Here is a 65,124-nt window from a genome sequence, read left to right on the forward strand (position 1 = left end):
AACAAAGCCTCAGCTGTGAGAAGTGTTAGATCTGGAAGGATTTTCCAGGTGGTAACCAATCCCCATTCACTGAAGGAGAAGCGGAGGAGGTATAACAAATTGTGTTAGGGAGTTGCAGAACATTTCACTGTATGATGCACACAAAACCAGAAGGCCCTTAGAGGGAGGGGGGTCACCCCACGGACACAGGTAGGATAACTTCATTGTGGGGGTCCGACCACCAATCCTGAAAACGAACCGTGAAGGCCGCACCACCGGGACCCCGCTCCCGAATCTACTATGCTGTAAATGGGATAACCCCTTCCCTCCAAGGGCGTAAGCTGTGATAGAGAACACCAATCCGGATGCCTCAGTGTTGATTGCGTCATGTGAAAGGGTTCACACAGGAAGGGTGCTCCCTCTGCTATGTAATCGCTGTGCGCCGATAGGTTGCCATGGTAACCGGACACCCGAAAATGGTGTTCAGATCTAGGTTTTTTTCTCCCGAGCCTCTTATAAAAAAAAAAAACGTTTACAATAACTAACAAAAACTACAGCTCACCGCGCAAAAAGCAAGTCCTGATACTGCTGTGGAGACGAAAAAATAAAGATATGGCTTTTAAAAAGTGTCGATGAAACCCCCCCCCCCCAAAAAAAAATTTGTTACATCTATAAAACCAAAATAGGTTGCGACACTAAGGGGTTAAGGACTTCACAAATATGGCAGTAGTTTTTGACTTTAAACTCAGCCATAGAGTCCAGCAGCTCAACACGACACCTAGTGGTCAAACCTGGAATCCTCCTAGGCTCATTCAGGTTCTCAATAGTTGAGCAGTGGATGGAGCCAGAAGCAGAGCGCTCTGTAGTGCAGCAGCTCGGGCTGGTAACACACGAACAGCTCCCTTTAACCATCCGAAAATGATTACTCACTTCAATAACCCTGCTTGCTGTCAGTTAATGACAGGTTCGTTACAGCAGTGTCCAGTCTTGACAACTCTCTGGACTCCAGACTGGTACAATGTATCCACGCAGGTAATGCCAGTTAAGAATCTTAGGACAGGATGGGTTTTCAGGCTCTGGATGTAAACAAGAACACTTCCATTCAGTGAGAGCAAGCAGAAATCTTGAAAAAGATCAGCCATTGAAATTGGTGGATTTCTTTTGTCTAATATCAAGAGGGTTTTCTGGGAAAATACTATTGATGATGAATCCTCAGGATGGGTCATCAGTAGTTGATTGGCTGCGGACCCCAACCAATCAGGCACCCACTATTAACGCCACGACACCCACCTACAGAGTGGACCACTCTGCCCCACTCACTAGTGGTTGGCGCTGTTAACTGCAGGATGGTGGTCTCATTTAAATCATTGACAGCTGTGGCTGCATTACCAGCGCCAGCCACTCCTTGGGTGGATACCAACTGCTTTGCCTCTGTCCCGTGTGTTGTGAGGCTGATCAGCCGGGGCCCTGAGGAGGGGCCCTCAATAGTATTTCCCTGGGAAGCCCCTTTCAGGCTGCATAGACCTAGACCAGAATAAGTGCCAAAATGATCACAGCGGCGCACTCGATAGATATGGTGACCCTGTGCCTACTGCCAAGAATCAGCTGACTGGTGCCCCTTCAGTCCATACATTGTATAGCGGCTGTACCTGGTATTAAAGCTCTGTCCCGGGATGTGGCTGCTGTCAGGCCATGTGACTGATGACATCACAAGCCCGAGAAGAGACTGCATGCTCACCTGAGCGCCGCAGTCTCTGCAAACGGCTGATCGACAGGGATCCTGAGCAGCGGACCCCCACGATCAACTATTGGTGACCAATTTGGAGCACAGCTCAGCAATAGTGTCTTCCTGGAAAATCCCTTTAATGAGGACTTGCCACGGTATAAGGGTATGTTCACACATGGTGGATCTGCAGCCTCTTTCACAGATTATTTCTGTGATTGCTGCATTTTTCACGTACATGTATACAGTTGTAGAGTAGGCCATCAAAAGTATATCAGTGGGGCTCTGCAACTCGGGCCCCTGCTGATCAGCTGTTCTCTGGGTTGGCATATTCATGAACAGTTAATTTCTGCAGGATGTAGACAGCTCTGTTCCCACTGCAGTGGCCATGTTTGGTACTGCAGGTCATTCGCTTTAACAATGAACTTGGCATGTAATACCAAGCCTGGCCACTACATTGGGAACGGGGCTGTCTGCTTCCTGCAAAATTCAGCTCAGTGCATGAGCGCACTGGGCGGCCGATGCCTTATGACACACTCTTCTATAGATAGTCTATCCATAATTTTACAACAACCCCTTTAAGTCATTGTGTCAAGTAGACGGTTCCAACTTCCAACTGTACACATTGAAAGTGCTGGAACTAAGAAGAGCCCATCCGTTTGAAAGAGCTATGAAGAAAGCCAGGGCTAGTCCATGTATCCACCTCGCTGTCTGTATCCCATGTTCAGTCCTCCTTAAAGGGCCACTCCGCCCACCCGCGGCCTCGCCATGCTCCCCCCAAATAAGTGACAGCCAGGTAAGAAGTTATAAACTGTTCCTTTCTTTATTAAACGCAGCTAGCAAGTGATAAATATTACAAAGGGTCTCAGGTTTGGTTTTTATTTTTAAATCCTTTCTCCAAAAATGAGCATTAGTTATTTTTTTCCATTTTTTTTCTTTGTAGAAGTCGGTCACTGTCAGGCGCGGGAGGGGGTCACACGGGGAGCCGCCTCCCAAACCCAAACTCAGAACACAACGTGGAAACCCAAAAGAAAGAGGGGAAACAGTTACATTGCGCAAAAGGCAGCGCCCCCTCCCCCCACCATAATCTGCCAGGATGGGGCGGACACAGCGGTGCTGCCTTTGGCGCAGTGCAGCGGGGTACACAGACTACGATACACAGTGACGCACACGATGAAGCTCCGGTTTGTGTTTTGACCATTTGTACATAATTTACAAAGTTTCTGTTTCTTTTCATTTTACATTTTTGTCCAGAAATAACTTTTTTTTTTGTTATTTTTCGCTTTTTTTTTTTGTTGTTTTTTTTTTTTTTTACACTGAGAACAGAAAAAAGTTTCATCAAACCCCAAGCAAAATAATTAGAACAACGTTTCATCGTTTTCTTATAAAGAACCAAAACTCCGAACTGGGGGGGGGGGAAGAATAGAAAGTCATTGCATAAAAGTGTGGGGGAGGGGAGGGGGGGGGGGGGGGGGTCGTCGCCGGACGTCTCTGCAGCACCAAGAAGAGAAGAATCAACTCCAAGACTGAAACAAAACTTAGGTTGGAAATAAAAGCAAAAGTTGTAAAATGCCCAGAATTGGCAAACTACAGCGCCCTCCGGAGTTAGCCGCCCAGGATGATGGAGGTTGTAGTCTCCACGCTGACATTTTACTAGATGCCGGAGTAAACTGGGAGCGGCAGAACTGAAATGCTGTCCACTGTGCGGAACGATCCCTTTCGCTGCGCATTTGCGTTGTTGACGATGGTCAGGGGCCACACACACACAAGAGCCCCTCCTCAGGGAACCAAGTACTCCTATCCGTCAATCCACTTCTACAGGGTAAAAGAAAATGGCGCGGCAGAAACTGCGAGAAACCCCCGAATCTTGAATGGGAATGCACAGCAAGTAGGAAACCGACACCGGACCCGGCGCACGACGCCACCTATGCATCATCCGGTTCAAAACCATAAGCGCCAATGTAATACAGTGTGTGGGGTCATGGCGAACGGCGAGCAGTGCGGTTTCCATGCTTCGTGCGTAGCATTGCTGTAGTAACACTGATAAATCCCATGGTGCACCATTTTTTTTTTTGCAGAGAACGTCCAGGAGTGAGGGATTTATAGGGTTAAGTGCTTTTAGACAACTTCCGTCCACCTTGTAATACAACTGGGGCAATATTTATACTGTGCGCATCCCCAAAGCACAGTAAAGTCGCGAGAAGGGTGGCACTCTGGTGATGAACAAGGGGGCGTCACCGAGCGCCCACCCCTCAGGGTCAGCCAGAACAGCCGCAATACTGCTTATCAACACTTCTGTGGGTTGTGGTTCACATAATTCTTCACCAAGGGCTTCCATCAACGGCCGCCAACACCTGGGCCCCCATGGCGTCAGCGAGCCTCCAGCGCTACGGACAAGCGGTTAGTGCAAATACAGCTTGTGGTGGTGGTGGCAGCCGAGGGTCCGTCCACCGTCCTACAGCATGAAGTGCAGGCAGCTGGTGCCGGGGGGCGGTAGAGGTGGCCTGTCCATTATAGCTGAATGATGGAGAAGAATCCTCTTCCGTTTAACGGAAAGTAATACTCTGCACTGCAGAGCGTCGGATAGGTGGTGCCAGCGGGTCACTATGGGTCATCCCTCTAAGCGCATCCCTCCCCCTCTCGCTGTGGCCACATTCACAAGGAAAGTCACTGGCAGCATCATCATCGTCGTCACCACCATCTGCCGGCGGCTGTTGGGGAGGGGGCACATTCCGAAGGTCCCGGTTGGTGCCTCATCCATCCGGAGAAGTTCACCAAATGTTCGGATGAAGCACCAGCAGAAAACAAATGTATAAAAAAAAAATCATAAAAATCAAAGACCAGTCTGAGAAAAAGGAGCAAAAAGCACAAACACGGAACCTTTATAAGCTGCTCTGGGGTGCGGGAGGGGCTGGCAGGTACCCAGCCCCATCGCCAGTAACGTCCGCCAGCTTGGCTGCTGCGGGGAGGAGGCCGAGGGCTATTTCTGCCCGCTGATGGATTGGGATATGGAGCGTGGAGGGATCATGTCCAGGAGGTATTCCCGTTGCCGATCAGCCAGGCTGGCAGCTTTGTGACCTCCCATCCCAGCGTTCAGGTACGCAATGTTCACACCTGGGAAAGAAGAAGGAGTAGTGGTGAATCTGGAGCCTGCCGGAACGTTCTCCAGAACACAGGATAAAAGCTTCTTACCTGGCATGCCAAGCAAACTGCCAGCCACAGGCAACTGAGGCGCCTGGGCAAAGTTAGACAACATGGATCGGGCAGTGGGAATCCCTCTCTGCAGAGTGTTCTGCGGCTGTGGGGCCTGGAGGACAACAAGAAGAGGTCAGTGGGGTCAACTGCCGTAACTGGAGCGAGACTACGACTGTCCACCAGCATCGTACCTGCCGCATGGAGTGATGTCTCATGATGCTCTCCTGTTTAGTGACCACAGGAGGAGTGCCCGGGGACAAGGAGACCTGGTGCTGCAACCGCTGCTCAATCTCCTGCAAGACAAGAGCAAGGATAAAAGGGGACAACCCAGCAGAGGACTGGGGAGGAGGCCAGAGGCCGAGGAAGGAGGACCACCGAGGAGAAGGAGATGGTAAGAAAGAGGAGGAGCAGAGATAAGGATAGAAACCAAGGAAGAAGAGGATAAGTAGGATCGGGTAGGAATAAGTGAGAAGCCGAGGAAAAGGAGAAACAGGACCAGGTAGGAGAAGAGAGACTGAGAAGAGGAGAAGGTGAGAGGGGACGAGACTGAGAAGAGAAGAAGGTGAGAGGGGACGAGACTGAGAAGAGGAGAAGGTGAGAGGGGACGAGACTGAGAAGAGAAGAAGGTGAGAGGGGACGAGACTGAGAAGAGGAGAAGGTGAGAGGGGACGAGACTGAGAAGAGGAGAAGGTGAGAGGGGACGAGACTGAAGAGGGGAGAAGGTGAGAGGGGACGAGACTGAAGAGGGGAGAAGGTGAGAGGGGACGAGACTGAAGAGGGGAGAAGGTGAGAGGGGACGAGACTGAAGAGGGGAGAAGGTGAGAGGGGACGAGACTGAAGAGGGGAGAAGGTGAGAGGGGACGAGACTGAAGAGGGGAGAAGGTGAGAGGGGACGAGACTGAAGAGGGGAGAAGGTGAGAGGGGACGAGACTGAAGAGGGGAGAAGGTGAGAGGGGACGAGACTGAAGAGGGGAGAAGGTGAGAGGGGACGAGACTGAAGAGGGGAGAAGGTGAGAGGGGACGAGACTGAAGAGGGGAGAAGGTGAGAGGGGACGAGACTGAAGAGGGGAGAAGGTGAGAGGGGACGAGACTGAAGAGGGGAGAAGGTGAGAGGGGACGAGACTGAAGAGGGGAGAAGGTGAGAGGGGACGAGACTGAAGAGGGGAGAAGGTGAGAGGGGACGAGACTGAAGAGGGGAGAAGGTGAGAGGGGACGAGACTGAAGAGGGGAGAAGGTGAGAGGGGACGAGACTGAAGAGGGGAGAAGGTGAGAGGGGACGAGACTGAAGAGGGGAGAAGGTGAGAGGGGACGAGACTGAAGAGGGGAGAAGGTGAGAGGGGACGAGACTGAAGAGGGGAGAAGGTGGGAGGGGACGAGACTGAAGAGGGGAGAAGGTGGGAGGGGACGAGACTGAAGAGGGGAGAAGGTGGGAGGGGACGAGACTGAAGAGGGGACCGGGGGAGGGGACGAGACTGAAGAGGGGACCGGGGGAGGGGACGAGACTGAAGAGGGGACCGGGGGAGGGGACGAGACTGAAGAGGGGACCGGGGGAGGGACGAGACTGAAGAGGGGACCGGGGGAGGGACGAGACTGAAGAGGGGACCTTGAAGAGGCGAAACTGAAGAGAGGACCAGGGAAGAGATGAGACTGAAGAGAGGACCCTGAAGCGGTGAGACTGAAGAGAGGACCAGGCTTCCGCAGTCACTCACCTGTTCTTGCTGCAAGGCTTTGACAAAGGCATTTTTTAGCCGGTTTGTGTGCTCGGCCTTCAGCGCCTTCTTCTGGTTGGACGTCATACACTGCTCACACAGGATCTTCCCGCTCTTCTCCTGCTTCCAGTGAGGGGTGAAGTCGGTGCGACATTGAGCACACGTGAAGGGGTCCATGTGCAGGAACGAGCTGTGGCCCTTCCCTGTAGGGGCATGAAGAATCAGCCTACACAAAACCAGTCTTTGACCACACACCATCCAGCAACCCACTGGCATCACACTCACCTTGGCTGTCTATGACGCTTTGCACCACCTCCTCCAGTCCCACCATGTAGATGAATTCACTATTGGCAGCACTGGGCAGGAAGTGGAGCAGCGGCGCAGGAGGTTTAGGTGGGGGGATTTCCAGCAGCGTCTTCTCCAACTGTTTCCGTAAAGCCAATTTAGCAGCTGCCTGAGAGCTGACGGGATCCGCCATGGCACTGGGGCTGGGCAGCGGAGAAGACACTCTGTTCACAGGACCCGCCTGCATGTGAGAGCCCAAATTCATGTACATGGCTGACGAGGACGAATTTCGTTGACAGGGGACTGATGAGCTGGTCTGGAGTGACAGGAAGACAGTATTACCGAAACATGAAATACACAGTGCAGGGCAGAAGCCGAGAAACAGCAACACCGCCAAAAAACGGAAACGGGCACTTTTACCTGTGGGTAGTTCAGGGCTTGGGTCATGCCTGCTGTGCTGTTACGCATCAGTGTTGCCTTGGGTGGCACACACTGTCCCTGGAGCTGGGTCGGGTTCGGAGCAATGACTCTCTGAGACATCATCATATGGGGAAGTGGAGCGTTGGAGGATGATCTGATGACACTGTGGGTCTAAAAGGACAAAGGTCAGAGGTTATAGGCAGCAGCCAGATCCCACATTTAAGGGAGAGGATTCTCGCACTGCATCACGTTCTAGAACTGGAACCAGATCACACATTATGGTCTCTACATAAAAAAAAGGTTCGGTACCGTGGCGTCAGTAGAGCAAAGTGTGACTGTTGTCAGTAAGAGAAACTAAGTAATCTTGTAGATATGAGACCTTTTAATGGCTAACAAAATACATGATGTTATTGCAAGCTTTCAGATCTTCAATGAACCCTTCATTAAGCTTCAGTTCCATTTGTGTATGGTACAGTCTGGTATCCTCCAATAGGTAAAACGAGAAAAAAAGGGTCCATTGAAGATCCGAAAGTGGTCTCTACATAAACACACTGAGCGATCACTGCATTATCACCACCCACTCAATAACGGGCTGCTCCACTTTTTTGGGCGATCACGGCTCTCAGACATCATGGAACAGATTCCACAAGGTGGCAAATATCCTCCACACTTGGCTTGCCCCATGCCCGCTGCAGCGGCTCCGTATGTTGGGGCACATTTTGCGGATAAGTGGGAGTAGATCTTATGGTCCTTTCCAGCAGATGCGAAACATGATCAATGGGGTTACAGTCTGGTGAGTTTGGGGGCCGGTGGTGTGGAGAATTCATTGATATGTTCCTTCAACCACTCCCTAACGCCCTGAACTCGATGACACGGAGCGTTGTGCTGGTGAAAGATGGCGCTGTGGTTGGGTAAGACTTCCTGAAGATATGGGTGCAGATGGGCAGCTAACAGGTCCCTGTAGAGTTCAGCATTCAAGGATTGTGGTATGATGGACAACGGTCCCAGGCCATGCCAGGTAAACATTCCCTATGACTATGATACCGCCACCACTGGTCTGCTCAACCCCCAACAGTGTAGATATGTGCTTAATCCCAATGGGATACAGATTCATGCTGTTTACGCCAGATGCAGACCCGGTTATCCGTATGGTTCAGCAGGAAATGGGACTCATCCTACAGACGGCCTTCTGCTGGGTGTCCAAGGTTCATTGACATCTTTCCAGGGCCCATGTGAGGCCTTGTCGGTGATGACATGGGGTCACCAGTGTCATCCTTTGGCTACTGAACCCCAGTTGACGCAAGGCACACCACATGGTCATTGTGGAAATTTGTCTGACTTCTCCGCTATTGTACTTGGGGTCAGTTGGTCCATTGTGGCACATCATTGCTGGGATACCAGATGTGCCACCCGGCTCTCGCCTCCTGGGTCAACCACATGTGGCCTGCCGCTGTGTGATCTTCTGCCAGATGTCTGTCCAGGGGTCAACCAGTCTTGGTGCACTCTTGACACTGCGGTTCAGGAACAAGCGTGACTGTTTGATAAATACTGGCATCACACCTCTGGGCACCAACAACCTGCCTGCGGTCAAAATCACTCGTCCCCACGAGTGCCAAATGTTGTCTTCTACTGCACTGAGGAGATATCGTCACCTTATCTGAGAGCAGATTGTGAGGCAGCCATCCCGTAGCACCACGTTACTGGTCCCAGGATGTCACGTGCCAGCTGCTGCTAACGCAGCCATCGTTCGGTCTACAGTCAGCAGTCACAATACTGAAGTTTCACAGCAAGACAAGATGGTCTCCACTTACCTGGACGCTCCTCAGATTCTGCACCTCCAGTCCTGGAGCGCCCGGCCGTGACGGGACTTTTGCGATGCTGGGCTGCCCCACGTGGGCTGGAGAGGGCTGGACGATAGTTGCTGCATTTTGTACAACAGGTGTCTAGAGAGAGCACAGGATTAATGTTACGGTGGATGACTAAGGAGACAATTCTATCCCATAATACTTTTTCCTTGACTTATTTAACCCCTTAGTGATGCGGCCTATTTTATTTTGGTTGCAAAAATGCAATGATTTTTTAGGGATTTTCATCTCCGTTTTATTTTCCCGCTGACACGGGCGTATGAGGGCGGCATGTAACATAATGTAGAGTAAGGGCCGGGAGAGAAATGATCAATTCTGCTATTGTGTGTTTTTTGGGTTTTTTTCAGTGTATGGCCCGGCTCACACGAGCATGTGGTAAAATGAAGTGTATGAACCGTGTTTTACAGCGGTGTATCGCAGCGTTTTTTTGGTGTGCATGACCGTGTATCTCGCGCACGCCGTCCTGAACGGGCTTCTTGGTTTCTTTTCTTTCAACATTCTTATCATCTTCTTCTATCAACTTACGTAAAAACCGCAGTATGTACGCAAAGTAATGGTATATGCCTAGCATTTTCGTACGCACTCCTAGAGAATAGGGCTCTATCGTGTGTAATATACGGTAGAATATAACTCGCTGCGTTCTTTTTTTTACACATATTATATGCGATGAATATACGCAAGCGTGAATGGATCCATGAAAATCAATATCCTTGTATTGAATCCGTTCACTGCGTATTATACACGTATACGTTGTACGCAAAACGCACAATTAAATTACACTCATGTGAGTCGGGCCTTAATCGTGCACCATAAATGACATCATGCTTTTTTTTTATGTTTAATTTGCATCACTGCATTCAAATTTCCATAACTTTTTTTATTTTCCCATGGACGGAGCTCTGGGAGGACCGTACGTTTTTTGTGCGACGAGCTGTAGTTGTTATTGGTGCCATTTTGGGGTACATGCAGCTGTTTTATTCACTTTTGTTGCTTTTTTTTTTTATTGGAACGAGAAATGAACATGATAGGCTTAGTGTTTGCCGTGCGGGATAAAGTGTGCTCGATGTATTGTACAGGTCATGGCGGATGTCCTAATACCAAATGTGGTTTTTGCATTTATTTTATAAGAGAGGATAAAGTGTACAAAAGTTGTTTTTTTTTTAAAGCCCCTGTAGGGAACTTGACCCTTCGAAGTTAAGATTGTTCTGATAATACACTGCAGTACTTCTGAACTGTAATGCATTATTGCTATTCATAGCAATCACAGGCCATGGCAAACCAAGACGCCATTGTCTGGCGCTCCGTTGCCATGACAACCCATTGGCCCTCTGTTAGCCCTTTACATCCCTCGATTAACATTGATTGCGGCATGCAAGGGGTTAACAGCAGAAATCAGAGTTCTCATGGATCAACACTTGCAGTAGGAGGACGAATGTCAGTCACAGCTTCTGGGCCCACACCATTCTTAGAACATACGTTTATGTCTATTAGCAGGAACCCCCTTTCCTGCCAGGACGCAAACCTCCGTACTGGGTCGGGAAGGAGTTAAAAAAAACGACCCTCTGGTCCTGGACAAATCAAAATATCGATGGCCAATCACAGCAGCGTCTAGTGTCTTAGACTAGCAATGCACAAATGTGTGTCAGGAGCGGTGCAGCCATCTTGGTTAGCCCAGGAACAGACAGTGGCTTAAGACTGTAGGTCTAGAGGGTGGGGTATATTTCTGGACCGGGCACTGACTACCTCCTTATGTGGTGGTGAAAGTCTTCCAGCAATCTCACCTTCTGTAAGACGTTCTCTTTTTGGAGCTGACTCTGTCGCAGCTTCTTCAGCAGGACCAATCGCGCCTCTTCCAGCCGGAGCTCGTCCTTCAGCTGCTTGATGAGCTGCTGCCGCTCCTCTAAGGTCTTACCCTGGACAGAAAGAAGACACCATGACGTGAACGGAGGTTGTCATGTTGTCGGTGTCCACTCAGCCAGTCAGAAGTTCAGAGACGACTGAACTGTCAGACAGGGAACAATGACTGAGGAGCAACTGGTGGACACCGAGCCCAACATTGACAACAAGGTCAGGGATTGACGACGATACCTTGAACATCTCCAGGTTTGCTCCCTTGATTCGGTCTTCTAATCTAGAGGTAGAACGAGGGCTGGAGGCTTCATTATCAGAGAGCACGATGACGTCCGGAGAAGGGGTCAGTCCAGCCCGGTCCTGGTCACTGATGGGACACATAAAAAGTGGTCACTGAGTGCTGCCAGACTTGGTGCCCTTTCCAGGCAGACTTTTTGGGTGTTGTGGCTAATCTTAATTATGCCTGACTTAGGTGCGGTGTTAAGCTGTTGACCGTCTACCTGGGGCTGCAGGGGTTTGTCTGTTACATGCAGAGCCCCTTGCAGGAGTTCCTGGTCTTACCTTGGTGGCAGCTGCAGTGTAAACTACCAGGACCCTGAAGATCTGATTAATAGTCCTAGGTTCTCACCTCCGTCTGGAGCTCATGTCCACTGGTTCCTCGTTGATGTTTTCCTTGCCGTGTCTCCCCACCGGCCGGCTGTCCAGGTGAGGCCTCAAGTTCCCATTCATCTTCTCCTCGTACAGCTTCAGTCCGTCCGGCTTTGCCGTGTGCTCGTGTGGCAGCTCCAGGCCAGGAAGGTCTTTCCTCTTCAACAAGGCCAACATCTTCAGCCTCTCCATGGCCTCGTGTCCCTCCATCTTAAGCTGTTTGGCCAAGACATCTTCACGGTCGTCCGGTTGCTCCAAGCCCCTCTTCAGCAGGTTGAGGCGCAAGGCGTCTTCTGTAACTCTGTCCATCCTAACAAGAAGAGGATTGTAAGATATAATATATGGAGATCTGCTGACCGCATCTTATCAGTACGGCTCAGACAGCGCTGGTTATTACATGCAGGGGATACATAGATCACACACATATCTTGACAACAGAGATGCAAGTTAAGAGTCTTTACGGAAATTGTGCAATTTATCGTACTAGCAGTCATCAGAAACCAAAATCATCAATCACCCGAGGGCCGGATTCCAAATTCCCTAAAATATGATCCCAATGACCCCTAACGGGCCAGAATAGTGTGACTGCCCCCTAGTGTCTGTATGCCCTCCTGACAATGTCTGACAGCTCCTGAGGAGATAGCGGATGGTGTCCTGGGGATCTCCTCTCAGACCTGCATCAGTGAGTCTTGTTTGTGGCATTACTTGGCGGCAGCGGGTACACCAATACGGAATGTCCCAGAGCTTCTCTATTGGATTCAGGGCTGAGGAACATGAGGGGCCCTCAATAGCATCAATGCCCTCATCATCCAGGAACTGCCTACACACTCCGGCCCTGTGAGGCCAGCATTGTCCTGCATTGGTGGAAAGTCTGAGGATTTCGTTGTGATGCCTTACAGCGGTCGGGGGGGTCATTGGAAATCATGTTTGTGGACTCTACAAGGATATGTCTTCACTGACCAACCACCAAACTGGACATGCTGGATGTTGTTGCCGGCTGCATAACACTCACCATGGACTCCGCCGACTCTTACGCATGTGCTCAGCGGAAACCTGCTCTCATCTGAAGAGAACGGGGCGCCAACAGAGGACCTAACAACTCTGGTGAATGCCTATCGAGCTGCTCGCAGAGGTCCCACTGCAGGACATCGGGCCCTCAGGCCACCATCATGGCCATGACTGTTTGGTCAGTAGCTGCTGGAGGGTGTGTTGTGGGGCTCTGGCAGCTCCTTCTGTTCCTTAAACTTGGTTGATGCCCTCCTGTCCAGCTCTCCTCAGGTAACGTCCGTGTCCGGCTATCCCCTCCAGGCTCTTGTGAGATGCAGGACACCTACGTCACTTACTTGCTCTGGCACATGCGGACGAGCCATCCTGGAGAAGGACTACCTGTACCACCTGGTTGGCCTGCGGGTAGCACCTCATGTACCCGCAGTGACGAGGACATCCCCACAGCGTGGAAGAATTAGCTCAATTTTTGGGGCGTCCCGCTGTCGCCTCTCCGGTTGCCACTTTCATTTGCACCAAAGCCGATGTAACAGATTCCGGATCCCTTCCGCTTCCTGCCCGGACCGGCTGCGGTCCCTAAAGCGACTCGGGGTCTTGCAGCAATGCGCCCCCACATGTGTATGTATATGATGTGCCTCCCCGGACGGGATATATCCGAGCTAGCGACTACATCATACAGAAGAACTACACAGGTCCACAACTTGCGCTATATACACTTCCCATGATGCATCACTCAGACCTTTCACATGAAGCAGCTGATTACAGAGCACACAGAAGACATCAATGACAAGTATTTGGTTTTTCTGCATCTCCGGGTGCCCACAGAAAAGATGGCGGAGCCTGGCATGCACTGCACCTGTTTCTACTTGTGACACATGCTATGGGGGAGGGGAGCGTGCGTGCTCCGACTTATTTTTACATAATGGTAGTTCTGTTGTGTTCACGCACGCTCCAGATGTCCGAGCGGCGCAAGATCCCGCATCCCCGGAGCCGCTCATCCACACCGTCCTCTAATATTAGCAATGCCCCCTCCTGTAGAGCTGCTGCGTGACGTCTGCAAGGGGCATCCACGTCTTAATGGCATGGTCTAGGGACAGAGCCGCCCGGGCACCGCATGCTGTTCTGGGGGTGAAATCAGGTGAGGGCAGGAAGCGGTTAGACATCATATGGAGCGCAGGGTAATTCCTGGGGTGCCCAGATAACGAGGCTGGCATCAGCTCTATGCCACCAGACAGGCAAAATGCACCTACCCACAATAACGTACCCACCAGCCATCCATCACCAGCGACAGGGGTCACATAAGCGGCGCCCCCAGATGCTACGCCGGAGGCCGGCGGTGGCGTGCACAATGCTTCGCCCGCTACCTTCGCAGCGACAATAAAAACAGCAGCCGGCATAGCAGCGAGGGTCCGTGCATCCCCCCCGGTGGCATCAACCCCCCCTCCGAACCCCCGTGCCCACCCCGAGGCCGGAGAATCAGCAGCATTTACCTGCCATATCATGACTCTCATATTCCACGGGCCAGACAGCCCAAATCCCCCCGCCTCTCCGCCTCACAATGAGGAGGGGAGGAAGAAATGGAGGAGGTCCCCCTCCCCCTTCCTCCGAGAGTCTTCAGTCAGGTCTGGAGTGACACAGGCCCTGCGTACATTCACAATATCGCAGGCCTCGCTCGTACTACCTACACACACTCGTGCACCGGAGACTGGCACCGTGCCACCTCCAGCCGCCCGTCAGCTGACTGCCCCCATTCACAGAGCCGGAGGAGGAGGGGAGCGAGAGGTGTGAGAGGGGCTGGAAGACGACAAGGGGGAGCAATTACCTCAAAACCCTCATCCCTACGCCATACCAACAAAAGAATCGATTTGCCCCCTAAATGAGCCGGTGCTGCGGCGTGCGCCCCCCCAGCATAACGACGCCCCCCCCTGTACAAAAGGCAGCAGACCCCTAAATGTGATGGTTTCCTCGCCCGCCGGCCCCCCAGGACACACATTCCAGAGCATACTTACGGATCTCCAGCCGCCGACTGGGTGGGGGGGATACGGGGACGAGGGGGGGCACCAGGAAATGGTATATAGGAAGGAGGTAGAGGAGAGACAGGCAGACGAGGGAAGGAAGGGGGGACGCAGGAGGGAGAGGGGAGAGTTTTTTTCCTGGGATGTAAGGATTGTGTTAGGTGGGCGGCAGCAGCGTGACACCAATCCGCCCCCCCCTCTCCTGCGCCCTGCGGGATTCCTGCCCTGAGTGTGGGCACTGATCTGCCACTCAGCCAATCATAACCTTACAGTCAGATTAAACAAAAGAGGAGAAAAAATAAGACGGGAAGAAGGGGGGCGCGGGGGAAGATGCATACTTTTACCCAGGATGCACTACGTGGCCAGGGGGGGGTTAAAATCCAGTTGCAGCTGGTTTACAACCTCTGGACACGGAATTAGCTCTTAATTTTTCATACAAGTCATTGGCGGCCGCAGCGTAAGATGACCCCCTCCCTCGCCAGACCTCCTGGGGTCCCCCCCCCCACCCTGCAGGATCTGGCCTCACGCCAAACTTACACCTCTCTCCATGCAAGTGCACTCTGTGTGAGGAGGGGTCTGTGTAATGGGGGCAGAGCGGACCCCCAACACCTATCTACAGAGTGCAGAGGCCCCGAATAGTAATACAAGGAGAACAGCTGCCACCAGTGACCTAAGGCTGGGTCAGTGGTGCCCCCTGAGGTGCCAAACGATACCATCCACAGCACATGCCACAGGTGCCACCCGATACTATCCACAGCACATGCCATAGGTCCCCCTCGAGACCACCCGCAACAGAGGCCAGAGATGCCCCCCGATACTATCCACAGCACATGCCACAGGTGCCCCCCAATATTATCCACAGAACATGCCACAGGTGCCCACTGATACTATCCACAGCACATGCCACAGGTGCCCCACAAGACCAACCGGCACAGAGGCGCCCACCGATACTAACCACAGCACATGCCACAGGTGCCCCCCAATATTATCCACAGAACATGCCACAGGTGCCCACTGATACTATCCACAGCACATGCCACAGGTGCCCCCCCACAACAGAGCCGAGAGGTGCCCCCCAATACTATACGCAATGCTGACCAGAGCAGAGAGGGGGCGCCGTCCTTCATCTCCACCACCAAGATGTCTCTTCATTCAAACCGGTAAACTAGACGGGGACAGAGATCTCCGCCAACCCAAAACCCACCAGACAGCAGCCAATGGTGGAGGACAGGGGTGCCGTATACTCAGGGCGTTCTCAGTCACCAGAGGCACCCGGCACGTTCACACAGTATAACACACACCTAGTGGAGCGTTACACGCAGTACTGTAGCCGGTGATTATACTGGACTGACTCACCACCGGAGGGCTCCACTGTACGAGGCGGCGTCCCCGCTGTATTATCATCCATGTCTCTCGATAAATTAAACCGTTAAAACAGCCAATAGCAACTAAACACCGATTCTCTCCGGAGCCTCGCCGCCTCCATCCTACACGTGTGGATCTAGAACCCTTCTGCCTCCTGCACTCCAGTCTCTACTACACAGTAATCCAGCATACACAGCGCTGTCGGGCTGCTCGTTATTCTGCCTTCCGCAGCGCTGCGGAGCCGCTCTGCATTCCGCCCGCCCTAGCGCTGCGGAGCCGCTCTGCATGCCGCCCGCCCTAGCGCTGCGGAGCCGCTCTGCATGCCGCCCGCCCTAGCGCTGCGCAGCCGCTCTGCATGCCGCCCGCCCTAGCGCTGCGCAGCCGCTCTGCATGCCGCCCGCCCTAGCGCTGCGCAGCCGCTCCGCATTCCGCCAGCCGTAGCGCTGCCGAGCCGCTCCGCATTCCGCCAGCCGTAGCGCTGCCGAGCCGCTCCGCATTCCGCCAGCCGTAGCGCTGCCGAGCCGCTCCGCATTCCGCCAGCCGTAGCGCTGCCGAGCCGCTCCGCATTCCGCCAGCCGTAGCGCTGCCGAGCCGCTCCGCATTCCGCCAGCCGTAGCGCTGCCGAGCCGCATTCCGCCAGCCGTAGCGCTGCCGAGCCGCTCTCCGCCAGCCGTAGCGCTGCCGAGCCGCTCCGCATTCCGCCCGCCGTAGCGCTGCGGAGCCGCTCCGCATTCCGCCCGCCGTAGCGCTGCGGAGCCGCTCCGCATTCCGCCCGCCGTAGCGCTGCGGAGCCGCTCCGCATTCCGCCCGCCGTAGCGCTGCGGAGCCGCTCCGCATTCCGCCCGCCGTAGCGCTGCGGAGCCGCTCCGCTGCGCAGCCGCTCTGCATTCTGCCTGCCGTCGCACTGCCGCTCTGCATTCTGCCTGCCGTCGCGCTGCGCAGCCGCTCTGCATTCTGCCTGCCGTCGCGCTGCGCAGCCGCTCTGCATTCTGCCTGCCGTCGCGCTGCGCAGCCGCTCTGCATTCTGCCTGCCGTCGCGCTGCGCAGCCGCTCTGCATTCTGCCTGCCGTCGCGCTGCGCAGCCGCTCTGCATTCTGCCTGCCGTCGCGCTGCGCAGCCGCTCTGCATTGTGGCTGCCGTCGCGCTGCGCAGCCGCTCTGCATTGTGCCTGCCGTCGCGCTGCGCAGCCGCTCTGCATTCTGCCTGCCGTCGCGCTGCGCAGCCGCTCTGCATTCTGCCTGCCGTCGCGCTGCGCAGCCGCTCTGCATTCTGCCTGCCGTCGCGCTGCGCAGCCGCTCTGCATTGTGGCTGCCGTCGCGCTGCGCAGCCGCTCTGCATTGTGCCTGCCGTCGCGCTGCGCAGCCGCTCTGCATTCTGCCTGCCGTCGCGCTGCGCAGCCGCTCTGCATTCTGCCTGCTGTCGCGCTGCGCAGCCGCTCTGCATTCTGCCTGCCGTCGCGCTGCGCAGCCGCTCTGCATTCTGCCTGCCGTCGCGCTGCGCAGCCGCTCTGCATTCTGCCTGCCGTCGCGCTGCGGAGCAGCTTTTTTCTGTGTGCTGTAGCGCTCTCGAGCCGCTCTTTATTCTGCCTGCTATCGCGCTGCGGAGCCGCTTTTTATTCTGCCCGGTGTAGCGCTCTCGAGACACTCTTTATTCTGTCCGCCGTACCCCTGCCAAGACGCTCTTTATTCTGCCAGCCATAGCGCTGCGGACCCGCTCTTTATTCTGTGTGCTGTAGCGCTCTCGAGACGCTCTTTATTCTGCCTGCCATAGCGCTGTGGACCCGCTCTTTATTCTGCGTGCTGTAGCGCTCTCGAGACGCTCTTTATTCTGCCTGCCATAGCGCTGCGGACCCGCTCTTTATTCTGCGTGCTGTAGCGCTCTCGAGACGCTCTTTATTCTGCCTGCCATAGCGCTGTGGACCCGCTCTTTATTCTGCGTGCTGTAGCGCTGCGAAGCCGCTCTTTATTCTGCGTGCTGTAGCGCTCTAGAGACGCTCTTTATTCTGCCCGCCGTAGAGCTCTCTAAATGCAACATACTACTATTTTAGAGCCAATCTTTATCTTAGCCTTTCACAGTGATTTACAGCCGTCTTCTATTCCGAATACAACAGGGACATTAAGCTGCTCTTTATTTAACACACTTGTAATACGGAGCCATTCTGAATCCAACAGTAATAAAATCTTCTAAATGACTGATCTAGAACCATTCTTACTTCTGTACCCCATAGGGGTCTAAATCTACTCAGTAGACCAGTGATCTAGAGATAGGCTGCCAGTGATTTAAAGCCACTGCTTATTCTGTGTTCCACTCATTCTCTACCCAATATTCCAGTGATCTAGAACCACTCTGTAGCTCTTAGTAATCAAGAACCAATCTGCATACCACCTTGGTCTTGAGCTACTCACCATCCAAAATACCTGTAATCCAGAGTCATTCTTAAATACATATCCAACAGTGAACTAGAGCTATTCTGAAAGGTAATCAAGAACCATTCTACATCCTGTACAGCAGTGATCTAGCACCATTCTTCATTCTGTATCCAACTAGAGCCATTGCTGTTCTGCAGTTTCTGTACTGTATTCCACAGAGATCTGAAGCCATTCTCCACTCAATTTACCAGTAAACTAGATCCCTTTTCTAGTCTGTATCCCACGATAATCAAGAAACATTATACATCCTGAATACCACATTGATCTAGTGCCGCTCTCTATTCTGTAATCTAGAGAACATCTCATCAACTAAGTAATGTAGGGACGGGGGCGAGGCAACCAGAAAGCCAGAGGGGAGGACAGTGACCTGGGACTAAGTAATGGGAATGGGGGCGGAGCGTGCGAGGGATTAGTACATCTAGAACTGGCAGAATAGTTAATAGGCATGCACATAATCAAAAAATAACCAAGACTTTCATAACTATATAGCGACTAATGCTTCCTAGAAGTCTGGCCAATAAGGGCACCAACGCTAGACGTCTTGACCAAGAAGGGCACCAACGCTAGACGTCTTGACCAAGAAGGGCACCAACGCTAGACGTCTTGACCAAGAAGGGCACCAACGCTAGACGTCTTGACCAAGAAGGGCACCAACGCTAGACGTCTTGACCAAGAAGGGCACCAACGCTAGACGTCTTGACCAAGAAGGGCACCAACGCTAGACGTCTTGACCAAGAAGGGCACCAACGCTAGACGTCTTGACCAAGAAGGGCACCAACGCTAGACGTCTTGACCAAGAAGGGCACCAACGCTAGACGTCTTGACCAAGAAGGGCACCAACGCTAGACGTCTTGACCAAGAAGGGCACCAACGCTAGACGTCTTGACCAAGAAGGGCACCAACGCTAGACGTCTTGACCAAGAAGGGCACCAACGCTAGACGTCTTGACCAAGAAGGGCACCAACGCTAGACGTCTTGACCAAGAAGGGCACCAACGCTAGACGTCTTGACCAAGAAGGGCACCAACGCTAGACGTCTTGACCAAGAAGGGCACCAACGCTAGACGTCTTGGCCAAGAAGGGCACCAACGCTAGACGTCTTGACCAAGAAGGGCACCAACGCTAGACGTCTTGACCAAGAAGGGCACCAACGCTAGACGTCTTGACCAAGAAGGGCACCAACGCTAGACGTCTTGGCCAAGAAGGGCACCAACGCTAGACGTCTTGACCAAGAAGGGCACCAACGCTAGAAGTCTTGGCCAAGAAGGGCACCAACGCTAGAAGTCTTGGCCAAGAAGGGCACCAACGCTAGAAGTCTTGACCAAGAAGGGCACCAACGCTAGAAGTCTTGACCAAGAAGGGCACCAACGCTAGAAGTCTTGACCAAGAAGGGCACCAACGCTAGAAGTCTTGACCAAGAAGGGCACCAACGCTAGAAGTCTTGACCAAGAAGGGCACCAACGCTAGAAGTCTTGACCAAGAAGGGCACCAACGCTAGAAGTCTGACCAAAAAGGGCACCAACGCTAGAAGTCTGACCAAAAAGGGCACCAACGCTAGAAGTCTGACCAAAAAGGGCACCAACGCTAGAAGTCTGATGAATAAGGGGACCAACGCTACAAGTCTGATGAATAAGGGGACCAACGCTACAAGTCTGATGAATAAGGGGACCAACGCTACAAGTCTGACCAATAAGGGGACCAACGCTAGAAGTCTGACCAATAAGGGGACCAACGCTAGAAGTCTGACCAATAAGGGGACCAACGCTAGAAGTCTGACCAATAAGGGGACCAACGCTAGAAGTCTGACCAATAAAGTAGAGAAACTGGAAGCAATAATTTCTGAGGAAAGCTAACACATAGTAGGAATAACAGACCTGGTTGGATGAAAGCTGTGACTGGGCGGTGAACTTACAGGGTTACAGTCTGTTCAGAAGGGATCGTAAAAAAAAACAAACAACACAACAGAAAGGGGGAGGGACTTCTCTTTATGTTAAATCCGGTTTAAAGCACTCATTAAGGAAGGATATATGGGAGGGAGATCAACATTTGGAGTCTCTATGGGTGGCAATTCATGGAGGCAAAAAAAAATACTCATAGGGGTTTTCTATAGGCCACCAAATATAATGGAAGCCACTGAAAAATCACAAAGAGGTAATTATTACAGGGGACTTTAACTATCCGGATATAAACTGGGAAGACGATACCTGCGGATCTCATAAAGGTAAGAAATTCCTGTCAATTTACTAAAGATAATTATCTTACCCAACTTGTACAGGTCCCGACTGGAGGGACGGCCATTGTGGACTTAAAATTAACCAAGGAAAAGAGAGTAAAAATAATCCTAAACTGCTCTTCAACTATATAAATAGTAAAAAAATTAATACTGAAAGTGCTGGCCCTTTAATAAATAATGTCAGAGAAATTCTAGAGGAGAAAGCAAATCTATTAAATAGTTTTTTTCTCCAGTGTATTCTCAGAGGAAAATGAAATATCAGATGATATGCAGAGTGATAAAGTTAACTCTCCATTAAGTGTCACCAGTCTAACCCAGGAAGAAGGAAAAAGATTAAAATAGACAAATCACCGGGTCCCGATGGAATACACCCTGGGGTTCTAAGGACATTAAGTAATGTGATAAATATAAGAAACAAGGTCTGTCTAAGGACTCTATAGTGCTGGGGTCTGTTCCACTGGATTAGCGAATAGCCAGTGTGGTGCCAATATGCAAGAAGGGGTCAAAAAGCAAACCTATAAACTACAGGCCGATAAGTCTTACTTCTATTGTGGGTAAAATGTTTTAAGGGTTTCTAAGAGATGCTATCCTGGAGTACCTCAAGGAAAATGGCTGTATAACTCCGTATTAGCATGGGTTTATGAGAGATCGCTCCTGTCAAACCAACCTAATCAGCTTCAACAAGGAGGTAAGTTCAAGTCTGGACTAGGGAGTCACTGGATTTTGTGTATCTGGACTTTTCCAAAGTGTTTGATACTGTGTGGTAATAAAAAGTTGGTATATAAAATGAGAACATGTGTAAGTGGGTAAGTGATAAAAAGCAGAGCATGGTTATAAATGGTATATATTCTGACTGAGTCACCATTACTAGCGGGGTACCACAGGGGCAGTATTGGAGGGGCTCACCGTTATTAGTGGGGTATCACAGGGGGCAGTATTGGGACACTAATACTAGTGGGGTACCACAGGGGGCAGTATTGCAAGGGATACTAGTGGGGTACCACAGAAGAGCAGTATTGGAGGGGACACTAATACTAGTGGGTTAACACAGGGTCAGTATTGGAGAGGTCACTGATACTAGTGGGGTAACACAGGGGTCAGTATTGGAGAGGTCACTGATACTAGTGGGGTAACACAGGGGTCAGTATTTGATGTATTACGAAGTTCTAGGCTGGACCTGGGAGAGTCTATTGATCTCGTACATCTGGATTTCTTGATAGCATTTGACACCGTGCCGCATAATAGGCTGATATAAAAAATGAGACAGCTTGGTCTGGGCGAAAACGTGTGCATCTGGGTAAAGAACTGGCTCAGAGATAGGAAGCAGAGGGTGGTAATAAATGGTTCGTACTCCGATTGGGCCACCATTGCTAGTGGGGGGCCACAGGGTTCAGTATTAGGCCCCATTCTGTTCAATATATTTATCAATGAACTAATATACCAGTGATGGTGAACCTTTTAGAGACCGAGTGCCCAAACTGCCTCCCAAAAACCCACTTACTTATAGCAAAGCGCCAACATATCAGGGGGCGGGGCTTATCACGACGTATGATTTTTACCTCTGTCATTATAAAAACAACAGGGCCGTTTCAAGAAGGTAAAGGGGCTGGAGATGTGCACGGTATGGCGGGGTGGAGAGTGAGGGATGCTATACACATAGACAGTGGTCAGACATTTAGCCGTGTGACGGCAGAATCGTTATGACTGCAGGAGCGGTTTATGATGGCTAGCAGGGATTGCAGTCAGTAGGTCAGGGAGCATGTTATCAGGCGGAGTACAGAGGAGTTTGTTTAGGGAATGCGGTATGCCTCCCTGAAGAGGTGCGTTTTTAGAGCACGCCTGAAGTTCTGCGAGTCCTGGATTGCCCGGGTAGCCTTTGGTAGTGCGTTCCAGAGGACCGGTGCTGCTCTGGAGAAGTCTTGGAGGCGGGAATGAGAAGTTCAAATTAAAGGGGCTCTCAGTCTGGTTTCGTTAGCAGAGCGGAGAGCCCGGGCTGGGTGATGGATTGAGATGAGGGAGGCAATATAGGGGGGCGCTGCGCTGTGGAGGGCTTTGTGGATGAAGGTAGTGAGTTTAAATTGAATTCTGTATTTAACGGGCAGCCAGTATAGTGACTGGCACAGGGCGGAGGCGTCTGAGTAGCGGCTGGACAGGAAGATGAGCCTGGCTGCCGCATTCAGGATGGATTGGAGAGGGTAGAGTCTGGTGCAGGGGAGGCCGATCAGCAACGAGTTGCAATAATCGAGCCGGGAGTGGATGAGGGCAACAGTGAGCGTTTTTAACGTGTCCACAGTGAGAAAAGAGCGGATTCTTGCGATGTTCTTGAGGTGCAGCTGACATGTTCGGGCCAGAGATTGGATGTAGGGGGTAAATGATAGATCAGAATCGAATATGACCCCAAGGCAGCGGGCATGCTGTCTGGGAGTTATTGGGGCACCACACACTGAGATGGAGATGTCAGGAGGAGGTCGGTTAGTGGAGGGTGGAAATACCAGTAAGTCAGTTTTAGAGAGGCTTAGTTTTAGGTAGAGAGAAGACATGGTGTTAGAGACAGCAGACAGACAGTCAGTGATGTTTTGGAGTAAAGGTGCAGAGATGTCACGGGCAGAGGTGTATAGCTGGGTGTCGTCAGCATAGAGGTGGCATTGGAGGCCAAATCTCCTGATGGTTTGTCCAATAGGGGCTGTGTAGATAGAGAAGAGAAGGGGGCCAAGGACCGAGCCCTGGGGGACCCCAACAGCAAGGGGAAGAGGAGGGGAGGTAGAGCCAGCAAAGGAGACACTGAAAGAGCGGTCAGATAGGTAAGAGGAGAACCAGGAGAGAGCAGTGTCCTTTGGGCCAATGGAGTGTAGCATACTGAGGAGGAGTTTGTGGTCAACAGTGTCAAATGCTGCGGAAAGGTCGAGGAGGATCAGTAGGGAGTAATCGCCCCTCGATTTGGCTGTCAGTAAGTCACTGGATACCCTTGTAAGGGCAGTTTCTGTCGAGTGTTGAGGTCGGAAGCCAGACTGTAGGGGGTCGAGGAGAGAGTGCTCTGATAGATAGCTTACAAGGCGGGAGTAAACCAGGCGTTCTAGTAGTTTGGAGATGAAGGGGAGATTAGAGATGGGGCGGTAGTTGGCAGCATCAGTCGCGTCAAGAGTCGGCTTCTTTAGCAGTGGGGATATGATGGCGTGTTTGAAAAAAGAGGGAAAGATGCCAGAGATCAGAGAGAGGTTGAATATAGTGGTGAGATGGGAGATGACCACTGGGGAGAGGGAACGGAGGAGGTGTGAGGGGAGAGGGGTTGCTAGCGCAGGTGGTGGGGCGAGCAGAGAAAAGCAATTTCGAGACTTCTTCCTCTGTCGCTGGTCTGAGTACAGACAGTGAGCAGGAGCTAGATGCAGTGCTGACAAGACTAGGGTCAGGGCTAGTCTGGGATTGGGAAGTTATTTTCTGACGGATGTCATCAATTTTCTTTTTGAAGTAAGCAGCCAGCTCTTCAGCACTGAGATCTGTCACCGGGGGCTGCAGTTTAGGGCTGAGAAGGGAGTGAAAAGTATCAAAGACCCGTTTAGGGTTGTGCAATAGTGAGGAGACTAGAGAGGTGAAATAGACACATGACCAGCATCACCTGACCAAGCTGCTGGGAACCAGAAGCCAGGGAGCACTGACAGTGGGAAGCCCTCGGAGGACGTGAGGAGGGAGCACCGCATAATATGGAATCAGCTGTGGGTATGCAACTGATTTTTTGTCAAAATCCATAGCAATAGTGCAGATTTTGACTTTTTTTTGTAATTGTATTGTTCTAACAATGCCTCCAACAGTGGTCTCAGTAGTAACAGTGACCCCAACAGTTGCCTCAGTAGTAACAGTGACCCCAACAGTTGCCTCAGTAGTAATAGTGACCCCAACAGTGGCCTCGGTAGTAACAGTGACCCCCACAGTGGCCTCGTTACTAACAGTGACCCCCACAGCGGCCTCGGTACTAACAGTGACCCCCACAGCGGCCTCGGTACTAACAGTGACCCCCACAGCGGCCTCGGTACTAACAGTGACCCCCACAGCGGCCTCAGTAGTAACAGTGACCCCCACAGTGGCCTCGGTACTAACAGTGACCCCCACAGCGGCCTCGGTACTAACAGTGACCCCCACAGCGGCCTCGGTACTAACAGTGACCCCCACAGCGGCCTCAGTAGTAACAGTGACCCCCACAGTGGCCTCGGTACTAACAGTGACCCCCACAGCGGCCTCGGTACTAACAGTGACCCCCACAGCGGCCTCGGTACTAACAGTGACCCCCACAGCGGCCTCAGTAGTAACAGTGACCCCCACAGCGGCCTCAGTAGTAACAGTGACCCCCACAGCGGCCTCAGTAGTAACAGTGACCCCCACAGCGGCCTCAGTAGTAACAGTGACCCCCACAGCGGCCTCAGTAGTAACAGTGACCCCCACAGCGGCCTCAGTAGTAACAGTGACCCCCACAGCGGCCTCAGTAGTAACAGTGACCCCCACAGCGGCCTCAGTAGTAACAGTGACCCCCACAGCGGCCTCAGTAGTAACAGTGACCCCCACAGCGGCCTCAGTAGTAACGCTGACCCCCACAGCGGCCTCAGTAGTAACGCTGACCCCCACAGCGGCCTCAGTAGTAACAGTGACCCCCACAGCGGCCTCAGTAGTAACAGTAACCCCCACAGCGGCCTCGGTACTAACAGTGACCCCCACAGCGGCCTCAGTAGTAACAGTGACCCCCACAGCGGCCTCAGTAGTAACAGTGACCCCCACAGCGGCCTCAGTAGTAACAGTGACCCCCACAGCGGCCTCGGTAGTAACAGTGACCCCCACAGCGGCCTCGGTAGTAACAGTGACCCCCACAGCGGCCTCGGTAGTAACAGTGACCCCCACAGCGGCCACGGTAGTAACGCTGACCCCCACAGCGGCCTCGGTAGTAACAGTGACCCCCACAGCGGCCTCGGTAGTAACAGTGACCCCCACAGCGGCCTCAGTAGTAACAGTGACCCCCACAGCGGCCTCAGTAGTAACAGTGACCCCCACAGCGGCCTCAGTAGTAACAGTGACCCCCACAGCGGCCTCAGTAGTAACAGTGACCCCCACAGCGGCCTCAGTAGTAACAGTGACCCCCACAGCGGCCTCAGTAGTAACAGTGACCCCCACAGCGGCCTCAGTAGTAACAGAGACCCCCACAGCGGCCTCAGTAGTAACAGAGACCCCCACAGTGGCACCAGTAGTAACAGTGACCCCCACAGTGGCACCAGTAGTAATAGTGTCCCCCACAGTGGCCTCAGTAGTAACAGTGACCCCCACAGTGGCCTCGGTAGTAACAGTGACCCCCACAGCGGCCTCAGTACTAACAGTGACCCCCACAGCGGCCTCAGTAGTAACAGTGACCCCCACAGCGGCCTCAGTAGTAACAGTGACCCCCACAGCGGCCTCAGTAGTAACAGTGACCCCCACAGCGGCCTCAGTAGTAACAGTGACCCCCACAGCGGCCTCAGTAGTAACAGTGACCCCCACAGCGGCCTCAGTAGTAAGGCCTCCTTCCCACGAACGGATTTACGCCGCGTAAATTCGCGGCAAAAATCCGCTGCGTTGCCCCCTGCTATTAGGTTCTATTGAACCTAAAAGCTCAATGCTCACGATGCGGAATTCCACCGCGGAATTTCGCACCGTGAAATCTCCCGTCCTCACCCGCAGCATGCTCTATTTGCCGCGGGTGTACGCGCTGACGGCTTCCATTGCAGTCAATGGAAGCCGTCCGTTCACGCTATCTCCCGCTGTAACACAGCGGAAGATAGCGTGAAAACGCTTTCCCGCCTACCGCCGCCGCGTCATATAACGCGGCCGGCGCGTCACGTGACACGGCCGGCCGCGTCATGTGACGCGGTGGGCGTGTCACATGACGCGCGGCGGTGGGGAAGCGTCTTCACGCTATCTTCCGCTGGTAAGCATGGGGTCTCTGGGGGGCGCCGTGACGGGCTTCACTGTGGAATATTCCGCAGCGGAGCCCGTCACGCTCGTGTGAAGCCAGCCTAACAGTGACCCCCCACAGTGGCCTCAGTAGTAACAGTGACCCCCCACAGCGGCCTCAGTAGTAACAGTGACCCCCCACAGCGGCCTCAGTAGTAACAGTGACCCCCCACAGCGGCCTCAGTAGTAACAGTGACCCCCCACAGCGGCCTCAGTAGTAACAGTGACCCCCCACAGCGGCCTCAGTAGTAACAGTGACCCCCACAGCGGCCTCAGTAGTAACAGTGACCCCCACAGCGGCCTCAGTAGTAACAGTGACCCCCACAGCGGCCTCAGTAGTAACAGTGACCCCCACAGCGGCCTCAGTAGTAACAGTGACCCCCACAGCGGCCTCAGTAGTAACAGTGACCCTCAAAGCGGCCTCAGTAGTAACAGTGACCCCCACAGCGGCCTCAGTAGTAACAGTGACCCTCAAAGCGGCCTCAGTAGTAACAGTGACCCTCAAAGCGGCCTCAGTAGTAACAGTGACCCTCAAAGCGGCCTCAGTAGTAACAGTGACCCTCAAAGCGGCCTCAGTAGTAACAGTGACCCTCACAGCGGCCTCAGTAGTAACAGTGACCCTCACAGCGGCCTCAGTAGTAACAGTGACCCTCACAGCGGCCTCAGTAGCAACAGTGACCCTCACAGTGGCCTCAGTAGCAACAGTGACCCTCACAGTGGCCTCAGTAGCAACAGTGACCCTCACAGTGGCCTCAGTAGCAACAGTGACCCTCACAGCGGCCTCAGTAGCAACAGTGACCCTCACAGCGGCCTCAGTAGTAACAGTGACCCCCACAGCGGCCTCAGTAGTAACAGTGACCCCCACAGCGGCCTCAGTAGTAACAGTGACCCCTACAGCGGCCTCAGTATTAACAGTGACCCCCACAGTGGCCTCAGTATTAACAGTGACCCCAACAGTGGCCTCAGTAGTAACAGTGACCCCGACAGTGGCCTCGGTATTAATAGTGACCCCGACAGTGGCCTCGGTATTAATAGTGACCCCGACAGTGGCCTCAGCATTAATAGTGTCTCCCACAGTGATCTCAGTAGTAACAGTGACCTCCACAGTGGCCTCAGTAGTAATATTGACCCCAACAGTAATAGTAACCTTCACAGTGGCCTCAATAGTAACAGTGCCCTTCACAGTGGCCTCAATAGTAACAGTGACCCCCACAGTGACCTCAATAGTAACAGTGACCCCCACAGTAGCCTCAGTAGTAACAGTGTACCCAATAGTAACAATGTCCCCAACAGTAGCCCTGGTAGGAATAGTGACCCCACAGTGGCCTCAGTAAAACTAGGGACCCCCAGAGTGGGGTGCATTAAAAGAGGCATAGGGGCGAGAACATTATACTTCCACTACATAAGGCACTTGTCAGGCCTGACATGGAATACTGTGTACAGTTGTGGACACCCGTGCTCCGGAAAGATGTTGCAGTGCTTGGGGGGGGGGGGGGGGAATCCAAAAAAGGGCAACTAAATTAATAAACGGAATGGTAGGACTGGAATACCCAGAGAGGCTAATCAAAATTGGGATTATTTACCCTGGAAAAAAGACGGTTAAGGGACGATCAAATAACTATGTATAAATACGAAGGGACAATACAAGGATCTCTTCCATAATCTGTTTATACCCAGGACTGCGATGGTAACAAGAGGGCATCCGCTACGTCTAGAGGAACGAAGGTTTCATCACCAACACAGAAGGGGGTTCTTTACTGTAAGAGCAGTGAGACTGTGGAACTCTCGTGCCTGAGGACGTGGTGATGAACAAATCTATAGAGGAGTTTAAGAGGGGACTAGATGTCTTTCCAGAGCGCTATGATATTACAGGATATAGATATTAGGTGACCAGCGGGGTTGTTGATCCAGGTTTTGGAGTCAGGTAGGAACTCTATCAAGGGTTGGTTCAGGGAGTATTCTGACTGCCATTATGGAGCTGAGGAGGAATTTTTCCCCCCCAAAATATGGGGTAAATTAGATTCTGTCTCATTGTTTTTTTTTGCCTTCCTCTGGATCAACAGGGGGGGGGGGGAGGAAAGAGGCTGAACTACATGGACATTGTCTTCTTTCAGGCTAACATACTACCGCATTTTGCTATGTAGTGGGGTACCACAGGGGTCGGTTTGGGGTCCTATTTTTGTTAATATATTTATTAATGACCTGGTGGAAGGATTTTGCAGGAAAATATCAATATTTGTAGAGGACACAAAACTATGTAAAGCTATTAACACAAGAGAGAATGCAAGGCAGTTGCAAAAGGATTTGGATAAGATGAGGGCAGAAAAGTGTCAGATGAGGGGTAACACTGATAAATGTAAGGTTCTGCACACGGCAGGAAATATATGTCACCATTACACACTAAATGGGAAACCACTGGGGAACACTGACATGGGAAAAGACAGTTGAGGGGGGACTTAATAACTATGTATAAATACCAGTATATCAGGGGTCAATAAAAAGATCCCTTCATCATCTATTATACCCAGGAAAGTAACAAGGGGGCTCTAATAACTATGTATAGATATATCAGGGGTCAGTACAGAGATCTCTCCCATCATCTATTTATACCCAGGACTGTAACAAGGGGGCGCTCTAATAATTGTGTATAGACTAGCTGATATACCCGGCTTCGCCCGAGTTAATTTGAAACAGGTGTTTATGGGTTGTTTACACAGAAAATTTTATGAAGTCAAGCTTAGTTTAGAGGAACCAAGGAATAAAATATGTATACACAGAGGAGTGTTAGATTCTACTCAGGCTGCATGAACTAATGTCCCTCTGCAGAATGTGCCACAGCTCCCATTCTCATCATTTAGGACCTAAACAATGCTTCCACCATATTTCATGCTTCTACGACACCAGGAAGTTACATTACATAGGAATGCACTTACATTTGCACTTGGCATTGAATAAGCGAGTTGTGACCCCTTTACTTTTCCTATTTAGGACCTAAAGAATGGTCATTCGAGATGAGCGAGCGTACTAGGTAAGGACAGATACTCGAGCAAGTATCGTCCTCACTGAGTACCTGCCTGCTCGCCCGCAAAGATTCGGGTGCTGGCGTGGGTGAGCGCTGAGTTACGGGAGTTGTGACTCCTTTACTTTTCTTTTTTAGGACCTAAAGAATGCTTGTACCAAATTTCATGTTTGTATGACACCGGGAAGTTAGAGAATTAGTCAGTCAGTGACGGCTTTCACCTTTATATATATAGGTATATCAGGGGTCAGTACAGAGATCCCTCCCATCATCTATTATACCCAGGACTTTAACAAGGGGGGTGCTCTAATAACTATGTATACATATATCAGGGGACAATACAGAGATCTCCGATCATCTGTTATACCCAGGACTGTAACAAGGGTGCGAACTGGATGGACATTTGTCTTTATTCAGCTTTACATAGTATGTTACTATCTAGAGCTACTCTCTTTGCCAAAAGCTGCAGTGATCTAGAGTCGCTCTTCATTCAATATACAGTACCAACATAATTTTAGGCCATTTTCTATTCTCCCATGCTAGAACGAAGTGTTGCCACTCTAGTCTGTATTTTACACTGATCTAGAGAAACCATCAACAGTTCCAGGGACCAACGTCATTCTATATCCTGTGTTTGAAAACCCCTAGCTCTATTGTATACCAGTGATCTAGAACTTCTGTTCATCCTGCATTTTTAATTGACTCTCTCTTTCTGTGATCCAGAGCCAATCATCATCTAGTATGCTAGACCAAATGAAGACAATGGCATCTGGAATGCATCGATCGCTGGGATACAGGATGCTGTACGTGACCGAGGACCTTTGTCATTCTGCACACCAGGCATCTACAACTACGGTTCATCCTCTAGCAGAGCTCTAAAGCCACTGACAACGGACTATCCCTCAGTGATCTAGAACCCTCTCCATCCAATATACCAATGACCTAGAGCCACCCTATCAATTATTTCACATGGATCTAGAACCACTCTCCACCCCTGTATTTTAATGTTATCTTTATCCTCCCTCCGTGTGGAAAGCAGAGCAGACTTGCAGGGCCGCATGGTTTTTGGCCACCCGGCTCCTGTTATGTTGGATTGGACTCGTAGACTTCTGCCATTGGTTTGCTTTTAGAAAAGCAAATTAAAAGGCGATTGTCTAATTTTTTTACCTGCACTTGATCTAGAACTATATAGGACATTAATGAAATAATTTACCATTTGTTTCAGGCCTGTATGAAGACGATTTCTAAGGTGATGTGGAAGATGTTGGCGCTATATAAAGATTATTATTAAGTGTGGCGATTCCATCATTTCTGTCAGGGGTTTTAGAACTACCCCTCTGTATCCCATATTCCATCATTATATACAGATCCTTTCCATCCAATATCCCATCGCGGTCTAGAGGTTCCTTCTACCCCATCGCGATCTTGAGGCCCTCTCCATCGCATGTCCTATCTAATCTAAAGGCCCTCTCTATCGCATAGCGATCTAAAGCCTTTCTCTGTCCAATTTCACACTGTGATCTAGATCCCCTCTCCATCCCATCATGATCGAGAGCCTCTCTCCGTTTTTATCCTCTCCTGCCATGACCAAGAGGCCTTTTGTCACATATCCCACTGTGAACGTGAGCTCCTCTCCATCCATTCTTCAACTGTGATTGAAAGCCACCCTCCCACCGAGATCTAGAGCTCCTTTCCACCCCACTCCTGCTTCATTTTTTCTTCTTCTCCTTTTTCTGGATCAACATAGGGAAGCAATAGGCTGAACTGGATGGACATGTCTTTTTTCAGCCTTACATACTACGATACTAGCCGAATATTTCATACCTTAACCCTTTCCAATCCACTGTCTGACGTGTAAAGACATTCTGATTGAAGGCTGTACAGCTCCGATGCTGGAAGACGTCCGGCAGGGTATCCTTACTGTCCTGCTCTAATGTCAGGGGCCTCTCCAGCATCTCCCATACCGCAGTACTGGCTCTAGCCAGCAAACGGCGCCATTGTATAACGACAGAAAGAGAAAGCCCCCTAGGAAACCCTGAATCCAAAATTGGATTGCAAAGGGTTAAAGTCAAGCCATTATATCAGCAGTACCCAGTTCTGTCCTTTACATATCTCCACAGTTCTGGATCATGGCATATCGTTCTATACTCTACTTCCTGTCTCATCATTCTGGACGGAGACCAGTGAAGCTCCAGAAGTAGTATGCATTCTCTATACATGCCAACTCTCATCTACAGGTTTATATTGACTCTTCAATCATCATATCTCCCAGGATTGTGCTCCGTTCTTCTCTATATCACGCACTGAAGAAGTCTATGAACCTCCTCACAAACACAAGAATAACATTAGCTGTATTTCCAGTATCCATAATCTGTAGAATCAGGTCATCATCATCTTCAGACGTAGTAGTGAACGGTATAGAAGATGGATAGGACATGACCAGTGATGAACATGCAGGTGTATTTCCCGCCTGCGTCCAGATCTCACGAGCTCCTTAGGCCGTGTTCAGACCTCTATCCCCTCCAGTGTACATAACCACCTCTAAACCCTCCTATATGTACAGCACCCTCTATAACCTCCTCAATATTGTCCTGTGTATACAGCACCCTATATAATCTCCTCTATACCCTGTGTATAGTACCCTCTATAACATACATGTCAAACACAAGGCCCGCTGGCTGAATCCGGCTCGCCATCTCATGTTATGTGGCCCGCCCGCTGTGCAGCAACCTAATGGGCACACCACTCATCCAGCCTGCAGCAGCGGAAGTGCAGAGTCTGTGACCGCTGAATGGTGTTTGCGTGCCGTCCGGTACGCAGCACAGATGCTGAGGTGACAGGTCAGTGGTCAGTGGCTCAGAAGTGACTGCCACCGTCAGAATGGAGCTACAGCCTGAGTGAGTGGAATGCCTGTTGGGATGCTGGCTGGCCAGAGGCCAATAGGGAGGGGGGGGGGGGTCACTGGTTTTGCTTGGACTACTATGGGGTTCACTTTTTTACTACCGTGGCCAATATAGGGGACACAATTACTACTGGACCCACCATGGGGGGGGGGGCACTATTCCTACTCGGGCCACCAATATAGGGGACACATTAAAGATGCCACTATTGGGGGTTACTATTACTACTGGGGCCACTATGGGGGTACCCTATTACTATTGGAGCCACTATCCAGTACTCTATTACCACTGGGGGCCAATATGGGACAACTATGACTTATGGGGCAATCATGGGAGTTACTATTACTATTGGGACCACTATAGGAGCACTATGACTGAGGCCATTATGGAGGACACTATTATTACTGGACAACTATGGGGCTAATTTATAACTGGGGTCACTACGGGTAACCCTATTACTACTTTTCTACTATGGGGTTCACTATTACTATACAGTCATACAATTAGAATCGGCCCATTGAAGGCAACCATAAGGCTGATGTGGCCCTCGGTGAAAATGAGTTAGACACCCCTGCTCAATAACCTCCTCTATACCTCCCTGTGTATATAGTACCCTCTATAACCTTCTCTATATTGCCCTGTGTATACAGTACCCTCTATACCCTTCTTTATAGCCTGTGTACAATACTCTCTATAACCTCCTCTATACCCTGTGTTTAGAGTTCCCTCTATAATCTCCTCTATGCTGGCAGGTGTATACAGTACCATCTATTACCCCCCAGGTACACTGGCCAGTGTGTATAACCTCCTTAATATTGTGCTGTGTATACAGTATCCTTTATTACCGCCTCTATACAGTCCTGTGTGTACAGTGCCCTCTTTAACCTCCTCTATATTTTCCTATGCATATAGAACCCACTATAACCTCCTGTATACCCACCTGTGTATAGAGTACTCTCTATAACCTTATCTATAGCCTGTGTACAACACTCTCCTACCGTGTTTTCCCAAAAATAAGCCTGTCGTATTTTAATTTTTGCCCCAAAAGAGGCACTAGGTCTTATTTTCGGAGGGGGGGGGGTCTTATTATACTGACCTAGCAGGCTTGGTCCGGGTCCCTCCTACTGCTCTCCACAGCTCCCATGCGCTCCCCGCAGTCTTCGGCCGCACATACATTACTTCTTGGTTACGAGATTCATAAATCACGCCTCTAGTAAGTGATGGCTGTGATTGGTTCTTCGACCGCTGCTCAGCCAATTAATGCAGCACTGGATTAACAAATGCGATGGCTGTGATTGGTTTATCCAGCGCTGCATTGATTGGCTGTGGAAGAACCAATCAGCTATCGCGTTGTAGAGGAGGGATTCATTAATTGACTGAGCCGCGGCTAATCAAAGCCATCGCATTGGTTCATCCAGCGGTGCATTGATTGGTTCTTCCACTGCTGCTCAGCCAATCACAGCCATCTCTTCCTGGAGGTGGGATTTATGAATCGGTAAGCAGGAAGTGATGTTGTATGAGCGGTTGAGGATTGCGAGGACTGCGCCAAACCTCTAGAGAGCAGCGGGGGGGGGGGGGGACTTGGACAGCGCCTGCTAGGCAATGTGTTTCTTTAATATAGTATAACTAGGGATTATTTTTGGTGTAGGGCTTATATTTCAAGTCTTACCGACAATTAGGCTAGGGCTTATTTGCAAGGTAGGTCTTATTTTCATGGAAACAGGGTATGTTTACAGTACTCTCTACACCGTCCTGAGTATACAGTATCTTCTATAAGAGCTTTTATACTCTCCTGTGTATACAACACTGCGTGTACAGCGCCCTTTATAACCTCTTCTATAATATCCTGTGTACACAGTACCCTCTCTAACCTGCTCTATACCATCCTGTGTATATAGCACCTTCTATAAACTCCTATGTGTAGAGTACTCTCTATAACATCCTCTATATCATCCTGTTTATACAGTACCCACTGTAACCTCCTCTATACCCCTGTGCATACAGTACCCTTTATAACCTGCTCTATACCCTCCTATATAAACAGCACCCGGTTACCCCCTCTATACCCTCCTGTGCATACAGTACCCTCTATAACCTGCTCTATACCCTCTTATGTATACAGCACCGTTACTCCCTCTATACTGTCCTGTGTATATAGCACCCCCTATAACGTCCTCCATGCCATCCTGTGTATATAGTACCCTCTCTAATCACCTCTCTACCCTTCTGTTTGTACAGCACCCAATATAACCTGCTCTATACCCTCCTATGTATACAGCACCATTACACCCCTCTATATCGTCCTGTGTATACAGTAACGTCTATACCTTCCTGTGCCTACAGTACCCTCTATAACCTGCTCTATACCCTCCTATGCATACAGCACCCTGTTACCCCCTCTATACCGTCCTGTGTGTAGTACCCTCTCTGATCACCTACGTACCCTTCTGTTTGTACAGCACCCAATATATCCTGCTCTATACCCTCCTATGTATACAGCACCATTACACCCCTCTATATCGTCCTGTGTATACAGTAACGTCTATACCTTCCTGTGCCTACAGTACCCTCTATAACCTGCTCTATACCCTCCTATGCATACAGCACCCTGTTACCCCCTCTATACCGTCCTGTGTGTAGTACCCTCTCTGATCACCTACGTACCCTTCTGGGTGTACAGCACCCAATATAACCTGCTCTATACCATCCTGCATATACAGCACCCTCTATATCCTCCTGTGTGTAGATAACTCTATATTACCTCCTCTATACCTTTCTATGCTAACAGTACCCTCTATAACCTGCTCTATACCCTCCTGTGTATACAGCACCCTATTACCCCCTCTATACCTTCCTCCATGTCACCCTGTGTGTACAGCACCCTCTATAAAGTATTGTGTATACTATAACTGCCTCTTTGCCCTGTGTATACAGTACCCTCTAGATCACTGATGGTGAACCTTTTAGAGACCGAGTGCCCAAACTGCAACCCAAAACACACTTATTTATCGCAAAGTGCCAACACATCAGGGGGCGGGGCTTATGACATGATTTTACCCCCGTCGTCCTAAAAAGGACAGGGCCGCTTCAAAATAGACGGCGTGCAGATTTTAACTGCTTTCTGGATCCGGAAATACTGCAGAATGTCCTCAGCGGAAATTTCTGTGGAAAATTCTGCAGCATTTCCGCATCCAAAAAGCAGTCAAAATCTGCACCCTGTCTATTTTTAAATAGCCCTGCCATCCCACAGCAGTAATGGTGACACCCCACGGCGGCCCCCAGCGGTAATGGTGACACCCCACGGCGGCCCCCAGCGGTAATGGTGACACCCCACGGCGGCCCCCAGCGGTAATGGTGACACCCCACGGCGGCCCCCAGCGGTAATGGTGACACCCCACGGCGGCCCCCAGCGGTAATCGTGACACCCCACGGCGGCCCCCAGCGGTAATGGTGCCGTCAGCCAATCAGAAGCTGGGGGCGTGAATCAGTTGATTGACTGGTGTATTGTCGCCACGACAAAGACGTCGAGGGAGGAAGATCCCGGCTGCACACTGACGTCACAGTGTGCGCCGGGATCGGCGCTGCTAGCAGCGCAGCTGAGTGAATGCTGGCAGGGGAGCTGCGGCTCTCGAAAATCCTTGTACCCTCTCCGCTCTCCGATGCATAGAGTACCCTCTGTAGTAAATAGCCCACTCCATATCCTCCGTAGTATACAGTACCCTTTACACCCGACTCTACACCCTTCTGTGCATACAGTACCCTCTATAACAGTGATGGCCAACCTTTAAGAGACCCAGTGCCCATTCTGCTACCCAAAAGCCACTTATTTATAGCAAAGTACCAACACGTTAGGGGGGGGGCTTATAATGCTGCATGATTTTACCTCTTTCGTTATAAAAAGGACAGGGCCACTTCAAAATACACAGGAAGGAACGCTGTGTGGTTGTTTCCTAGCTGGAGCCCTGGGGTACCATTGGTGCGGATTTTGATTGGTAATCAACCGGGTACCCGCAGCTGATTTCATACTATCTCCGTAGGCTTCCTGCTGTCAGCACTCCCCAGCTTCCGGTTCCCTGCGGTCTGGTGAGGTGCAACACTACTGGTCAGGTGAGGCTACTACAGGCTGCTGGGAACTGTTAGCTGGGGAGCGCTGATAGCGGGAAGCCTACGGAGGTGGTGAGGGGGAGCGCCGCATAGTATGACATCAGCTGCATACATTCTGCAGCATTTCCACCATGTGCAAACATACCCCAAGTCAGCTCGAGGTATGCTGCCACATGCAGAGTAGCCGCACTAATAATACTGTCCCCCATATCTGCCTCAGTAGTAATAGTGTCCCCCACAGAGGCTTCAGTAGGAATAGTACTCCTATATCAGCCGCAGTAGTAATAGCGTCCCCTATATTGTCCCCAATAGTGATAACGTCCCCTATATTGGCCCAAGTAGTAATAGCGTCCCCTATATTGTCCCCAATAGTGATAACGTCCCCTATATTGGCCCAAGTAGTAATAGCGTCCCCTATACTGGCTCTAGTAGAAAGACACAGAACGCATGGCGAACATTGATCGAAGGTCGGATGCGACTGAATGGGTAATCATCAGTAATAGGGGTCCCTATATTGTCCCCAGTAGTAATAGTGGTCCCTATTTTGGCCCAAGTAGTAATAGTAACCCCCTATATTGGCCCCAGTAGTAATAGTGACCCCCCCCCCCCCCCCCACCTCTTCACCAGTAGCCCCAGTAGTGATAGTGTCCCCTAGATCAGCCCCAGTAGTAGTAATAGTGCCTCCTATATTGGTCCCATTAGTAATAGTAACACCCCACTGCCCTACTCTAGCCCCAATACTGGTAATCACTATCATGGTGAGCAGCCGTTAACGCACATGCCAACAGAGAGGGCTCTGCGTGCCCTCTCTGTTACAAGTGCCATAGATTCGCCAGCACCACTTTGTAGCCTCCTCTATACCCTCCTATGTATACATCACCCTCTATACTCTCCTGTGTATACGTTACCCTCTATAGCCTCCTCTATATCTTTCAGGGCGTACAGTACCCCGTATAATCTCCTATTTATAGTACTGTGTATACAGCAACATCTATAACCTCCTCTATACCCCCATGTACCATATATAACCTCCTCTATTCCCTACTGTATTTACAGTACCCTCTCTAACATCCTCTATACAGTCCTGTGTGCACAGAATCCACTATAACCTCCTCTATACCCCCATGTACAGTACCATCTATAACCTCCTCTATACCCCCATGTACAGTACCATCTATAACCTCCTCTATACCCCCATGTACCATATATAACCTCCTCTATTCCCTACTGTATTTACAGTACCCTCTCTTACATCCTCTATACAGTCCTGTGTGCACAGGATCCACTATAACCTCCTCTTTAAGTTACTGTGTGTACAGCACACTCTGTAAACTACTCTATACCGTCCTGTTTACCCTCTATAACCTATACTATACAGCTCCCTCTATACCCTATTGTGCATATAGTACTCTCTATAACCTATCTTCCTCAACACTCTCATGTGTACACAGTACCCTCTTTAACCTCTTGCGCGTGTACAGCACCCGCAATACACTCCTGTGTATGCCGTACCCGCTAACCTCCTCTACGCTGTCCTGTTTGTACAGTACCCTCTTAACCAACGGTATATCCTTCTATGTATAAAGTACCCTCCTCCTGTGTGTGTACAGCACCCTCCATATCCTCCTGTGTGTGTACAGCACCCTCCATATCCTCCTGTGTGTGTACAGCACCCTCCATATCCTCCTGTGTATGTATGAATAGCATCCTCCATATACTTATGTGTGTGTGTACACACGCAGCATCTTCCATATACCCTTGTGCATGTGCAGCAGCCTCCATACCCTCCTGTGTGTATACCCGGCCCTCCATATACCCTCGTGTGTGACCGTGTGTGCGCATATGTACAGCACCCTCCATACCCTCCTGCGTGCGTGAACAGCACCCTCTATACCCTGCGTGCGCGTGTGAACAGCACCCTCCCTGCGTGCGCGTGCGAACAGCACCCTCCCTGCGTGCGCGTGCGAACAGCACCCTCCCTGCGTGCGCGTGCGAACAGCACCATCCATACCCCCGTGTGTGCTTGTGTATGAATGTGCAGCACCCTCTATACCCGTGTGTGTGTATAAGCAGAACCCTCTATATACCCTTGTGCATGTGCAGCACCCTCCATACCCTCCTGCGCGTGTCTACACTGTCCTGTGTGTACAGTATCCTTTATAACCTGCTCTATACCCTCCTGTTTATACAGTACCTTCTATGCGGTACTCTATACCCTCCTATATATACACAGCAGCCTTTGTAACCCCCTCTTTATACGCTCTGTGCATACAGTGCCTTCTATAACCTGATCTATACCCTCTTGTGTATACAGTAGTCTCTGTAACCCGCTCTATATCCTCTTGGTTATACAGTACCCTATGTAACCCCTTCCTGTGTATACAGTACTTCCCATACCCTCCTGTGTACACAGTACCCTCTGTAACCCCCTCTACACCTTACTGTGTATAACAGCACCCTCTACACCCTCGTGTGTAGACAGTAGCCTCCTCTATGCCCTCTTCTGTATACATTACCCTCTGTACCCACTCTATACCCTCATGTGTATAGAGAACGGTCCAAAACCTGCTCTATACCCTCCTGCTCTATACAGCACCCTCTGTAGCCTCCGATGTAAACAGTACTCTATACGCTCCTGTGTATACAGCAATCTCTGAAAACACCTCTATAGTGTCCTGTATATACATCACCCTCTATAACCTCCTCTATACCTTCCGGTGTATACAGTACCCTCTATACCCTCCTCTAGTCCCTCCTGTTTGCGCAGCACCCTGTATAGACCAATCCTGTTTATACAGTCCCTCTGTAACCTCCTTTATACCCCCTCCTGTGTATATATAGTATCCTCTATAAACTCTACAGTGCATACAGTATCCTCTGTAACCCCCTCTATAATGCCCTATATAAACATAGTGCCCCCTCTAACATGCTCTATACCCTCCAGTGTAAACAGTACCTCCCATACCGCCCTGTGTATACAGTACCCCTTGTAGCCCACTCTATGCCCTCCTGTTTATACAGTACCTTCTATACCCTCTCCTGTGTGTAGAGTACCCTCTATACACTCATGTGCACACAGTACCCTCCTCTATATACAGTACCCTTCATACCCTACTCTATAGCCTCCTGAGCATACATTACTCTATATTACCTGCTCTATATCCTCCTGGGTATACAGCAGACTCTGTAACCCGTTATATGCCATCCTCCGTACACAGCACCCTTTGTACCCTCCCGTGTATACAGCACCCACTATACCAGTGGTAGACAATCTATGGCACTCGTGCCAGAGGCAGCATGCAGAGCTTTCCCTGCTGGTACGCGCCGCCATTGGCTGCTCACCACAATAGTGATTACTGGCTGGGGTGCTGCAGCTCCCTGTTGGTAATCATGCAGCGGCACTGCTGGCAGCGCTGATCCCGGTGCACACTCTGATAGTGTGCACCCGGGATTATCCTCCAAAGTCCTCTCCTCCTTGGTTCCGCAGGAGAGGACAAGACAGGAATCGTTCTGGGCGCGCACACTGACGTCAGGGAAACCCCGGGATCAGTGCCGCTGACTTCAAGGAGGAGGTAAGTATATGGGTTGGGGGAGGACGGGCGGACGACTACTACTACTGGGGCTACTGAAAGGGTTAATATTACTGGGGCTACTGAAAGGGGTTAATATTACTACTGGGGCTAATATTACTACTGGGGGGGTAATATTACTGGGGCTGCTGAAGGGGTTACTATTACTACTAGGGCTACTGTGGGTTTACTATTACTATTTACTATTACTACTGGAGCTACTGTGGGGTTATTATTACTGGGGCTACTGTAGGGGCTAATATTTCTGCAGCTACTGAAAGGGTTAATATTACTAGGGCTACTGAGGGTGTTACTATTATTACTAGGGCTGCTGTAGGATTATTACTCGGGCTTTTGAGGGGGTTAATATTACTACTGGGGCTACTGTGGGGAATATTACTACTGAGGGGGTTAATATAACAGACTACTGTGGGGTTATTACTACTCAGGCTACTAAGGGGTTAATATTACTACTAAGGGGGCTATAATTACTGCAGCTGTAGGGTTTATATTGCTAGTGAGGGGGTTACTACTAAGGGCCACTATTACTACTGAGGGCCACTGTGGGGGTCACTATTACTACTGAGGCCGCTCTGCACGTGGCAGCATACCTCAAGCTGACTCAGGGTATGTTTACACATGGTGGAAACGCCGCGGAACGTCCGTATCAAAAATAGTCAAAATCCGCACTGTTGCTATGGATTGTTGACAAGGAATGAGTTGCGCATCCGCAGCCGATTTCATACTATGTGGCGCTCCCCCTCAACCCCTCTAGGGGGCTTCCCGCTGTCAGTGCCTCCCAGCTTCCGGTTCCCAGCGGCCTGGTCAGGTGAGGCCACTACAGGCTGCAGGGAACTATAAGCTCCGCCCCCTGACATGTTGGCACTTTGGTATAAATAAGTGGGTTTTGGATGGCAGTTTGGGCACTCAGTCTCTAAAAGGTTTGCCTTCACTGTTCTCCCGTGTATACAGCACCCTCTTACACCTGCTCTATACCCTCCTGCACATAAAGAACCCTCTATAACCTCCTGTGTATACATTACCCTTCATACCAGCCTCTGTATACAGTACTCTCTATACCAGTGATGGCGAACTTTTTAAAGACCGAGTGCCCAAACTGCCAACCAAAACCTACTCATTTATAGCAAAATGCCAACATGTAAGGGGGCGGGGCTTATCGTGACGTATGATTTTTTTTCCCCCTCCGTCATTATAAAAACTGTTTCAAGATCGACAGTGAGAAAGGCGGTGTATTTTATTTCCTAGCTGGAGCCCTGGAGTACCATTAGTGCAGATTTTGACTGGAAATCGGTTGTGTACCCACAGCTTATTTCATACGTTCCCCCTCACTTCCTCCGTTGGCTTACCAACTTGACGTACACTGCCACGTGCAGAGTGGCCTCGGCAACAATAGTGACCCCCACAGTGGCCCTCAGTAGTAATATTAACCCCACAGTAGCCCCAGTAATAACCCCCTCAGTAGTAATATTAAGCTCACAGTAGCCCCAGTAGAAATTTTAACTCCCTGCGTAGCCCCAGTAATAATAACCCCACAGTAGCCCCAGTAACAATATTATTCCCCACAGTAGCCCCAGTAGTAATACTAACCCCTCTCAGTAGCCCCAGTAGTAATAGTTCCCCCCACAACCCACATACTTACCTCCTCCTTGTAGTCAGCGCCACTACTCCTCGTCTCGGCGCTGATCCAGGATACAGTGACGTCATTGTGTGCGCCCGGAACGATTCCTCCCTTGTCCTCTCCTGCGGAACCAAGGAGGAGAGGACTCAGGGGAGGAGGATCCCGGCTGCACACTGCCATCAGAGTGTGCGCTGGGATCAGCGGTGCCAGCAGCGTCGCTGCATGATTACCAGCGGAAAGCTGCGGCACCCCAGCCAGTAATCACTATCGTGGTGAGCAGCCAATGGCGACGCGTGCCAGCAGGGAGGGCTCTGCGTGCCACCACTGCTCTATAATATCCTGTGTATAGAGTAGCTTCTATACCCTCCTGTGTATAGAGAACCCTCTATACACTCCTGCATATGCAGCATCCTCTATAAGAAGTTCTACAACCTCCTGTGCATACAGCACCCTCTATACTCACCAGTGCATGCAGTCCCCTCTATAGCCTCCTGTGTATACATTACCTCTATGCTCTCCTAGGGATAAAGTATCTTAAATACTGTCCTGTGTATATAGCAGCCTCTATAACCTGTTCTATACCCTCCTGCGTATACACCACCCTCTATTATCTGTTCTAGGGACCCATTTGTATACAGTACCCTCTATACACTCCTGCATATACGGCATCCTCTATTACCCCCTACGCATAGAACACCCTGTATTATCTGTTCTATAATCTCCTGTGCATACAGCACCCTTTATACCCTACTGTGCATACAGCACCCTGTTTTATATCCTTCAGTGCATACAGTATCCTCTATATAATCTTGGGTATACAGTATCCTCTATACACTCCTGCATATACAGCATCCTCTATAACCTGTTCTATAACGTCCTGCGCACACAGCACCCTCCATGCATACATATACTCCTGCACACATGACACAGAATCAGAGAATGGTAGAGTTTGAACGGACCTTCAGGGTCATCGGGTCCATCCCCCTGCTCAGTGCAGGATTCACTAAGTCATCCCAAACAGATAATTGTCCAGCCTTCGTTTGAACACTTTCATTGAAGAACTCACCACCTCCCGTGGCAACCTGTTCCACTCATTGATCACAGTCACTGTCATATCTAATGTGTGTCTCCTCCCTTTCAGTTTCATCCCATTGCTTCTAGTCTTTCCTTGTGTAGATGTGAATAGGGCTGATCTCTCTGCACTGTGACACCTTCAGATATTTGTAGACAGCTATTAAGTCTCCTCTCAGCCATCTTTTTTGCAAGCTAAACATTCCCAGATCCTTTAACCGTTCCTCATAGGACATTAATTTGCAAACCGCTCATAATCATAGTAAGTCTTCTCTGAACTTGCTCCAGTTTGCCTATGTCTTTTTTAAAGTGGAGTGCCCAGAACTGGACACAGTATTCCAGATGAGGTCCGACTAAGGAAGAGTAGAGGGGGATAATTACCTCACATGATCTAGACTCTATGCTTCTCTTAATACATCCCAGAATTGTGTTTGCCTTTTTGGCTGCTGCATCACATTGTTGACTCATGTTCAGTCTATGATCTATTAGTATACCCAAGTATTTTTCACATGTGCTGCTGCTTAGCCCAATTCCTCCCATTCTGTATGTGCTTTTTTCATTTTTCTTGCCCAGATGTAGGACTTTGCATTTCTCCTTGTTAAATACCATTCTGTTAGTCGCCGCCCACTGTTCCAAGTTTTTCTAGAGCTTTTTGAATACTCTCTCTCTTCCCTAGTGTTAGCTATCCCTCCTAGCTTTGTGTCCTTTACAATTTTGATCAGTTTCCCATCAATTCCCTCCTTCAGATCATTTATAAAAATGTTGAACAGCACTGGGCCTCGGACACAGCCTTGTGGTACCCCACTTGATACATTTTTCCACTTGGATGCGCAGCCATTTATGACCACTCTTTGAGTACGATCACTCAGCCAGTTGTGAATCCAACTAACAGTTGCCTTGTCAATCCCATACTTAAGTCAAGATATACTATATCCACCGCATTTCCTTGATTAACCCAATCGGTGATTCTGTCATAGAAGAAAATTAGATTTGTCTGGCATAACTTGTTTGTTACAAACGCATGCTGGCTCTGGTTAATTATTCCGTTTTCATCCAAGTACTTGCACACATGCTGTTTAATAATCTTTCCCGGTATAGAAGTCAGGCTCACAGGCCCGTAGTTTCCTGGATCCATTTTTCCATTTTTTTTGAAGATAGGGATAGTTGCCCTTTTCCAATCTTTTGGGACTTCTCCTGGCCTCGTGTGGCGCAGAGTGTTAAGCTCTCGCTCATGACCTGAAGGTTGCGAGTTCAATCCCCGCATAGGTAGCCGGCTCAAGGTTGACTCAGCATTGCATCCTTCCGAGGTCGGTAAAATGAGTACCCAGCTTGCTGGGGAGTAATAAATAAATTACCTGAAAGTGCTGCGGAATAAGTTGGCGCTATACAAAATAACAAGACCCCTGTTCTCCAAATTTTCAAAGATTATGGCAAGTGGTTCAGCAATTACCTTTAGTACCCTAGGATGTAATTCATCTGGACCTGGAGACTTGAATTCAAGTTGGCTAAGTGTTCCCTCACCATCTCTCTGCTTAAAGATAGCCTGTATTATTTTATTCCCCCGATAGCACAGGGAAGATTAGTTGATGTTACATCTACTTTCTGAGAGAAAACAGATACAAAATAGGAATTTAAAAGTTCAACCTTCTCAACAGCATTCTTAACCAATTCACCATTTTCCTCTTGTAAGCATCTAATAGGTTTTTTGACTTTTGTTTTGCTTTTGACATACCCCCAAAAGCTTTTTTTATTGCATTTGCAAGCCTCAATTCACTATTAGCTTTTCTGACCTCTCCATACTCTCATGTGCACACGACACACTCCATACTATACCAGTACCCTCCATAACCTCCTGTGCCCACAACACCATCTATATAATCTGTTCTGTACCCTCCTGTGCACACAGTACACTCTATAATCTGTTCTATACCCTCCTGTGCACATGGCACCTCCACACCCTCCTGTGCGTACGGCGCCCTCTATAATCTGTTCTATATCCTCCTGCGCCTACGGCACCCTTCATAGCCTCCTGTGCATACAGCACATTTTGTTCCTGAGGCCACTGTGGGGAGGGTCACTACTGATACTGAGGCCTCTGTGGAAAAAAAGGGGGGGTCACTATTGATACTAAGGCCACTGTGGGAGGGGGGGGGGGGTCATTATTGATGCTGAGGCCACTATGTGTGTGGGGAGGTCCACTATTGATACTGAGGCCACTGTGGGGGGGGTCACTACTGATGCTGAGGCCACTGTGGGAGGGGTCACTACTGATGCTGAGACCACTGTGGGAGGGGGGGGGGTCACTATTGATGCTGAGGCAACTGTGGGAGAGGGGGGGGGGGGTCATTATTGATGCTGAGGCCACTGTGTGTTTGGGGAGGTCCACTATTGATACTGAGGCCACTGTGGGAGGGGGGGGGGGTCACTACTGATGCTGAGACCACTGTGGGAGGGGGGGGGGGTCACTATTGATGCTGAGGCAAACTGTGGGAGAGGCGGGGGCCACTATTGGTACTGAGGCCACTGTGGGAGAGGCGGGGGCCACTATTGGTACTGAGGCCACTGTGGGAGAGGGGGGATCACTATGATACTGAGGCCACTGTGGGAGAGGGGGGGGGGGGATCACTATTGATACTGAAGCCACTGTGGGGGGTGGGTCACTATTAATACTGAGGCCACTGTGATGGGGTGGTCACTATTGATACTGAGGCCACTGTGGGGAGGGTGGGAGTCACTAATGATACTGTGGCCACTGTGTGTGTGTGTGTGGGGAAGTCCACTATTAATACTAAGGCCACTGTGGAGGGAGGGGGGGGGGGTCACTATTGATGCTGAGGCCACTGTGGGAGAGGGGGGTGGGTCACTATTGATACTGAGGCCACTGTGGCAGAGGGGTGGGGGGGTCACTATTGATACTGAGGTCACTGTGGGAGGGGGGGGTCACTATTGATACTGAGGTCACTGTGTGTGTCACTATTGATACTAAGGTCAGTGTGTGTGTGTGTGTGTGTGTGTGTGTGTGTGTGTGTGTGTGTGTGTGTGTGGGTGTGGGGGGGGGTCACTCTTGTATACTGAGGCCACTGGAAAGGGGGGGGGTCGCTATTGATACTGAGGCACTGTGTGTGGGGGAGGTGGGGTGTCACTATTGCTACTGAGGCCACTGGGAAGGGGTGGTCGCTAATGATACTGAGGCGTGTGTGTGTGGGGTCGCTATTGCTACCGAGGCACTCTGTGTGGGTCGCTATTGCTACCGAGGCCACTCTGTGTGGGGTCGCTATTGCTACCGAGGCCACTCTGTGTGGGGTCGCTATTGCTACCGAGGGCCACTCTGTGTGGGGTCGCTATTGCTACCGAGGCCACTCTGTGTGGGGTCGCTATTGCTACCGAGGCCACTCTGTGTGGGGTCGCTATTGCTACCGAGGCCACTCTGTGTGGGGTCGCTATTGGCTACCGAGGCCACTCTGTGTGGGGTCGCTATTGCTACCGTGGCCACTCTGGGGGTGCTGGGTCGCTATTGCTACCGAGGCCACTCTGTGTGGGGTCGCTATTGCTACCGAGGCCACTCTCTGTGTGGGGTCGCTATTGCTACCGAGGCCACTCTGTGTGGGGTCGCTATTGCTACCGAGGCCACTCTGTGTGGGGTCGCTATTGCTACCGAGGCCACTCTGTGTGGGTCGCTATTGCTACCGAGGCCACTCTGTGTGGGGTCGCTATTGCTACCGAGGCCACTCTGTGTGGGGTCGCTATTGCTACCGAGGCCACTCTGTGTGGGGTCGCTATTGCTACCGAGGCCACTCTGTGTGGGGTCGCTATTGCTACCGAGGCCACTGTGTGTGGGGGACGGGGGGTGTCACTATTAATACTGAGGCCACTGGGAAGGGGTGGTCACTATTGATACTGAAGCTAGCGTGTGTGTGTGGGGGGGGGGTTGCTATTGATACCAAGGCCACTGTGTTGGTGGGGTCACTATTGCTACTGAGGCCACTGTGGGGGGGGGGGGCGGTTGTCACTATTGATGCTGAGTCCAATATACGTAGAAGAACGATGGCAGCATAAAAGGCGTAGTAATTTTCTTGTACTTTTTATTCCTCCATCAAGACTGCAACGTTTCGACCCTCTTGGGGTCTTTGTCAAGCTTGACAAAGACCCCAAGAGGGGCGAAACGTTGCAGTCTTGATGGAGGAATGAAAAGTATAAGAAAATTACTACGCCTTTTATGCTGCCATCGTTCTTCTACGTATATTGGATTGTCTAATCGGGGGGCTTGGTGGCTCTGACCCCCATACCGTGGCGCACATATTACGGACTTTTGAGTTTAATTTGAAAATCCTGAAGTGTGCTGTGAGTTGCACTAATGATACTGAGGCCACTGGGGGGGGGGGGGGGGGGTCCACTATTTATACTGAGGCCACTGGGGGGGGGGGGGTTCCACTATTTATACTGAGGCCACTGGGGGGGGGGGGGGTTCCACTATTGATACTGAGGCCACGGGGGGGGTCCACTATTAATACAAGGCAGCTCTGCACGTGTCAGCGTACCTCAAGCTAACTCAGGGTATGTTTACACATGGCAGGAGCGCTGCGGAATGTCCACAGCAAATTCCATGCTATTGCTATGGATTTTGATAAGAAATCAGCTGCGTATTCACAGCTGATGTCATACTATGCGGTGCTCCCCCTCACCTCCTATGCGGTGCTCCCCCTTCACACTATGCGGTGCTCCCCCTCACCTCCTATGAAGGCTTTCCCGCCTTCGGTTCCCAGCGGCCTGGCCAAGTGAGGCTACTACAGGCCGCTGAAATGCTAAGGAGCGCTGACAGCGGGAAGCCCTCGGAGGAGGGGAGCACAGAGTATGACATCAGCTGTGGATATGCAAATGATTTCCTGTCAAACCCCGCACCAATGGTCCTCCAGGGCCAGCTGGGAAATAACACACAGTGTGCCTCCATGTCCATCTTGAAACGGCCCTGTCCTTTATTGTAACGACGAAGGGAAAAAAATAAATAAATCATACGTCGCACCCCCTGGCATGTTGGCATTTGGTATAAGTGGGTTTTGGATGGCCAGTTGGCACTCGTCTCTAAAAGGTTCACCATCACTGGTATATACCCTGTGTATGAGGCCCCCCCCTCCATACCCTCCTGTGTATGAGGCCCCCCCTCCATACCCTCCTGTGTATGCGGCCCCCCTCCATACCCTCCTGTGTATGCGGCCCCCCTCCATACCCTCCTGTGTATGCGGCCCCCCTCCATACCCTCCTGTGTATGCGGCCCCCCTCCATACCCTCCTGTGTATGCGGCCCCCTCCATACCCTCCTGTGTATGCGGCCCCCCCTCCATACCCTCCTGTGTATGCGGCCCCCCCCATACCCTCCTGTGTATGCGGCCCCCCCCCCATACCCTCCTGTGTATGCGGGCCCCCTCCATACCCTCCTGTGTATGCGGCCCCCTCCATACCCTCCTGTGTATGCGGCCTCCCCCCATACCCTCCTGTGTATGCGCCCCCCGTCATACCCTCCTGTGTATGCGCCCCCCGTCATACCCTCCTGTGTACGCGGCCCCCTCCATACCCTCCTGTGTACGCGGCCCCCTCCATACCCTCCTGTGTACGCGGCCCCCTCCATACCCTCCTGTGTACGCGGCCCCCTCCATACCCTCCTGTGTACGCGGCCCCCTCCATACCCTCCTGTGTACGCGGCCCCCTCCATACCCTCCTGTGTACGCGGCCCCCTCCATACCCTCCTGTGTACGCGGCCCCCTCCATACCCTCCTGTGTACGGGGCCCCCTCCATACCCTCCTGTGTATGGGGCCCCCTCCATACCCTCCTGTGTATGCGGCCCCCCTCCATACCCTCCTGTGTATGCGCCCCCTCCATACCCTCCTGTGTATGCGGCCCCCTCCATACCCTCCTGTGTATGCGGCCCCCTCCATACCCTCCTGTGTATGCGGCCCCTCCATACCCTCCTGTGTATGCGGCCCCCCTCCATACCCTCCTGTGTATGCGGCCCCCTCCATACCCTCCTGTGTATGCGGCCCCCTCCATACCCTCCTGTGTATGCGGCCCCCTCCATACCCTCCTGTGTATGCGGCCCCCTCCATACCCTCCTGTGTATGCGGCCCCCTCCATACCCTCCTGTGTACGCGGCCGGCCCTCCATACCCTCCTGTGTATGCGGCCCCCCTCCATACCCTCCTGTGTATGCGGCCCCAGCTATACCTCCTCTGTGTATTTTTCTCCCATACCGTGCCCTCATGTCCGCCGGCTCCTCTATACCGCCCCGTATAGGTCCTCCCACTCTCCCCCGTGTAGAGCACTTCTGGGCTCCCCCGCCGTACAGGCGCCCGTATATCTCATTCCCGCTCATTATCAGGCATCCCTCTGTCTCACAGCGCCGCCCACCGCCCGGTGGCCTCCCGTCACTCCCCGCCCTCCGCCGCGCAGACTCCGGTCCCCAGGCTCACCTGGCTGCTGTGTCCGGCCGTGGGGGTCTCACTGCGGCAGACACCGGTCACACACAAACAATGACTCTGATTGGGCGAAAGCCAAGGCGCTGCGTCCCGCCCACCGGCGCTGAAGCTGCAGATTATTGGCTACTACTGGCGGGGAACCGGCGGAAGTGGGTGGGACTAAAGAAATAACCAGTGAGCGTTCACAACCGACCCAGCGCGGCTTTGAATGACATGACAGCTAACCAATCAGCGATGCCACAAGGACTTCTAGAACTTTCCCTATGATTGGCTGGAATCTCTGACTGACTGTTTCTTTGCGAAATGAGATGTTCAGAGGCTTCGGCGTGGGCGGAGACTTCGGGGATTGGCGGACAACAGGACGATTGACTGCATAAGGCGGGGCATAGAGTGTAAGCGACAGTCCTTTCATCCAATCAGAGGCCACATCCAGCTGCGAGCGTGACAGGCAGTAGTGAGCGCTGCTCCAGCTGTGACATTGACTCCCCGCCCTCCCACTGCACCTCCTTATTCTCACTGGATGCAGCGCACGCTACTGGCTCCATCACAGCACACTGTGACACTGCTACATCTAGCGAGCCTTCATCCCCTACTGCATCATCTGCTGCTCTAATCCTACTGCTCTACCACTGCAATATAACATCCTGCTGCAGCTCCGGTGCTACACTGCAACATCTACCTACACTCCACCCCCATCATCTGCTGATCTAAGCCTGTAACACTGCAGGCACTGCCACATTACACCCCACCTCCATCCACTGCACCTCCTGTGCTACACTGCAACATTTACCTATACTCCACCCCCCATCATCTGCTGATCTAAGCCTACTGCAGGCACTGCTACATTACACCCCACCTCCAGCCACTGCACCTCCTGTGCTACACTGCAACATTTACCTATACTCCACCCCTCCTCATCCACTGCAACCGCTGCTGATCTAGTCCTACTGCTCTAGCACTGCAGTCACTACTACATTACACCCCACCTCCAATCCACTGCATCTCCTGTGCTGCACTGCAACATCTACCTCCATTCCACCCCCAACTGCATGATCTGCTGATCTTATCCTACTGCTTTAACACTGCCATATTACATCCTACCTCCAACCCACTTCAGCTCCTGCTGTGCTACACTGCAGCATCTATCTACACTCCCCCCCCATCATCTGATCTAATCCTACTGCTCTAACACTGCAGTCACTGCTACATTACACCCCACCTCCAACCCCCTGCATCATCCACCTACACTCCACCCCATCATCTGCTGATCTAATCCTACTGTTCTAACACTGCAGCCACTGCTCCATTATGCCCCACCTCCAACCCATTGCATCTCCTTCCAATGATCTAGTCCTACTGCCATAAACACCCCAGTCACTGCATCTCCTGGTGTACTGCACTGCAATAGTTACCTGCACTCCATCCCCACCCACTGCATCTGCTACTGTGCAACACTCCAAACTTTTGCAGTGCATCCTCCGCTGTACCACACTTCAACATCTTACAGTAATCTAAATCTCCTGTCCAAACACTGCAGTATTACACCTCATCACCAACCCTTGCATCAACTGCGGTGCTACACTGGGACATCTACCTACACCTCCTTCCCCACCTACTGCATCTCCTGCTGTGCTACATTGCAGTATCTCCTTACAGTGATCTAATCCTCTTGCTCTAACACTAGTCACTGCTGCATTACACACCACCTTTCTGCAATGAATCCAGTGCTACATTACACCCCATCTCCAAACCACTGCATCTACACAGAAACATCTACTTACACTCCCATCCACCACCCACTGCAGCTCCTGCTGTGCTTCACTCCCAGCGCTTAAACTGCACCCTCCCCTGTACCACACTTCAACATTTATTTAGAATAATTTAATGTTCCTGTCAAAACACTGCAGTCACTGCTGCGTTGCACCCCATCTCCTTTCACCGCACCCGCTGCTGCATTACACGCAAGCATCAACCCTTGCGTCTCCTACTGTGCTACACTACAAAATCTATCCAAAAATAATAGGTCAGCACGCAAAGCTTCTATAAAAAAAAATAAAAAAACTTTTCTATAATTTTATTCATTGCAATTAAAAAGATGTTACAGCACAATAGAGAGGAGTCTTAAATGTGCAGCAGACAGGCGGAAGGAAGGCATACAACATATTAAAGGGGTTGTCCCGCGGCAGCAAGTGGGGTTATACACTTCTGTATGGCCATATTAATGCACTTTGTAATGTACATTGTGCATTAATTATGAGCCATACAGAAGTTATTCACTTACCTGCTCCGTTGCTAGCGTCCTCGTCTCCATGGTGCCGTCTAATTTCAGCGTCTAATCGCCCGATTAGACGCGCTTGCGCAGTCCGGTCTTCTCCGTGGTGAATGGGGCCGCTCGTGCCGGAGAACTGGTCCTCGTAGCTCCGCCCCATCACGTGTGCCGATTCCAGCCAATCAGGAGGCTGGAATCGGCAATGGACCGCACAGAGCACCATGGGAGAAGACCCGCGGTGCATCGTGGGTGAAGATCCCGGCGGCCATCTTGCTAAGGTAAGGAAGAAGTCGCCGCAGCGCGGGGATTCGGGTAAGTACTAAACATTTTTTTTTTTAACACATGTATTGGGTTTGTCTCGCGCCGAACGGGGGGCCTATTGAAAAAAAAAAAAAACAGTTTCGGCGCGGGACAACCCCTTTAAGTTCATAGAATTAAATAAGTTCAGGTATGCAAAATTATATACCAACAAACATTTAATTATATAAAACAAGCAGCAATACATAATGTGTAAAGCCCACCTTACCACCTGCACCCCGACGTGTGTTTCGCCCCAAGCTTCCTCAGGGGGTACCTGTTGCAATGAATAAAATATAGAAAAGTTTTTTTTAATGGAAGCTTTGCGTACGGACCTATTATTTTTGGATTGATTGTGCAGCAGAGCGCGTGCTGCTGGTTGTGAGATGCAACCGTTATTTATTACATTACTGCAAAATCTATCTACACTCTATCCCATCGCCTACTGCAGCTCCTGCTGTCCTGCACTGCATCCGCCCGTGTATGTCCAAACACTGCAGTCAGTGCCCATTATACCCCCCCTACACTGCATCCTACCTTAACTGCATTCACTGCTCCATTACACTACACTCCTTCACTGCATCCACTGCTACATTACACCTGATCCCCAACTCTTGCTGTGCTACGCTGCAGCATTATCTACACCCCATCACCCACCCATTGCATCTCCTGCTGTACTACAATGCAACATCTACCTACACTCCATTCCACACTCACTGCATCTTAGTTACTTTGTTCTCCTATCCTAACACTACAGCCCCCCCCCCATGTACTGTATCTCTTGATGTGTTTTACTACATATATCTACATCCCATTCCCCACCCACTGCAGCTCCTGCTGTGCTACTTAGCAAAATCTACCTACGCTCCATCCCACAATCCAGTGCATATGCAGTTTTGCTACATTGCAACATCTACGTAGTGATCTAAACCTACTGCCCTAACACTGTATCTACTACTGCATTATACTCCACCTGCTGTGGCATCTACCTCCTACACCCCATACCACACCCCCTGCTGTACCCACCACCTACATCATCTACACTCCATCTCCTCCACTCACTGCAGCTCCTGTTACACTATACTCCCAGCTCTTACACTGCACCCTCCATTGTAGCACACTGCAGCATCTAATTAGCAATTAAATCCACCTGCCCTGACACTGCATCAACTGCTGCATTACATCTACCATAGAATCTACCATTCTAAGATCTCATCGTCCACCCAGTGCATCTCCAGCTAGGCTACACTGCCTCCCCCCCCTCACACTGCATCCCCCCTCCTTATTACATCACTGTATTCTCTGATGCATCACATGCCATAGGTTCAACACCACCACACTACATTATCTGCTACACCTTACGGCTGGGTTCACACAGGGTGGATTTGCTGCGGTTTTGCCGCGGTTTGCCGTTGCATATCCGCACTGCGGCAAAACCGCTGCATTTGCAGTGCAATGCAGTACAAATGTGTTTGGGCAAAAAGCTATTCTCACAGGACGGATTTTTTCCGCACAGCCGCAGTGCGGAAATGCAACTGCGGCGCGGTTTTTCAAGACGCAGCATGTCCATTCTTTTGTCTTTTCCGCAGCGCTTTTTTTGTCCATAGACCTCTATGGACGCAGCCAAAACCGCACCAAAATACGCTGCAAAAGTAAAAAAGCGCTGCGGGAAAAAAACCGCTTGCGGATTTTTACACAAGAAAATCCGCAAGACGAAAATAACCTTTGAAGCGGTTTTGCCGCAGAAGCAGTTCATCTGCGGCAAAACCGCAACGGAAAAAACGCAGCAAAACCGCAACAAATCCGCCCTGTGTGAACCCAGCCTACCAGGACACTGCAATTCCAGCTAACACGGCCGTTGCGGAATATCGCCAACGATATTCCTCCGCGGGGACAAGGAGGGAGCGCGGACAGGTCTCAGCAGTGAGCCTATCTGACAGATAGGCTCACTGCGGAGAATCGCAGCATGCCGCGATTTAGATCCCGCGAGCGGAGAATCGCTATGATTCTCCGCTCATGGACGCTGCGTCTACGCTTTCCATAGCAACGCTATGGAAAGCTTCACACAGCGTGATCCGCCGGCGGATTCACGCCCATGGGCATGCAGCCTAAGGGTGCATTCAGACGAACATATATCGGCTGGGGTTTCACGCCCAGCCGATATACGGCGTCTCTCTCTGCAGGGGGAGGAGGCTGGAAGAGCTGGGAGCAGTGCTCGAGCTCCCACCCCCTCTCTGCCTCCTCTCCGCCCCTCTGTACCATTTGCGATGAGAGGAGGCGGAACGGGGGCAGGGCTAAGTTCCAGGAATTAGCTCCGCCCCTGTCCTGCCTCTCCTCACTGAAAATAGTGCAGGGGGGTGGAGAGGAGGCAGAGAGGGGGTGGGAGCTCAGAGCACTGCTCCCGCCTCTTCCAGCCTCCTCCCCCTGCAGAGAGAGACGCCGTATATCGGATGGGCGTGAAAACCCATTCGATATACGGTCGTCTGAATGCGTCCTTACGTATAAGGGTGCAGTATAAGGGTGACTACCCACTACAGTTTTTTTTTTTACACTGCAAAATTCGCAGCGTTTTGTTTTCTGCAGGGGTCTATGGGACTTGTAATGTTAAAATCGCGATCGCGCAAAATCACAATTTACCGCAAAATCATGATTTTGCGCTATCACGATTTTAAAATTGCAAGTCCCATAGACCCCTGCAGAAAAAAAACGCTGCGAATTTCGCAGTGAAAAAAAAAACTAGTGGGTAGTCACCTTTATACTGCATCCTTGCCTATAGCACACTGCAACATTTACTTACACTTATCTAACACTGCATTCAGGGGGGCGTGGCCTGCAGATGACCGGGTAGGACGCGTGTGAGACGGGCTCCCGCTTCACTCACCCTTCCCTCAGCTCTACACCTCCAGCAAATGGCAAAATTTACCCACCCAGGTTGGGATGGGTAAGAAGTCAGCCCTAGAAGCGAAAACAGTGGCACCAGCTTTCAGAAAGGCGACCATGGAGCGGTTTATCGGTGCTCCGTATCCGGGCGGGAGAAGGTCCCAGTGAGAACATACGTGTCCTCATCCCCTGTGGTTGTTGCGGCGCAGCTCAGCCCGGCAGCACAGCCTTAGCAGACTGAGTCTCCAGCAGGAGTTGAGGAGAGGAGTCCCTCACAGAACGAAGCCACGGGATGTGACCCACATGGAGGCACAAAAGACCAGCAAAACCGTGAGTGAAGGGAAAACAAGCCCTCTCACTAGGCAGAGGAGTCTAAGCCCTGCAACAAAACAATCCCCCAAATCTAATGGGAGCAATGACCCTCTTGGCTGGTCTATATCACCTGAGAAGAGCACAGCTAGCAGCCCTGAGCATAACTCCCCTGAAAGGGCAATCTCCATGGCTGATAAAGATTCTTGGAAAATACACATTATGTCAATCCCTACAAAACACGAACTTAATGCATTATTCACAAGATTTGAAACTTCTAACAGACAAGCCTTAGAGCGGACTCACTCTGATATACATCACATGGGCCACAGGCTCCTCCAGGTTGAGGAATCTCAGGAGGGAATGGCGACCATCTTGGAATCTCACAGACAGGTCATTCAATATCAATCAGATCAAATTGCTAACATCATCTCACACTTGGACGACCTCGAGAACAGAAACAGGAGAAATAACCTGCGCATACGAGGCGTAACAGAAGAGATTGAGGGATATCAGCTAGAGGACTGGGCCCAAACCTTCTTTCTACAACTGCTGGGGTGCACACCCGAGAATCCGGTCATGATAGACAGGATCCACAGGGCGCTGGGACCTAGGGTGTCTGATCCCAACCGACCCAGGGACATAATATGTAGGATTCACTTTTTCAAGGATAAGGACTCCATTTTACACGAAGCTAGAGAGAAAGGAGAGCTTACCTACAATGATCGATCGCTTATTTAGCGCGCAATACGTTGCGCCTCAGAGGCGCGCTGAAGCCGCTACTAGTGGCGCTCAAGGAAAACAGAGTGTCATGCCGATGGGGCTTTCCGTTAGCCCTAATAGCTAAGAGAGACAGAAAACCATCCACCTTCCGCACATTGGGGGACCTGTCTAACTTCCTAGGAGTCTTCCAGCTCCTAATGATTCAGCTACCTGACTGGCCTACAGGTCTGACCCCGATTGCCTTCACAGCCCAGGAGCAATGGAAAACAGTTCCACCCAGGCGCGGCGGGAACGACGCGGAGGTGCAGAATTAGACACCTGAGGATGTGGCTTCCCTTGTCTCTTTAGGTTCCCCGCGGAGGATGCGCCCTAGGACTTTAACATCTGTGTTTGAGCGGCAGCTGGAGTTGGTCCTAACCTTTCCCTCGGATTAGTTGCGGCTGGCTTTTGTGGTTGTTTTGGCTGGCTGACGGGGGGAGGTGGTGGTGGCGGTGGGGGCTAACGGTTAACCTGTCCGACTGCGGGGACGATGCTCACTCCAGAACTTGCATACGCTGCTTAATTTTGTTCATAAGTTGACTTAATTTAACTTGCTTCCAGTTATTAATTGCCGATGCCGGAGGATATATACACAGGGTCTCCGACAGGGGCCTTAGCCTATTTGTATTTACCCTGGGTGGGAAGGGAGTGGGGTACGTGGGACCTGAACCCGCTTCGACTGGCACTTCACCACTCTCCATCTAGGGTGATCTGTCGCATGATATTGCGATCAATAGCGCATAGCTAACATTTCACCACAAAAGTTTTGCAGCTGCTAAATGCTTCACAAAGGTTTTCCTCGTAAACTTTACACCTCTTTTTCACCTTTTTTCCCCTCTTTCCTTTCCCCCTACCTCTCTACCCATCATCCCGGTCTTGAAGCTAATTATCTAAGATAACATGATGGCTAACATTACGTTCTGCACATATAACGTAAGGGGGTTGAACAAACCTGCCAAGAGGGGGCAGATCCCGGACCACTTACACAGGCACAGAGTTATGATTGCGCTCTTACAGGAAACGCACTTTCAAGCAAATAAGATCCCGAAATGCAAGAACCGTAACTATACCACATGGTTTCATAGTTCACACCCCACTAAAAAGGCAGGGGGTGCGTCAATAGCTATACACAAACACTTTTCTCATAAACTTATCTCTTCATCAACGGACACAGAGGGGCGCTATCTCTTCTTAAAAATTCAAGTAGGCAACGAAATTATAACCATAGCTAATGTATATTTTTCGGATCAAGCACAGGTTCGATTTGGGATCCGGATACTGGGGGCCCTGAGGACCTTTGCAGACTGCTCCAACATCATACTGGGAGGCGACTTTAAGCTCAGCCTGGAACCCAAGCTTGACTCCTCTGGGGGTAAGTCTGGTACCGCATACACAGCACTCCGTACACTGCGCAGGGAACTAGCAGGCCTTCGTTTGGTTGACCTCTGGTGGATATTACATCCGGGAACCAAGGACTATAGTTTTTACACTCCTTCTCATAACAGCTACCCCCACTTAGATTATTTATTTCACACAAACTCCTAGATCGAAAACCCTTAAGCTCAATAGGCTCCTTTATATGGTCTGACCATGCTCCGGTCTGGGGGTCACAGAGGGGCCCAGGGCGACAGAACGAATACCAGTTGGCGCTTAAACGACAACCTGCTGAACGATGCCACCTGCTTACAGGCGGTTCGACAGGCTATTGAAAATTTCAGTATAGATCACGCTTCGCACCCCGGCGCCCATGAAGTGGGAAGCTCTTAAAAGGGGTTGTGCCGCGGCAGCAAGTGGGTCTATACACTTCTGTATGGCCATATTAATGCACTTTGTAATGTACATTGTGCATTAATTATGAGCCATACAGAAGTTATAAGAAGTTTTTCACTTACCTGCTCCGTTGCTGGCGTCCTCGTTTCCATGGAGCCGACTAATTTTCGCCGTCTAATGGCCAAATTAGCCGCGCTTGCGCAGTCCGGGTCTTCTTCTTATCTCAATGGGGCTCCGTGTAGCTCCGCCCCGTCACGTGCCGATTCCAGCCAATCAGGAGGCTGGAATCGGCAATGGACCGCACAGAAGCCCTGCGGTCCACCGAGGGAGAAGATGCCGGCGGCCATCTTCAGCCGGTAAGTAAGAAGTCACCGGAGTGCGGGGATTCAGGTAAGCGCTGTGCGGATTTTTCTTTAGGTCCCTGCATCGGGGTTGTCTCGCGCCGAACGGGGGGGGGGGGGGGGGGGGGGGTTGAAAAAAAAAAAACCCGTTTCGGCGCGGGACAACCCCTTTAAACGTGTGCTTTTGGGGATTTTCATCTCTCACGGGGCACGCCTGAAGAGAGATAGAACTAGTACCCTGGGGGGACTTATCTCCCATCTGGACCAACTTGAGAATGCAAACAAAGCTTCGTCTTCAAATATCAGGGCGGCAGAAATTTCTGCAGTTCGGAATAAAATTCTACATATTTTAGATCAAGCCTCACTGTGCCAACAGGACAGGGCCAGGGGTGGATTTTATGAATACGGGAACAAATGTGGTAGGGGATTAGCCAGAGCGCTGAACCCAAAAACTCAACAGACTCATGTTTTTGCCATCCAGACTCAAAAAGAGGGATCGGTTCACACCAACTCCAAAATAATAAACGGTTTCCACGAATATTATCATGATCTGTATAATTTACCGGACAGATATGTGAAACGGCAGGAGGAAACAACGCGAGATAGGTACTCCTTCCTAGCCAGTTTCGCTCCTAGTCGGATCTCAGACTCAGACCAGAACACTCTAGAGGGGGATATCACGCTCCAGGAGGTGAAGGAAGCAATTAAATCTCTCAAGATAGGGAAGAGTCCAGGGCTAGACATCTACACACCTCGTTTCTTTCAACTTCTAGAGGAACATTTAGCTCCCTTTACTCCATGCCTTTAACTCTATCTGCAACTCCTGCCTCTTTCCAGCTCAAGCGTTACAGGCAGTGATAACGGTTATTCCCAAACCGGGTAAAGACCCATCGGCATGCGGTAGCTATAGACCGATCTCCCTCTTAAAACATAGATACTAAGATTTTCTCTAAAATCTTAGCCACACGTCTTCAAGCCGACGTTCCATCATTGATCCACAGGGAACAAGTTGGCTTCATCCCGGGGAGGGAGGCAGGAGATAACACAATAAGAACGCTGGCCCTTGTGTCTCGGGTACATAAATCCAGGGACCCCGTGTCTTCTCTTGGTAGACGCGGAAGAAGCGTTTGATAGGGTGAATTGGGGGTTCCTGGAAGCAGTTTTGGGACGCATGGGCTTTGGCCCTAGACTCAGGAACTGGATGATGGCCCTATATCAAAACCCCTCAGCACGGATTCGAGTCAACGGCCAGCTATCAAGCCTGATACAAATTCGCAATGGCACGCATCAGGGGTGTCCCTTGTCACCCTCCCTGTACATATTAGTTATGGAAACCCTAGCGAACGCCCTTCGAGCAAACACCAATATTTGCGGGGTCAAAATAGGCGACAATGAACACAAAACAGCCCTGTATGCGGACGGCTTATTATTATATATTACAAATCTCAGAATAGCCCTTCCCACTGTCTTGGAAGAATTCAAACGGTTCGGGCGGCTTTCTAATTTCAAAAGTGAATCTAACTAAGTCGGTAATCCTAAACGTCACCCTAACAGACTCAGAGGTTACTGCCCTGAAGCCATCCCTCCCTTTTATTTGGAAATCAGATGAGATCAAATACCTTAGGGTGGTGATTACATCAGAAATGGGTCAACTCTTCTCGAAAAACTACAAACCACTTCTAACTAAATAGGAGGCGGACTTCGACAGATGGAAAGCGTTCCCTCTGTCCTGGTTCGGTAGGATCAGCACAATAAAAATTAATGCCCTGCCACGATTTTTATATATTTTCCAAACGGTACCCATCAAATTACCTGGATCATTTCTGTCGTGTGTCAGGAGATCCATAATGAGCTTTATCAGCAGGCCTAGACGCAACAGGAGGGCCCTTACTGCTTCTAGAGAGTCTGGAGGTATGGGCATTCCAAATATTTCCCTAAACCACAGAGCATCATAAAAAGAATCCTTGACCTATTCCATAGCAGAGGACGGAGGTCTTGGGTAGAGCTGGAACAAGACTCCGTTCCCTTTAAAGGCCTGGGCCTCATTTGGTAGAGGTAAACACAGGGACCTGGGGTTATCACCGTTCATGGAGGATATGGTGTCGGCCTGGTTAGACTCCGCGACTAAAACTGGGTTGATTAGAAGACCTGGCCCACTCACCTCTCTGGTGGGGAACCTGGATATCCTCACCTTCCTAAAGGGCTCCCCCTTGACGAATAGTATTTCTAACACAATCCTCAGGGTTCAGGACCTGATCTCAGTTGACGAACTTAGGCCGCTGTGTGAGTTACTTGGGGATCGGAGGCCCCCACCCGGAGCGTGGTTCCAGTACCTACAGTTATGCCACTATATTAGGTCTTTTGGAGACACTCAACAACTGAATCACTCTGTCACCTCTTTCGAGAGGTTGTGTGTCTTGGCCTCCTCAGAACAATAAAAAATATCAATACTGTATCGGATGCTTGTGGAGGAGGACACACGAAACTGTAGTGGGGATTTGGAGAGGAATTGGGTGCGGTACCTGGGTGATGCACCCTCAGAGAAGTCATGGAAAAAATCATAATCATACATCCTGTCTCACAAAATGACAGTTTCTAGTAGGATGCAGGAATTAAATTACAAAATACTAACAAGGTGGTACCAGACCCCAGTGAAACTAGCTAGGATATTCCCCCAGTATCCGGATACCTGTTGGAGATGCCTCTCGGGGAGGGGGTCATTTGTCCACCTTTGGTGGTCCTGCCCTTTGATCCACCCCCTCTGGCAGGAGATCAACACTCTTTACTCCTTGGTATCACTTACTGCATCCACTGTCCATACATCCCAACTCCACCCACTGAATCTTATGAGCTATCACACGGCAACATTACCTCTACACTCCATACCCCACTCACTGCATCTCCTGCTGTGCTACACTCCAAGCTTTTACACTGCATCCTCCATTTACAGTAATGTCATCCTTCTGTCCAAACACTGCAGTCACTGCTGTATTACACCCCATGCCCCTGCACTGCATTCTGCCCTAACACTGCTCCATTATACATCACCCCCTGCACTGCATTGACTGCTGCATCCCCCCCCCCCCCCTACATCTCCTGCTGTGCTACACTCCAGCTCTTACACTGCACTATTTCGATTTCCTTTGTGGAATTTCCACAAGGAAAGTCTGCAGCATTTACAGTAAACACCACGTGGATGAGACTTAAAAAATCGTGCCCATATGGTGCAGAAAAACAGTCACATGAAATCCACAACAGAACCGAGACGCAGTGTGGATTATAAATCCTCAGAATGTCAATTTATGCTGCATATTGTCAGTGTGTATATCGCTTCGTCAAGAGAGGGCATGAAATCCTCACTCAGTGATATGTTAATTTTCTGCGGCAGAAACTCTGTATCAAATCTGCTCTCCTGTTTCCCCAAAAATAAGACAGGGTCATATTAATTTTTTGCTCTTTACGTGTAGAGCTGCCTGGACACCATTTGAATTGTTTTTTAAAATTAACTGTCACTAGGGCTTATTTTTGGAGTAGGGCTTACATTTCAACCATCCTGAAAAATCATGTTGCATCCTTAAAAATCCTGAAAATCATGCTAGGGCTTATTTTCAGGGAAACATACTGCATCCATGGCTACATTACACCCAGACACTGCATCCACTGCTAGATTGTATCTATACCCCCAATGACTGCATCCTGTTACAATACCTCAACACTCCATATTTTACACCATAGTCTGGACTTAAAGGGGCACGCTGGTGCCAACACTTTCTTCCATTCTTGTTCCCCCTCACCTGATTGCCTGTCACACCCTGGAGGTCTCTTCTGTGTAGTCCATTCACTTCCATGCAGTGCAGCCCTCTGTCTGATGATCATCAGGCACTAGTACGAGAGTGAGTTTTTAGTTTCACTTTCACATCTGTCCCATGATGTATTGACTACAGGTTGTACCATTTCTGGCTCCTGGGGGGACAGTTTAACATTACCTTTGTTAAAAAAAAAAGGCAAACAGGGACATGAATAAAAATCTCCTTATCTGTGTATGTGTATATTCTATAACGTCAAACTGGGACAGGAGAACACTCTGCAGAGTCTTACTAGCACGCAAACTGCGGGTTCGACAGAAAACTGGCTGGCAGGCGAACTCAGAAACAGCAGACATGACCCACAGACAGACATAACACACTGCCTGACAAATGCTCAAAACACTCACCTACATACCTGTACCCATAGCCAGATGGGATAACTATAGAATGTATGAGGTATTAGTTTGTATTTTGGCAAAGATACTTAAGCCTGCAAGCCCAACTTCAAGGGTCCTTGTTGTCTCATGCGTCCCTACACTAACGAGACAACTAACCCTATCGGAGCAATCGTCCCGATAGGGACGACCCTGCGCTGGAACCTAGGGACCTACCTAGTTCTAGATGATAAAGGACCCACTGCAAGACAGTTCACACTACACGTACAGAGTGCTACACAGGAGCATGACACTGTTCACACTGAACATCCTGAACGTTGCACAGAGACCTCATGTCTAGGAGATGTACAAAAGATATAGAAGACTGCACAAACATGTAGGAACACACCACAGTTCACAATGAAGCCTGCACAGACAAGAAGGAACAAAAGACTGCTCACACTATAACAGACTAGAACATACACGGAGAAGCATTAAACAGCTCACACAGAACAGAACCTGCACAGAGACACAGGAACATGACACTGCTCACACCAGAACAGGCAAGAGAAAGACCAGCAGCCTCTAGCAAAGGAGCTGGTATACAGATGAGCACAGACCTTGGGGATTGGCTGACTGGAGCAAGACACACCCAGCCAGCTCAATTATTCCACACCTGTGGGGTGATGCTGCTGAAAACCTATGTAGCACCACAGATCCCAGCAGCAACCCTAACAACCTTCTACATTCTTCTAAATAAGCTACAGACCATAAAGTATACAGTCAGGAGGATTAACTGTGATCTCCTCAATTATACCTGTGAGACAGAAGCAGTGTGATCATCATCAGTAATTGTGATTGGAGTGTCTGTGCCAGTCTCCAGGCAGTTTCTGTAGTAGGATTCATGCAACAGCATCACACAGATTGTGAAATTGACTAGAAACCCAACACATAACCCCAAATAGATCTGAGATGGTCAGAACTGAGATCACAGGATCGTCTGAGGAAAAATAGGCCGAGGGTCTCTGACAGAAATGAATAACTAAGAGTGCATCCACACAGGGGAGAACGAGTCGCGTCAGACATTCTCAGGCTCGGCTTTAAAAGCACATGGACACTCCGCCGGTGTGCTGTGCTATGTGTGGTAGACCGCGCATCTGCATGCTCTATTCTCAAGTGAGACTTGCATGAAAATAGAACATGCTGCGATTCTTCTGCCTCACAGCATCACTGCAAGAAAAAAGTTGTCCATGTAAATACACCTATTACAAATAATGGGTTGTACTTCGTGCAAGCTTTGTGTGTCTTGCATGATTTTCACTCCCGTGTGAATGCACCCTAACCAAGATAACTCTCTCTCTCTATAGAGTGTGTGTGTATGTATATATATATATATATATATTATACACACACACACACACACACACACACACACACACACACACACGTATATACCGTATATTACACATACTAATACATATACTGGACCGCCGCTTGTAGACCATTGTCTCGGCTCTGCTGCTCCACCAGCCTGGACCGCCACTTGTAACATAGTAGGTTAGGCTGAATGAAGAGAATGTCCATCTAGTTCAGCCTGTTTCACCCCCACCCCTTTTTGGCCCCCTTTTTACTGTGCAGTTCCCCATTAATAAATATATTGAACAGAATGGGGCCTAAGACTGAGTCCTGTGGCACCCCACTAGTAAAGGAGGCCCAATCAGAGTACGAACCATTTATTATCACCCTCTGCTTTCTGTCTCCAAGCCAGTTCTTTACCCAGATACACATGTTTTCGCCCATCAACCTATTATGTGGCACGGTGTCAAATGCTTTTTAGAGAAATCTAGATATACAAGATCAATAGACTCCCAGGTCCAGCCTAGAACTTACTTCATCGTAGATGTCAAATTGGTCTGACATGTAGACCATCGTCTTAGCTCTGTTCCTCCACTAGCCTGGACTTTTGCTTGTTAACCATTGTCTCAGCTCTGCTCCTCCACCAGGCTGGACCGCCGCTTGTAGACCATTGTCTTGGCTCTGCTCCTCCGCAGGCTGGACTGGCTGCTTGTAGACCATTGTCTCAGCTCTGCTCCACCACCTGGCTGGACTGGCTGCTTGTAAAACTATTGCCTCAGCTCTGCTCCTCCACCAGGCTGGACCGCCGCTAGTAGACCATGGTCTCGGCTCTGCTCCTCCACCAGGTTGGACCGCTGCTAGTAGACCCTTGTCTCGGCTCTGCTCCTCCACCAGGCTGGACTGCTGCTTGTAGACCATGGTCTCAGCTCTGCTCCCCCACCAGGCTGGACTGCTGCTTGTAGACCATTGTCTCGGCTCTGCTCCTCCACCAGGTTGGACCGCTGCTAGTAGACCATTGTCTCGGCTCTGCTCCTCCACCATGTTGGATTGGCGCTAGTAGAATATGGTCTCGGCTCTGCTCCCCCACCAGGCTGGACCGCCGCTAGTAGACCACTGTCTCAGCTCTGCTCCTCCACCAGGTTGGATTGCCGCTAGTAGATCATGGTCTTGGCTCTGCTCCCCCACCAGGCTGGACTGCTGCTTGTAGACCATTGTCTCGGCTCTGGTCCTCCACCAGGCTGGACCGCTGCTAGTAGACCATTGTCTCGGCTCTGGTCCTCCACCAGGCTCTACTGCCGCTAGTAGACCATTGTCTCGACTCTGCTCCTCCACCAGACTGGACTGCAGTTTGTAGACCATTGTCTCAGCTCTGCTCCTCCACCAGGCTGGACCGCTGCTAGTAGACCATTGGAGGAGCAGAGCCGAGACACCAGGCTGGAGTGACACTCGTAGACCATTTGACTAGCGTTATCTTCTCACTGTGAAATGAATCCAGTCTTGGAAG

The 65,124-nt window shown here is 50.6% G+C and overlaps 1 protein-coding gene across 4 annotated transcripts; it reads right to left on the minus strand.

The window, feature by feature from the left end:
• Window positions 1–2,502: 2,502 nt before the first annotated feature.
• On the minus strand, window positions 2,503–49,530 carry GATAD2B (GATA zinc finger domain containing 2B). 4 transcript variants are annotated; one of them, XM_066608851.1, is made up of 11 exons: window positions 14,690–14,920; window positions 11,656–11,985; window positions 11,265–11,394; window positions 10,958–11,089; window positions 9,123–9,254; window positions 7,312–7,482; window positions 6,892–7,207; window positions 6,607–6,809; window positions 5,089–5,190; window positions 4,895–5,009; window positions 2,503–4,816 (listed from the first exon to the last, which is right to left on the minus strand). In XM_066608851.1, the coding sequence occupies exons 2-11, from the start codon at window positions 11,982–11,984 to the stop codon at window positions 4,683–4,685; spliced, it is 1,764 nt and encodes a 587-aa protein (XP_066464948.1). In that variant the 5' UTR covers window position 11,985; window positions 14,690–14,920; the 3' UTR covers window positions 2,503–4,682. The 4 variants fall into 4 exon arrangements, with proteins under 4 accessions (XP_066464948.1, XP_066464946.1, XP_066464945.1 ...); XM_066608849.1 differs by lacking the exon at window positions 14,690–14,920 and adding an exon at window positions 49,451–49,530 and having other exon boundaries at window positions 2,503–5,009; XM_066608848.1 differs by having other exon boundaries at window positions 2,503–5,009; window positions 14,690–14,923.
• Window positions 49,531–65,124: the final 15,594 nt, after the last annotated feature.

This window comes from Eleutherodactylus coqui, chromosome 6 (genome assembly GCF_035609145.1).
Source record: "Eleutherodactylus coqui strain aEleCoq1 chromosome 6, aEleCoq1.hap1, whole genome shotgun sequence".
NCBI classification, from domain to species: Eukaryota; Metazoa; Chordata; class Amphibia; order Anura; family Eleutherodactylidae; genus Eleutherodactylus; species Eleutherodactylus coqui.

Bases quoted from the DNA above. Each gene is read 5' to 3' on its own strand.
- GATAD2B (XM_066608849.1), bottom strand. From the start codon at position 11,984: ATGGACAGAGTTACAGAAGACGCCTTGCGCCTCAACCTGCTGAAGAGG. The intron at 9,255-10,957 runs GTGAGATTGCTG...TGCTCTCTCTAG, and splicing joins AAGAGAACGTCTTACAGAAG to ACACCTGTTGTACAAAATGC. The intron at 7,208-7,311 runs GTAAAAGTGCCC...CTGTCACTCCAG, and splicing joins AAGCCCTGAACTACCCACAG to ACCAGCTCATCAGTCCCCTG.